Genomic DNA, 72,089 nt, shown 5'->3' with positions numbered 1-72,089 from the left:
AATGACCTAGCATGTGTTTGACAATGTGGTTAAAAGCCAACAGGCTTTTGGGGGAACCCAAAACCAATCTGGTGTACACATCATAATAAATGATTTTTTGATGTTAATAATTGTAATTGTAAGTTTTTCGCTGGTTACCCTAAACCCTGGGGCCAATTTCATAGAGCTGCTTAAGCAAAAAATTTACTTAAGCACGGAAACAGCTCGCTTATTTTACACATGTTACTGGCCAAAATGTTATGCCATATACATTGATTGTGACTGGTCTTTAGCTGTTGTTCACTTAGCATAACAATTGAGTGGAGTCTTGGCTAGTAATCTGATTTTACTAAGCAAGGCTTTTTTTTGCTTTTAAGCAAAATTTTGTGCTTAAGTAGCTCTATAAAACTGGGCCCTGTTCTGTTACTTACTTATGGAACACACACATTATGATACCAGTGACAACATAGAAAGTGAGGAGCACACCAATTGTTGCTAAAATAGGCCTCCAGTATTCCGTTGCTAGAAAAGATAACAAACACAAACTCGGTCAGTTACATATATCTAAAAACTTAAACAAATCACCACACTCAAAATAGAACAATATTTATATTGCAAATTTGAATATCTCTCAAAATCGCCCACGATTTCTCACAACCTACCATGATAAGCTTTTCTGCGCCTTGAACACCCAGCAGTGTGGTTATGTGCACATTACAAGTCTTATTATTATTGTTATTATTATTATTAAGTGGGATTTCACTAGACTCTAAAAGGCAAACAGTAAATGCTGTAAAGGCACTAGACACCTTTGGTAATTGTCAACGACAGATTAGTCATTGAAGTTGCAAGAGAATAGTGAAAGGAAAAACACCCTTGTTGCACCAGTTTGTGTGCTTTCAAATGCCTAAGGCTTCAGGCCTGAATATTTGAGTGAGAAATTACCTTTTCCTAAAAACCTACTTGAGAGGAAGCCGTTGCTCACAATGTTTTATACTATCAACAACTCTCCCTTCCTCGTTACCAAGTAAGTTGTTTCGCTAACAGTTATTTTGAGTAATTACGAATTGTGTCCAGTGCGTTTAAAGGCAGTGGACACTATTGGTAATTGTCAAAGACCAGTCTTCTCTCTTGGTGCATCTCAACATATGCTTAAAATAACCAACATGTGAAAACTTGAGCTCAATTGGTCATTGAAGTTGCGAGATAATAATGAAAGGAAAAACACCACTGTAACACGAAGTTGTGTGCTTTCAGATGCTTCATTTCGAGACCTCAAATTCTAAACTTGAGGTCTCGAAATCAAATTCGTGGAAAATTACTTCTTTCTTGAAAACTACGTCACTTCAGAGGGAGCCGTTTTTCACAATGTTTTATACTATCAACCTCTCCCTATTACTAGTTACCAAGTAAGGTTTTATGCTAATAATTATTTTGAGTAATTACTAGTTGTGTCCAGTGCCTTTAAACTACACTAAGCCAATCAGGGCCCTACTACAAACAGATCTTACTTACATGGAAGTGTTTCAGTGACTGTGATGGTAATGGTTTTACTCCGATTTGTGTTCTTCTCCGTCAGACTTCTTGAGGTCACTGTTCAACATCAACGGGGAGTGAGATTAAATTTATCTGTCTATTTAAATTATACAATCACTAAATTTTTTAACTTATTAACAATATGAGAAAGGTTTGTGGTAACACCATGTAATGACTATCTCTAAATGAGTTGGGATCAGTATGCTCTGATCGTCTTCTGGAGAATTCTCCAGAAGACGATCAGACCATAGGATACTGATCAAAACGTTGAGTTAAAACCAACGGTTCTTTTCAGAACCACCCCAACTCATTGAGAGATAGTCATAACATGGTGTTACCGCAAACCCTTCTATATATAGTGTACTCCGTGCGATCTCCAGAAGACGATCAGAGCATACTGATCGAAACGTCAAGTTGAAACCAACGGTTCTTTTCAGAACCACCCCAACTCATTTAGAGATAGTCATTACATGGTGTTACCGCAAAACCTTTCTATACAAGTATATAGTGGTCTCTGTGCAATCTCCAAAAGACGATCAGAGCATACTGATCGAAACGTCAAGTTGAAACCAACAGTTCTTTTCAGAACCACCCCATCTCATTTAGAGATAGTCATTACATGGTGTTACCGCAAAACCTTTCCATATTATATATTCCCACAATGCACAGTTTCAAATCCTACTTGTTAACAATACATGTATGCTAAATATTAGTTCCGATCTGCAACTCAAGAATTCCCAGAGTGGCCGAATTCATTTGCTACGTACAAAGAGGGATATAATTTCTGAAAAATTAACCCTGCATGTAAGTTTATAAGTCATGATTGGGACTCACCCTCACTTCAAAATCATCATACTCACATTCAAAGCACTACATGGTTCAGCTCCACCCTACATACACGATCTCTTGACACCCCGTACAACTAGACCAGGTCTAAGATCTATCAGAAATACGCTCCATGTTCCTCGAACTCGACTGGTCAGTTATGGGGACAGGGCTTACTCCAACATAGCACCAAGACTCTGGAACTCACTTCCGGATTACCTCAGACAAATACACAACATCACTCTCTTCCAGCAGAAACTCAAAACACACTTATTCTTGCTTGCTTTCCAACATCTTGACAAAACTTGACCGGCGCCTTTGAATGTTTCTCCTTTTCAGTAAAGTGCGCCTTATAAATGCTGTAGTTTATTATTATTATTACTTTGCTACCAGAGATTGAGTCCAGTTTGGCTACAAACCATTTAAAGGCACTGGACACATTTGGTAATTGTCAAAGACCAGTCTTCTCATTTGGTGTGAATCAACATTATGCATAAAATAACATACGTGTGAAAATTTGAGCTCATTTGTTTGTCGAAGTTGCAAGATAATTATGGAAGGAAAAAAAACCTTGTTGCCAAAGTTGTGTGCTTTCACGATGCTTGAATTCGAGACCTCAGCTGAGGTATCGAATTCAATTCAAATATTTTAGTGAGAAATTATTTCTTTCTCAAAAACTACGCTACTTCAGAGGGAGCCGTTTCTCACAATGTCTTATACTATCAACAGCTCTTCATTGCTCGTTACCAAGTAAGTTTTTATGCTAGCAATTATTTTGAGTAATTACCAAAGGTGTCCAGTGTCTTTACAGTAGAGAGATTATATCAAACTTACTATTTATTATTGGGACATAAGGTACAGCGTGTCCAGAACAGTCGTTATCTGTAGGCTGAACGACGACAACCACAAAAAAATTGCCATCAGGGTAGTAACTCCTCTGTACAAAAATATAAAGAACAAGCAAATATTAATAAATAACAACTTTTTCTTTAAATTTGTTTTTGCTCAGGCCCAAACACGGTTAAAAGCCACACATGGTATGGGGTTAGAGAAGAACAATTATTTTAAGGCAGTGGACACTATTGGTAATTACTCAAAATAATGATTAGCATAAAACCTTACTTGTGTGACAAGTGATGGGGAGAGGTTGATGGTATAAAACATTGTGAGAAACGGCTCCCTCTGAAGCAATGTAGTTTTCGAGAAAGAAGTAATTTTCCACGAATTTGATTTCAAGACCTCAGAATTAGATTTTTGAGGTCTCGAAATCAAGCATCTGAAAGCACACAACTTTGTGTGACAACAGTGTTTTTTTTCTTCTTCCATTATCATCTTGCAACCTCGACGACCAACTGAGCTCAAATTTTCACAGGTTTGTTATTTTATGCATACGTTGAGATACACCAAGTGAGAAGACTGGTCTTTGACAATTACCAATAGTGTCTAGTGTCTTTTAATTTATCCGCAGGTTGAAACATTATGCACATTATTACCTGTACTGTGATAGCTGCCTGCTTTGTGATGGTTTGATATTGGCCCACAAATTCCACATTGCCATGCTGGTCATAAACTGGGCACTGTTTAAAACACATAAAGACATACAATTAACCAATAATATTTTGAACAATGCTACAAATTTAATAAATCACAGTACTTCATTATTAGTTTGATGCAGTTTCTTCAGGGTTAATTTTTTATTATTATTTGCAATCACACGGCAAACGATGCACTATCACTCGGCAAACTAAGACATATCATGTGACACGCTCTAAACCAATGAAAAGGGCAGGCAGAGTATTTGTAAGGGGTGTTACAATACTTTATAGCTTATATGATCGTAATTAACTGCACTACAGCTGAGTCAGTCCTTGAATTGGACTCATTCAAATCAAGTAGGCCTACTAAATCAGAAAGATTACTCTGCCTGCAAAAATAACAATGACCCAAGCAATAAAAAATGTATAGGCCTACAAGCAAGCTATTGTACCAGCAACTTCCTGTTAGTGTACAGCCCTGCCTGCAAAGGCTGGTTTATAGTTGGTCACGCGATGGAAACCTTGACGCTCGATCCTAAAAAACACAGTTAATAGTCATCGCTGAGGCATATGAACTGTGTTTTTTTATGATCATCCGTGCGACCGACTATAAACCGGCTTTTAGGTATGAACTTGGTACAGTTGTTCTGTGTGTTGCTTTTCACTCTGTAGATACAGACGTTTTTTTACAATAAGCGTGACCTTGTGCATTCTTCAAGTATTCTGGCAGGCACAATACTGCACAGATCATATGGGAAAGTTGACATTTTGTGTCATAATTTCCACATAAATCCAAGAATTATAAAAGTAAAAGCGGGACACGTTTTGAGATGTGCCCCTTTTCATCATAAAAGTTGATAAGAATTAGACAGTGCAATCTCCATAAAATATAAGATTTTATGTTTTCTTCCATAGGGTTGTGTACAAATCGTGCCTGCAGGCAGTCCAGGCTCTGTGGCTCTTTTGGAAACATGTGATGTCACAGGTCACATCGTCCATACAAAGAAGCAGGAACTACTATCTATTTACCACTATTTGTTATGGCCAATCAACTTCCCCTATAAGACTTATTGATGAGTCTGGGTTATTTATGATTAAAGGCATTGCATGGTGAGGTATCAATGTATATATTTGGTTTGCGGTAACACCATGTGTGTATCTACTTTCCAGGTAAAGTTTGTCATTTAGAGAACTGTCTCTCTATATTCCACAACTGTGGAGTAGATTTATCTGATTGTTCAAGAGACTTTTCAGTTCTAAAGAGAACTATCCTACTTGTTTACTACTACCTGGGCGGAAGGTATAGAAAATTGGCTGGGGACAGTTATTCACTTCACTACCGCGGAGTGAGTTCTTAAATTGGTCTCAATGTTTCGGCTAGCTTGCTCTAGTCATCGCCAGGATACTGTGTGGGGCATTTTTTCTGGGGGAAGGTATAGAAAATTGGCTGGAACTACAACTTTAGCTTATATAGGTCCGACAAAGTTTTGTCAAAGTTTTTAGAATTGATTACCTGTGCAGGTTGAACTGATACCACTGTGCAAATATCTGAGGACGATGTAGCTTTGACGATCATAGACTCAACACCTTTAGAGAAACTATACGTATAGTACTGTACAAAACAAAAACATTGGGTTATAATTACAATCATCATCATCATTTAGCGGTCGCAATCGAGATTCCATGCACAACGTCATGCTAGAGGTGTTTATCCCTCATCAAGTTTGGAAGGTTCATGATTTCAGCCATTGTATCTCTACCGATCACGGCGATGTAGTTGAGTGGTTGAGGTCCTCTATTAGGGCACAACAGTCTCCAATATAATTACAACATAATTACAATTAGCAACTGACTGAATCATAGAATAATAGACCGATCCATTAAGCCCCGCCCCATTACCCATATCGCAACCAAAAGTAAGACAAATTAAGGTCCGACATGCCTGCGCGTATGCTTGGCGTGCGCGGCAGAGTTGTGCAGAATGGCATTGGAGAGGCGCTCGTGTTCTTGCTCACACGTGCCCCGAGGGCGGAGCCTAATGGATCGGTCTATTGATGTAAAAATGCAGGAGTGTTGGGCTTATTCCACACCCTGTGTGTTATACCACCCAACCACAATATGCACGTATGTTCCCGAATTAAACACATTCCCCAACCAATTGCTTGTGCAACCAAATTAAACGCATTTTCAAAGTACAACTATTTAGGTTTCAAAAACAGTACCTAAATATAATACTGATCACAGTGCATTTACCTTACCAATACTCTCCACTTATTTAATTCTTTGAAATAAAATTGAAGCCTGCATACGTTCGATTACAACAAATTCCCCCCCCCCCCCAAAAAAAAAAATATTCCATCTAAAAACAAAACATATAAAGTCATACAAGTGTCCATTAAGTATTCCCAACATTATATACATGGGAGGAATAAAGCCTCACCTGGGCCCAATTTCATGGCTGTGCTTACCGCCGAATTCTGCGCTTACGATCACAAGTCCCCGCTTCTACATGCAAGCGCAGAATATCTGCACTTGCCTAGTAATGGTGGAGTATGCACGCGCAGAAGCCAAAATTCACCGATAACCCTTGAAATACGCTTGCCGTAAGCACAGAATTCCCTGCTTCCGTAAGCGCAGATTCTGTGCTTACGGTAAGCAGAGCCATGAAATTGGGCCCAGTTGCATTTAAGAAGCATGTTTTGTTGTTGTTGTTGTTGTTGTTGTTGTTGTTGTTGTTGTTGTTGTTGTTGTTGTTGTTGTTGTTGTAAGTTTAGCTGCCTTATTAAAGAAACTTGACCACGTTTATGTGTTTCTTGAATACTAGAAAACAAGGATACACTTCACCATCACTAATAACGAATGATTAATTAATAAACTTGTAATTTTACCTCTGGTTTGGATGGGCTAACCGTGAAAGTCTTGGGTTCATTTGTCCTGAGAAAGTAAAAAGAAGAATAAAAAAAACATGCTCATCAACTATTTTAAATCTACATCGTAATAAAACCTTGGATACCTGCATATACTGCAAGTTGACATCATCCTAAATGAAATGGCTGGCATATTGGCTGCATATTGTAGTAGTAGTATCAAAGTCTTAAATAGCGCACGTATCTACCAAACAAGGTACTCAAGGCGCCGAGTATAAAATACAAACTTTCAGAAGGATAGGTTATTGCACCGAGGAACATTGTAAACCAGTCACAGTGCTATGTAAAAGTAATAGGTCTCATAAAAAAACACTCCACATACCTTCTAGGGAAACCACTGAGCCCTTTGTGATGCCAATAAGGAGTAGTAGATAAAGTGCTACATAAGAACTGCATATTATTATTACTTTTATTTGGTTTGCGGTAACACCATGTGTGTATCTACTTGCCAGGTAGAGTTTTGTTCTTTAGAGAACTGTCTTTCTTTATTCTACTACTGCGGAGTAGATTGTTTGGGGGTGCGGGAGACTTCTCAGTTCTGAAAAGAACTGTCCTGCTTTTTAACTATTACCAGGGCGGGCGGATGGTATAGAAAATAGGCTGGGACTACTACTTTAGCTTATCGGATCGTGATTAACTGCACTACCGCGGAGTCAGTTCTTGAATTGGTCTCAACGTTTCGACTAGCTTGCTCTAGTCATCGTCAGGAGACTACATCGTCAGGAGTCTCCTGACGATGACTAGAGCAAGGTAGTCGAAACGTTGATACCAATTCAAGAATAGCAGGACAGTTCTTTTCAGAACTGAGAAGTCTCCCAAACCCCCGAACATCTACTCCGCAGTAGTAGAATAAAGCAAGACAGTTCTCTAAGAACAAACTCTACCTGGCAAGTAGATACACACATGGTGTTACCGCAAACCAAATATATATTGATACCTCACCATGCAATGCCTCAAATCTTATATTATTATTTTTATTATGATTATTATTTTGAGTAAGCCTGAATGAGTAAGCCTGAATGACCAGTGCGACTTGGTGGTGGCTGGCGCTGTTAACGGACCTCGCCTCCGGCTCCGGCTCGATCCGTTAACAGCGCCAGCCACCAACCCCGTTGTTACCACGCAGTGAGGACCGGGTCCGAACACTGTTATTCACTAACTCTTATATTCTTATTCATTTTGTTTTTTGGGGTTTTTACCCATACACCGATGTGTGTTAGCACTGTATACTCAGTACTTTCCCGAGTCCTGTATAAAAATATCAGGCATGTTACTCGGGTGGGATTCGAACCCAGGACCCTTGGAATTCTAGGGCAGTGTCTTACCAACTAGACTACCAAGGTTGCCCAGTAGATATTATTCTTATTCTTGTTCTTATATATTCTTGTTATGTACCTGAGATTGAATTTGTCAATGCTTTCTACTAAGAGAAAGAAGTCCACACTCTTAGTTGACGATGTTGCTACTTCAACGGTAACATTCTGCGTTGGGCTGCTGGTGAAACCGTTCTCTGGACACAACGTGTGACTAACCTCCTGGTAGGTGTACCTTTTGACAAAACATAAAACACCAAACATTAGCTACACGTCCAATAAAATAAAATATTAACCAGCCAGTCAGACCACTTGGCGGTGAGAATTCTGACTGGTCGTTTGGCTTGTTAACCTGTTAAATTGTTATACCGCGGTAACAAATTGTGAAGTTTGATTGGTCGAGAACCAATCACGTGGTGTGCAACAAAAACAGATGTACCATGGCAAAGGATGCGCACTACGCGTAATGCACAGCGCGTCGGGTAACATGGAAAGTGACGTTAACCGGTGTGCATCACCTTGATCGTTCCCACCGTTGGTCGATTTCCAGTGATGTGTACGAAACACACGCAGGTTCGAGGGAACAGGTGAAGAATTGTTTCTTATTTGAACTGGTCGACTGCTTCTTAAACCATGATTAAACTATGCATTACTCCGTCGTAATAATGTTTGAAGATGACAACAGAACTTTGAGAATCTGAGGAATAACAATGTAACCAAGGTACCTCGGTTGGCAAATGGCACCCTCGGCTTCGCCTCGGGTGCCATTTGCCCCCTCGGGTGTACAAAACGCCAGGATCCCATCACAGCGTGCAACAATTGTATACTGGCATATGGCCAGCGGATCACTGTGAAGGGAAAATCTGCCATGGATTCCGACAGAAACATTACTATACTGTGTTTAAATTTTTTATTTAAATGTAAGATTCATGTGTTGTTTTCAATGTAAATGGGGGTTTGGGTGAGTTTGTTTATAAATGTGTGTGTTTCAAACGCTGACCATGTTTTTTCTAGCCACTGGTGACGTCAAAGGGATCAATGCATATAGTATCATAGATCAGGAGTGTTTTTACTTTCGGTTGAAAACGCCATGCAGAGTGAATTTTTACTTGAAATCTTACTTGAATTGTTACTAAAAGTGTAAAACAGTTATTTACTATAGTATCTCTGATTGCCCTTAAAGGAACACGTTGCCTTGGATCGGACGAGTTGGTCAAAACAAAAGCATTTGTAACCGTTTTTTATAAAATGCATATGGTTGGAAAGATGTTTTAAAAGTAGAATACAATGATCCACACAAGTTTGCCTCGAAATTGCGTGGTTTTCCTTCTACTGTGCGAACTAACATGGTCGGCCATTTATGGGAGTCAAATTTTTGACCCCCATAAATGGCCGACGTGTTAGTCGACGACGTAAAAGGATAACCACGCAATTTCGAGGCATGTTTGTGTGGATCATTGTATTCTACTTTTACAACATCTTTCTACCCATATGCATTTTATAAAAAACGGTTACAAACGCTTTTCAAAGACCAACTCGACCGATCCAAGGCAATGTGTTCCTTTAAATGCAGGCCTGTGTTCTTCGTTTTTGAAAGGGCAAGTGCCCCGAGGCATTTTCTCCTTGGTAAAGGGCACCCTATTATATGAGGAAATTGTAAATTTGTACTGGAGCATTTCAAGGGCACCAAGGCAATCGCCTTCATTGCCTCCGTGAAGTATGTGGGGTTGATTTCACAAAGAGTTAAGACTAGTCTTATCTCCTCCTAACTTAAAGGACTAGCTGCGCGTTTTGTATATCCTAGGACTAGTCCCTAAGTTAGGACTAGTCCTAACTCTTTGTGAAATCTACCCCAGGCCTGCTAATGTTACGTTTTTCTTCTACTGTAATGTCTGTACTTACGTGGACTGTATGACATATGGCACAGACCAGGAAAGCACACTCTTTTGCTGTCTGACGACAAAAAGCACAGGATAATTCAAAGTTGCTTGCTTGCTACTGGCAGTCACACGAATACCCTTTGACTGTTGGATTGAAACATGTACAAATTAAGTGACAAATTAAAGGTACTGTGCATGTACAAACGAACAAGTTGGTTTCTGGAATGAAAAATTATTTAATTAAAAGTTTATAATTAAAAAAACTGTTGTACCATGTAGTAAGGGTTCGTTCTGCTATCGTCTCCACCACTATAGCGGAAGGAACCTCTAGAAAAAATTGTAAACATTAAAACAATTATTATTGAAGGACGTCCTGTTTTCAAGGTGTCCCTTAAATCGAGGCAAATCTTTTACCTCTTTGTGTGCGCAATGTAAACAGTCCCTAGATCAAATGTTTGTGGTTTGACCTGCCAAGCAAAGAGTCTCCCGACTCCCTTGACCAAAACGTAGAAACACGGAAGGCTCCACTGACTGGTTAGTTGCACTTGTACAACGCAAAAAGTATTTTAGGCATTTCTACAAGTTAAAAAAATATGTAATAATGTTGGGGCCATATACAACAAAAAAATTCCCACCAAAAAAGTTTCATCAAACACTATTTCGATTCACAAATCACGATGATCAAATCATGTGACTGAACATTCTACTGAGCATTCTGGGGAAAAAAATACAGAGGTTTAAAGAAGCCATGTGCCTTATATATCACTTTCTAATATATTTGGAATTTTTTTGTTTTAACCCTCATATCAATATTATTATTACTATTAAAAATTAAACATCGCCTTGGTGATTCAATTATCACTGTTTATATTTTATATCCTCCGATACCCCAAATCTGCGAGTTACAAATATTCCTGCAGGCACCTTTCCTGCCGCGTAACTTTTTGTTTACAATACGCAATGACATAATATTTTGATTTCATGAAAGTATACATCATCTTCATTCTCCTGCAAAGATGGGACAAATCGTAGCCTTGCTGGTTGATATTTTAAATAATCTATAATTTTAGTGAAAAATGTTACCTTTAGACTAAACACAAAATATGTCTAGCTATATAAAATGGTTCATAAAATTTAATTTAACCTTACTAATTCCTTTATTTAATTCTGTATTTATTTTCCTTACTTCTTGCTTTTTTATAATTATTTTTTTTCACGTTAATGTTCTGTAAGTGTAACTTGTTTCAATGTTTGTTGTACCTTGTATTGGTCGAATAAATAATAATAATGTTCACTGATTATCTTACCGCTCCAACATCGTTAAATGAGAAGTCATATCGAAGAATCTTTCCATCGTGTACTTGATCCTCAACTGGAGATGGCACAATATTCTCTGTGCTTCGTTGCGATGGTAGGCCTCCTCCTTCAAGGGGTCCTTGTGCAAGGGATGATGTCACCGTGATGACAGAAGCAAAGTGCAGACTCAACAATGTGAGCAAAGACAACAACATCGTCATTTTGAAAACGTACTGGCGGTACAATTTTACAAAAACTCCGACCACATAATCCGTTCCGTGTCCTGACCAATTTCCTACTGAAAATAGTATCCCATCATGTGCGGCTTACGTTTACTCATTATTGATTGTTTTCAAAGAGCTTTTCCTTCTTCCTCCTACCGGTTGTTGTACCAAAAATAGTCCCAACTTCAGAATTGTCCCAACTGTAGTTGGGCTGGTCCAACCTTGAGTGGTACAGTTGGGCTCCAGAGACCTGTAACTAACTAGTCTTGTCTCGTATTGACTTGTCAAAATGTTTCAGCGTGGAGGACGCTATCACTCATGAACCGCCCTTGCACGTGGAGCGGTCGTCGTGCGTGAGAGCGGTCTGCCAGTGGTAGCGTCCTCTACGTTGGAAAAATTGTGACAATCACCACGAGAAAGTTTTCCATCAAGACTAGTTGGTTACAGATTATCTGGATCCATCTGTGGTTGTGCCGTCCCAACTGTAACACTCAAGTTGGAACTGGTCCCAACTACAATTGGGACAGTTCTAAAGTTGGGACGGAACATGTCTTTGTAGCTTGATCAACCTCGTTCCCAGGGGTGATCGACCTGAATGAACATCTGACGTCGAAACCGACGTGTATTTTGACCTTTTACCTCCCTCATTTCACATAGAGATGAGATCATGGAGATATCTACAGAGATACGAACTCAGATTATATTGCAAGCATGACAGCAGTGACTGTTTAGGTATCTATGATGTCATTGCACTTTATCAAAATATATTATCATTGCCAAATCGAGCGCATAGTCTTTTTCTGCAGTCGTAATGACGTGTTGATTTTTGAGCCAATGGCAGAAGATTCTCCCCCACTACACGGCGAAACTGCTACACAAACTACTTCTGATAGCGCCCTCTTTTGGTGCTGAATAACCCTCCTCCCCACGTAGTCTCCGGGGACAGATCTGTATTATGTTAATTGTATGAAGTAAACAGCTTTTTATGGGTGCACACGACTAATATTAATAATTATATAACAATCAGCCTATAACAGATTTATTTTCAATAATTTGGTCAGTCTTTTGAAATTTGCTAACTACCCCAGAAAAAACATCCCGTAATTAATTCGTTTTACCAAACTTTGGCTTGTCACTACTACTACTAGTAACAGTTGTAGGATTTGAGGCATTTTTGCGGTAACACCATGTGTGTATCTACTTGCCGGGGAGAGTTGGTTCTTAGAGAACAAGTTGTCTGGCTTAATTCTACTTACTCGGAGTAGATTGTCGGGTGTTCGGGAGACTTCTCAGCTCTGAAAAGAACTGTCCTGCTTATTAACTACACCTAGGCGGATGGTATAGAAATAGGGTGGGACTAGACTACATCGTAATTAACTATACTACCGCGGAGTCAGTTCGATCTTGGGTTTGTCCCAACGTTTCCACTAGCTTGCTCTTTGTCATCGTCAGTCTACTTTTCGCCAAAGTCCGAGATCTTTCGCGATTTCAATCCGGCCGTGAAAATCCCCGCACTTGCATACGCTGATGACGCTGCGCTGATCTCTGACGATCCTGACGCAGCCCAACGCCAACTACATCGCTTTGAGGCAGCATCAGCCAAAGTAGGTCTGCGTCTGAATGCCAGCAAGACGAAGGTCATGTATATAGGAGACATTCCACACACCACCATCTGTACAACCGCCGGCGTCCCTCTCGCATCCTGTGACGACTTCTGCTACCTGGGATGCAACGTTGCAGATAGCTGAAGTGCCATTCAGCGACGACGGCAGCTGGCATGGGTCGCCGCTCGTAAACTCACACCTGTGTGGGATGGAGTAGCCAGCGATAAAGCCAAAATGCAGCTCTTCAAGTCCACGGTCGAGACAGTGCTTTTGTATAGCTGTGAAGCTCTAGCGATCACCGACACCATGGCCAAGAATCTCGACGCGTCTCACCGTGCTCTCATGCGTTACAGCCTCGGTGTGCACTTTCCAGTACGGCTGTCCAACACAGACTTGTACTCTCGCACATGCATAACACCTGCCACAACAACCCTAAGTCGTCTTTGTTTGATCGGCCATGCTCTTCGGAGACCTGAGGTGCCTCTCGCTACTTTCGTAAATCCACAAAACCAGCCATCTGAACCCTTTCGACAGGGTGGAAGCCTCCGCTGCACCTACATATCACAGCTTATAGACGACCTCAACGCCATCGGCCTACAATACGATCAAGCTATTCAAGCTGCCCTGGATCGGCCTAGATGGCAGAGACGAATTTCTAACATTGGACAAACCCAAGGTCATAACATCTCGTGTCGAGTTCGGCCCGAGTAGCGTCAACTATATATATATATATTTCAATCCGGGAGCGTACGGCCGATTTTTCGCTGTGCCGCACGGGCAATTTTTCGTCCGGCCCGGTGAATTTTTTTTTTCCGAGGAGTACCTTTTTTTTCTTCCAAGATTTATTTGTTCTCCTGCCCGACGCCTGCATGGCCGGGTGCGCCGTAACAATCCGCACCATGGCGAGGGCCAAAGCTCATCCTTTCCCAGCGTGCCCCGCCCGACCCTACGCCCAAAATCGTTAGTTTTTATGCAACCTTTGCGCACATGCGCCAGCACTGTCGGAGCACCCAGGGGGCCCTGATCGCAGGGATCACTGCTTGGTACGTCATTTCTCTTTTGTAAAAAGTTCTGGCCGAATCAGACAAAGCGACCCCCATCGCCAAGAGCCTGAAAACTGAAAAACCTCAGCCTCTGCGCTTTCACAACCTTTGGGCACATGTCCCACAAAAATACCAGAGCACCCACGGGCGGCCCGATCGTAGGGGGCCCAGTGGATATGTCCTCTGTGTGTTACACTTTCGGGGCGGATCGGGCAGGACACTTGAACGGGAGAGGCGAATCGTGGACCCCATCGCCAAGACCATAAAAACTGAAAAACATTCATCTGCGCTTTGTGGCCCTTTGTTTGGCAAATGCGCCACAAATACCAGAGCACCCATTATGGGGTCCCCGGTCGCAGGGATCAGTGCTGGGTGTTTCCTCCGTGTCATTGGCGTTTGTTGCGGATCCTCGGACTAGGCACTTGCCCGGGAGAGGAGATCCGCGGGAACCCATCGGCAAAAGGCATCCGGCTCCCTACTTTTATAACTTACCGTGTCTTCAGAGACGAGCTCGTGAGGCACGAAGCGCAGCTGTAGCCCCCTCATCTCTCACACGAATGCCTCCGACTTTGCACTTTGCCGTGCTCCAAAAATTAAAACGTTTTTCCACCAGATCGGGGCCATGAAGCAAGTGGCTCCCTAAAGAAGCTAAAGACAGATGATTAAAAAAACCGCTAAAGGCAACTGTGTTACTAGTTGACAAGCTGATGAATATTAAATAACTCCACTCAATAAGCCTAATGTTCCTCTTGGATCGGAGCGAGTGCATTTATTCTTCGCCATACTTCAATTTGTTTGTCATTTCTACAACGTCACTTAAAGACAGTGGACACTATTGGTAATATTGTCAAAGACTAGTCTTCACAGTTGGTGTATCTCAAGATTATGCATATAAAATAACAAACCTGTGAAAATTTGAGCTCATTGGTCGTCGCAGTTGCGAGATAATAATGGAAGAAAAAACACCCTTGTCACACGAAAGTGTGTTCTGATGCTCGATTTCGAGACCTCAAATTCAAAACTTGAGGTCTCGAAATCATATTCGTGGAAAATTACTTCTTTCTCGAAAACTCGACTGAATGAATGAATGAATGAATGAATGAATGACGTCACTTCAGAGGGCGGAGCTGTTTTTCACAATGTTTTATACCATCAACCTCTCCCCAGTACCACAAAGGTTTTATGATGATAATTATTTTGCACTGCCTTTAAAGGAACACGTTGCCTTGGATCGGACGAGTTGGTCTGTAAAAAGCGTTTGTAACCGTTTGTTATAAAATGCATATGGTTGGAAAGATGTTTTAAAAGTAGAATACAATGATCCACACAAATTTGCCTTGAAATTGCGTGGTTTTCCTTTTACTGTGCGAACTAACACGGTCGGCCATTGAGAGTCAAACATTTATGGGAGTCAAAAATTTGACTCCCATATATAATGGCCGACCGTGTTAGGCGACGAGGTAAAAGGAAAACCATGCAATTTCGAGGCATGTTTGTGTGGATCATTGTATTCTACTTTGACAACATCTTTCTAACCATATGCATTTTATAACAAACGGTTACAAACGCTTTTCAAAGACCAACTCGACCGATTCAAGGCCACGTGTTCCTTTAATAATCAAAATCAGTTCAGTGTAGGTATAGGCGCAGGCCTAGTTGCAGGTTGTCATCTTGATTATCACAGGCCTTTGTAGAGCACTGTTGGAGTAGGATTACCAATAAAATCGTTTTTTGTTGTGCGGGGGACCCCGGCCGGACTACACCCATAAAATAGAAAAGAAAACTGAAGTTCAGAGGTCACTGCATGCTTGTGTTTTTGTATTTACTGCGGTGTGCACCGCCGTTACATGAATTATAGCGCCCTCTATTGGTTGTTTCGAATACATGTGGGTGTTCGTGACTTACACGACTGGAGCGTCTTTGAAACAAGACTACACCACAACTGTTTGGCAATCCGTCCTTCGGCGGCTGACGACACACAGCCCGAGTGCTTCCGAAAACGAGGAGTATAAAAAGAGTGCACGGAAAGACAAGATGGCGTCAAGTGAGTCAGGAGATGATTCTCTGTATCCAATCGCAGTTTTAATCGACGAGTTAAGAAATGAAGATGTCCAGGTATGATGATGTTTAATTGTTGTGGCTAATGGTAGGCCGATCCAAAAATTTAGACGCTTTTATGGGATTGATGACAGACAAAAGATTCGTTTTAATTTTTGATTGTATTGTAAAACGTTACGTCGTTTTGCGAGCTGCGTTGCTAATGCTAGAATTTAGAAAACCATAACTTGTTTAGAAAACCAAACTTGGGTCAGTAAAAAATGTTGTCAATTAATGGTGGGCCCGTCAGAGTGAACACTTAACTGTTGAAACTAAAGAGAAGAGAAGTACAATATTATTTGTGGCATAAAATGTAAGTTAAACTTTTAAAGTGAACGGAGCTGTCTGAAATATACGAGACTTCAATTTACAATCAACAATTCATTCAATTTAGTTTTAAAACATTTAATTTTTTAAACGAGAATTAATTAATGAAGATGTTGTGTCTCTCACGCTCTCACAAACTTAAGCATCAACTTGAGTCACGACTATACATTTAAAAATAACTCCATGACAGTTGAAGACAACATGTAAAATACTTAGGCCTATTCGCATTCCCCTAATTGCAGCTGCACGCGCATGTCTGTTACTGCTGACAACGCAATTTGTTTATCTCCTGTGACCTTTTGACAATTTCAACAACACTTTTTATCTGATTCAGAAAGTCAATTGCTTTTCATTTAGTTAATTTTTAGTAGAAACATCGAAAACGCTCAGTCTCAGATTGATTGGGTCGCACTAAATACCGACAACTCACAACCCCTCATTTCAACTCACGACAACAATTTTTAAATGCACTTTAACAGAACATTTGAACATATAAGTCAACCATTAAAATTATGCAATTTCAAACTGTTGAAAAAATAATATTTTTAATTGTAAAAAAAGTGTTTTTTACCCTGAATTTAGTAATGAACGGATATATTCGCCATGTTGCTTTCGACGTACGTGGACGATTCCATTTCACCGCAGGGGTGATACAATATGCAAGATGATTATTTACCATTTGATGTGCCTCTTTCATGGAGTTGAACAAAATATTATATTTAAATCTCCCCTTGTAATTTCAAATTCCAGAGTGGCGGCTTAGTTACTTCCAAGGAAGAAAAAATACAGCAGCTGAAAAAAATAACAAAAAATGATAAAAAATAACAAAAAACAACTCAGCCCTCAGAAATTACCCTTGGGTTTAATAGAATCGTCCAAGTATGCCGAAAGACAACACGGGGAATATTTCCGTTCATTACTAAATTCAGGGTAAAAAAACCTTTTTCACAAATAAAAATACAATTTTTTCAACAGTTTAAAAGTGATTTAGGTGCATATGACTCTTGAGCATATGATTAACGGTTGACTTATGTTCAAATGTTCTGTTAAAGTGCATTTAAAAATTGTTGTCGTGAGTTGTCATGAGGGGTCGTGAGTTGTCGTTATTTAGTGCGACCGGATTGATTGGCCCTCTTCATTCAATCATTCAATTTATTTGCATAGCCCCAGCCTGGCCCCATCAATAGTGACAATACGCTGGACTCCCTCCGCTTCATGGCCCTACGCCCATGTAGCTTCAGGGTGTTAACAAATTATTTGAATAGAAACCAACAGATTTATGCCTAGATTTTTTCCTCAGTTGTCACTTACCTCGGTAAATAACTACAATGCGCAATGTTACGCAAATGTGCCCTCTCCTTTCTTGCTAGAGTCTGGAAACTGTTCAAGGGATTTATTAATAAGGGAATCAATGTGTGGTGAAGAGGTTTTCAACTAGAGGTTTTCAACTAGTGGTTTAAACCCGCGCCGAGGCCTGGACTTGATAATTTTACCGAGATGAGGTCGAGGAAAATTATCAAGAACCAGGCCTCGGCAGGTTTAAACCACTAGTTGAAAACCGATTCAACACACTTTGATTCCCATTCATAAATACCTTTTCGGTCAAAAAACATCAACACTTTTTGGTCAAAAGGTAAAATAAATGCAAAAATTATGATTTCTTTCAACACAACACCCCTCCAGCTAGGAAATGGTAAGGCCCTCGGGTAAACATCTCCTTATAAGGAGATGCTATGTGTGTCGCGCGTATCGCGTGATGTTGCACTGTTTCAGCAGTTGCTGTCGATCAATAGGAATGAAGAAACTGTCTTATAAGGACAGGTTCAAGCGTGCGTGTCACGCCCACGTTATAACACTTTTTACTAGTGTGTTATATCATCCGTTCAAACAACCCCTCGTGATGCCCTCTCGACAAATCAGAATGGATAAACTGTCTTAGGTATTTATGAGCAAGATAACAACACATAATTTCCATGCATTAACTAGCAATTTTTTTCTTTTGTGTTTCAAACTTGCAGTTGCGGCTCAATAGTATCAAGAAGTTATCCACCATTGCTTTGGCTCTTGGTGTAGAGAGAACCCGCAGTGAACTTATTCCTTTTCTTACAGGTATTTGCAAACAGTAGGGCCATTGATTTAAAGGATTTGGGTACTTTTTGTAATTTCACAAAACACAATGTCTATAGATTTACATTAAACGTGTACGTTTTTACATGCTGACATAATTTTCATCTGAATCCTATGTTTTAGCAGCGGGTACTGAAAACGATTTAAAGATGTTAAATTTGCATAAGGTTATAGCGATTCAGAACCGCAATGCGTTGTTGGAAGGCAGATGGGGCAGTTTGCTATGAGGTGTATTATGTCAAGCACGACTTGCGCACGCATTGCCTATATCTTTGTGTGGGTTCAACAGCGCCCTCTGTTGATATTTTTTAATTAGCCAAGACCTTATCGGGAACTGTTAGTAATAGATGATTTGACTTATTTGATTTTCTAGACACTATATATGATGAGGATGAAGTGTTACTGGCATTGGCTGAGCAGCTTGGTAGCTTCACTGCATTGGTAGGAGGGTCAGAGTTCGTTCACTCACTGCTGGTAAGTTCACAAATCCCTGCATGTCCTATATTTGGGTCCTACATTTGGGAAGTGTCGTGGCCGAGCGGTTAAGAGCACCAAATACAAACTCTGGTGTTTCTTGGTGGCTTCACTGCATTGGTAGGAGGGTCAGAGTTCTTTCATTTTCTACTGGTAAGGTGACAATAACTTAAAATTTTGGAAGAACTCCCTTTTTGAAGTTAGCTTGTCTGGCTTTGAAGTAAGCTAATTCACCAGTCGTGACACTTGTGTTCCTTGCTTCGTCTTTCGGATAGGACGTAAAGCCGTTGGGCCCATGTGTTGCGCAGCGTATGTAAACGAACTCAGTGCACCTATCAAAAAGAGAAGGGGTTTGCGCCGTTGTTCTTGGCTGGTTGGCAGCATATTGCCCCACATCACCTTGTAAATCGAGGGATAAGGACTAACGAGGGTGTCTTTGTTAGCAGAGCGGAGGTTTCTAGTAGGAATGCATGGAGTGAATAATTATTATTATTATATTTATCTTGTGTTTGTTTCCTTGTAGCCTCCATTGGAAAGTCTAGCGACTGTAGAGGAGACGGTTGTCCTTGACAAAGCTGTTGACTCATTACGTAAGCTTTCTGAAGAACACTCAGCGGCTGATATGGAGGCTAACTTATATTATTATATTCATCTTGTCTTTGTTTCCTTGTTGTAGCCTCCATTTGAGAGTCTAGCGACTGTAGAGGAGACGGTTGTCCGTGACAAAGCTGTTGACTCATTACGTAAGCTTTCTGAAGAACACTTAGTGGCTGATATGGAGGCTAACTTATATTATTATATTCATCTTGTCTTTGTTTCCTTGTTGTAGCCTCCATTGGAGAGTCTAGCGACTGTAGAGGAGACGGTTGTCCGTGACAAAGCTGTTGACTCATTACGTAAGCTTTCTGAAGAACACTCAGCGGCTGATATGGAGGCTCACTTCTACCCATTAGTCAAACGGCTCTCGTCTGGTGATTGGTTCACGTCTCGCACGTCGGCCTGTGGATTGTTTAGTGTTTGTTACACTAAGTGTCCAAACAACATCAAGGCAGAGTTACGCACGTAAGTCAATTTGACATCTTCCAGTGTGCGCTAATCCTCCAATCAGATGCTCAAACTGGAGTGTGATAATAGGCCATAACCTACTCCCAGTTTTTATACTGCACTCTGCGTATTGTGAGTTTCAATGCGTTTTGAGACCTCAGACATAGACTTTGAAGTCTCGAAATTAAGCATCTGAAAGCACACAACTTCGTTTGACAAGGGTGTTTTTTCTTCGACGACCAATTGAGCTCAAATTTTGTTGAGATAGACCAAGTGAGAAGACTGGTCTTTGACAACTACCAATAGTGTCCAGTGTCTTTAAGGTCCATATACAAAAATATAGAGTGATAAAATTACAATAAGTACACTGTTGCATTGAACTGCTTTTTAAAAGAATCTGTATTATTTGTTAACTGCAGCCATTTCAGAAACTTGTGCACAGATGAAACACCGATGGTAAGACGCGCTGCTGCCAGTAAACTGGGAGAATTCGCCAAGGCAGTAGAATTGGAATATCTCAAGTCTGATGTCATCCCTATGTTTGTCAACCTTGCTGCTGATGAACAGGTAATAAATGAATCGAACTCAAAGGATGCATTCGATTAGCTTCCCTGCGTCGACCTCGATCTGCCCCCTGTACGTTCGAATAGCTTTGAGGTCATTCCAGGGGCTTACCAGGGTCAGCCCCAAGTGCCCTGCTTCGGGAACCGTCACTTGGGGCTGGCCCGATTTGCATGACGTCACCACGAGAGGGTGAGTGATTGTTCGTTGAGCTCTTGTCAGGGGCTCATCTGAATGAGCACCGCGGGGTCGACACAGGGGGAAGCTAACCCAGGCACCCAAAGTATTCCGATAATGATTAAATTTGACAATAGAGCGATGAATGGAAACCTTTGGTTTAAGCTTTGACGTCATTCCAGGGGCTTACCAGGGTCAGCCCCAAGTGCCCTGCTTCGGGAACCGTCACTTGGGGCTGCCCCGATGTGCATGACGTCACCACAAGAGGGTGAGTGATTGCTCTATGAGCTCTTGTCAGGGGGCTCACCAGAATGAGCTCCGCGGGGCCGACACGGGGGGAAGCTAATCGAATGCACCCAAAGTATTTCAATAATGATTAAATTTGATAATAGAGCAATGAGTGGAAACCTTTGGTTTAAGCTTTGACGTCATTCCAGGGGCTCACCTGGGTCAGCCCCAAGTACCCCAAGTAATTTCTCACTAAAATATTTAAATTGGTTCGAGACCTCAGCTGAGATCTCTAACTAAAGCATCTGAAAGCACACAACTTGTGCGACAGGATGTTTTTTCTTCCATTATTCTCTCGCAACTTTGTCGACCAATTGAGTCCAAATTTTCACAGGTTTGTTATTTTATGCATATATGTTGAGATACACCAAGTGAGAACACTGTTCATTTTTTCAAAGGTGTCCAGTGTCTTTAAGATACTAACACATATATGTAGAAAGATTATTTGTTGTCGTTTGATCTAAAAAGTAATGGTATGGTGTCGTAGCCGAGCGGATAAGAGCACTGAACCGAAGCTCTTGTGATTCTGTTTAGCAGAGTGTGGGTTCGGGAGTCGTGACACTTGTGTCCCTGAGCAAGACATTTAACTTTATGCTTCTCTCCACCCAGGGGCACCTTTGAGGGCAGAGAATGTTCTTGTGATTGATTAGGTGTGAAAATCACTCTATAAAAACTTTATACTATTATTATTATTATTATTATTATGTAATGTTACTTATGTTTTGAATGAATGTTAGGACTCTGTGCGCCTGTTGGCAGTGGAAGCCTGCGTCAGCATTGCAACATCTCTATCACACGAGGACACAGAATCGCTAATCATGGTGACGCTGAGACAGTGCGCAGAAGACAAGTCATGGAGGGTTCGCTATATGGTAGCTGACAAGTTTACTGATGTAAGTAACTTAAAGCGTTTTCCATGTCATTACAAAACAAATAACCCCAAACTTTTCAGACGCAACTAGGACCCAGTTTCATGTCTCTGCTTACCGTAACCAAAGAATCGGCGTTTACGGAAGCAGGGAACTCTGTGCTGACATCAAGCATATTTCATGGGTATGCACGGAATTTTTGCTTGAATACGTAATTCGGCGCTTGCACAGAAGTGGAGAATGGTGATAGTAAGCGCAGAATTCAGTGGTTATCAGTGCCATGAAACTGGGCCTAGATTCTTAAAATATAGAAATTTGCGTATTTAATTGTGCTGGGCAAATAGTGAAATTTGGTTTTTGGTTAACCGCTGGCCAACTATCTGAAATTAACCGTATATTCAAATATTTGTTCTTGTTGCTAGAGGGCGCTATTAAAAAAACTTTAAAAAACAAAAAAATACACATTTTGGGGGCTGCTATAGGGCGCTATTCATTTGTGAATGAGATCTTTCTGTGTCACTCAGTTCATTCCTAAAAATAACCGGATCTAATTTAAAGATGCCGATTTGCCTTTACTTTTGATCGTGATTGACTCTACGTGAAGGAAAACTTTCATAATCTTTGAACAAATTGAATCAGAAATGTCATTGTTTTAACTCTTCACGGAGGTGAGCATAGTTAAATGCCTAATTTATGCTGTTTATGCTGTCTTAGTAGAAGTTTCATAAGGATTCAGACAAAACATTTCTATCAGTTGTCGCCCCGACGATCGGTTAAGATATCCGGTTAAGAAGAAAAAAGACATTCGCAGTTACGGATAGAAAAACTTATTCGCCATTAACCGGATATTTGAATTATTTGCCCAGGCCTAGTATGGGTGCGTTCGTTTAGCTTCCCTGGGTCGACCCCGGTGTGTGGCGGATTTTTTTCCCCAGGACAAACGTGGGTAATTATCTGCACACGTTCGTCCTGGAAAAAGAAAACACAAGACACCGGGGTTGCCATCCTCTTTTTTTGCATAACCCTTCACCTAAATTGCAGTCTCAGTAGAATAAGACAAATGCCACAAGACAGGCCTAGAGTTACACGCAGGCCTGGCCTTCATTGCGCCCAATGTCTAGACCTTGGTGCCCCTTCAAATCTTTTCTAATTGACTCAAAAGATTTTCCAGTGGAAGTGCCCCCTTTGCAAAATGAAAATGGCCTTGCCCTTTCAAAGATCAAGTTCCAGGCCTGAACAGAGGTTTGTGGTTACACCTTACGAATATCTCTCTTGAGTAGTGGTCATAGAGGTTAAGCTTGGGCGATATCGATTTATTTTATTCACGATATATCGCCGACAATATATCGCGATATTCAATATAATCGCGATTAATTAAATTTGACATCATCAGTCTTCAAACTCCAAGTGAAAGTTGTAGAAGAGACAGTCATAGCATAAGAGAGGTGTTCTAATGACCTATTCTTCTGGATTTACTCCAAACCTATGGGGTGCGAGATGTCTCAGCTAGCAAATACAAATCGATATTTCAATTAAAACCAAATCCATCCGATATCGAAATCGTTTCCAAGTAATATCGCAATATTCGATAATATCGTGATATCGCCCAAGCTTAATATAGGTATATATATTGACTAAAGTGCTTACACCCCATTATACGCGCACTAAGGTTTGAAGCCGTATGGGCGCATCCATGTTTATGTACAAACCAATACAAAAACTTGAAATACTTACTGTATGGCAATTGTACGGCTATTTGCATGGTAGTGCGTTTGTTCTTTTCTGTGTGTCATTGAACCAAAAAATGCAGCAAATGTGAACGCATAATCTGCTGATAAGCGTACAAACTGCGAGCATCATGAGGCACGTATACTTTTTTTAGTATGTCATTTAGCACAAACAATAATAAGGCAGCGCGGGGACGTGCGTGAATGGGCAGTCGCGTACGTGTGTAAAGCGCACACGCCAAATGTAAAAAAAATCGCGGCAATGTGTGTTCTTTTAAAATAAAAATCGTTCCATAAACACGCACCACATCAAACATGTCTGCGCCCAGGGTGGCTTCAAAACGCAGAGCAAGTTAGCGCTCTAGTCAATAGCTCTATGGTAGTGGTGGTTTTGAAAAGAACCAGTGGTTAACAACTCAACGTTTCGATCAGTATGCTCTGTCTTCAGGTAAAACTGGGTAAAAATCTTTTGCTTTTTTGTGTTACAAGGTTTTCATCTGTACTGCTTTTTCATTGACTATAGCAACGATTTACCATTCTTCAATAAATTGTTTATGCTAAGCAAATTTTTGTGCTTAGCAGCTCTATGAAATCGGGCCCTGGTGTGGTTATTAACACATAATTTGAAATTGTTTTGCCTTTGTGTAACCTATAGTTGCAGCAAGCTGTTGGACCTGAGATCACAAAGCAAGATTTAGTGGGAGCTTTTCAGAGCTTGTTGAAGGACTGTGAGGCGGAGGTGCGTGCAGCTAGTGCACACAAAGTCAAGTCGTTCTGTGAGAACCTGGCCCCAGACGCCAGGGAACAGATCATCATGACTAATATTCTTCCGTGTGTGAAGGTATGGTTCATTTCCTGATTACATCAATGACTTACAGGAACACGTTGCCTTGGATCGGTCGAGTTGGTCTTTGAAAAGCGTTTGTAACCGTTTGTTGTAAAATGCATATGGTTAGAAAGATGATTTAAAAGTAGAATACAATGCTCAACACAAACATGCCTCGAAATTGCGTGGTTTACCTTTTACCTCGTCGACTAACACGGTCGGCCATTTATGGGAGTCAACTCCCATAAATGGCCGACCCTGTTACTCCCATAAATGGCCGACCGTGTTAGTCGACGAGGTAAAAGGAAAACCACTTGTGTGGATCATTATATTCTACTTTTAAAATATTAGTCAGTTTATGTATATAGTGGATTACATAAAGTGGTTTATACACTGCAATCAAATGTTTTCTACCATCATTATCTTCAAACTGTTTAAGTTGAATGTAAATCTGTGGACACTGTGTCATGTGTTACAAAAAGTACCCAAATACTTTAAACTTATGTGAGCAGTAAGATTTCTTCTTTTTGGAGATTTGTAAAGTTTCTTATGTATTATGCAAAGTCAAGAAATGCACTATGCTGCCCACCAATGAACCGATCTGGCCTGTCAATCAAACTGTACGCGTTCACCCATTTGACCAATCACAGCAATGATTGTGGTCGGACAAACTTGGTCATGCGTGCGTGTATATTTGGCACGCGCGGCAGAATCGTGCAGAATGTCATTGGGAGTGCTCGTACACGTGTCTTGCTCATGTGCACGATGGGTGGAGCTTAGTGGAAAGCCGGAACGGTCCATAATGGACCTTGTTTGCTACAATGATAGTAAGTGTGGTCCAGGATGTTTTGTTATACTTCAGTAACAAATTGTAAACTTTTACTGGTTGAAAACCAATCACGTGATACAACACAAAGATGCATGTTACATGGCTCTTGGGCGGGGTAAAGTGAAAAGTGATGTACACTGTTGTACATCACCTTGATCGTTCCCACCGTTGGACGATTTCTAGCGCTGTGTACGAAACACCCGCGGGTTCGAGGGAACGGTGAAGAATTTTTTCTTATTTGAACTGTTCGTCTGCTTATTAAACAATGAATACTCCGTGTAATAATGTTTGAAGATATGACAACAGAACTTCGAGAAGAGGGTTACAATGTTACCGAGGTATAACAAAACAAGCGTTACGTAGTTACGTATTCATGTGTTCACCCCAACTGTTTATGATACATTTCAGGAGTTGGTGTCTGATGCTAACCAGCACGTAAAGAGCGCATTGGCTTCTGTCATCATGGGATTATCGCCAATCTTGGGGAAAGACAAGTAAGTTAGCTTTTACCTAAATAACACTTTACACTGAACAAGGTTGTTGCAAATTTTGTTCCAAGGGATTTTAAATAGGGAATAAAAGGGTAGCGACGAGTTCTTAAACGGGGCGAGGGCCTTTAGCGCACGACCACAACCCTGCAAGTTTTAAACGGACATTTAAGAACAAGTCAACACTCTTTTATTCCCATTAATAAATGCCCTTCTGTTAAAAACGTAAAAAAATAAAATTATAGACACTTGGATAATCGACATTCAAGGATTGAACATATTTTCACAAAAACTTTGTGAACAATCTGTTTGGTGCGCGTGGGTTGTGTGTACTCTCGTTTAGAAATAGATTACGCGCTGTTACTAATAGCTATGAATTGCGTTCCGCGTATAAAAAATTGGCAGACATGAGCTTGCCCCCTCCAGCTGGTCATTATCAACCGTTTAAACACCCCCACGTGACGTGCTCTCCACCAATATGAATAGCGAAACTGCCTGGGGTATTTATGAAAGGCATGTAGTCAACAGTCAGTGTCAAGATTGAGTAACAACTTTTTTGTTTTCCTTTTCCTGGGTTTGTTACATTTCTTCTCTTTTTTTTTATGACTGTTTATTTTGTTAAGTGTTAAAGCAATTTTTATGAAATTTGTCACTGCTTTGATGAATAAAAAAACCAAACAAAACATTGAGTATTAAAAACACAGATATGAGAAACTTCCTTTTATGGTTATTTTTGGATTTGATTTGATTTGACATGGTTTGTTCACAATAACAAATGTATTTGCAGCCAGAGGCAGAATTACAACATTTGTACATGCACATATTTAAAAACTTCAAATACAAGATTGGAATTAAACAGAGAAAGCAAAGAGGTCTTAAGCAAATCAAAATTATAATTGAGAGAGGACAATAAAATAGAAGCCAACGATAATTTAAAAAAATTATGTTAAAAAAGTATCAAGGTACGTACTGTCATTCAATACTTGGGTTTTCATGTTTACATTGATTGGCCATAGCATTGACTCTTAGTACAAACCCATGGCCCATTCCCAGTCAATTAAATACAACATGTACTTGTATTCAGGCATGCAACTCTTCCGCGTTTCCGCGGAATTCCGCATTTAAAAAAAATTTTTTTTAGCCTAATATATGCCTGGCATTAACAGTGTACAACTACAATCATGTAAAATAAGCCTAGTACATGCTAAAAAAGCACCGAAGAGCATAATAAACCTCAACATTTTCTAGGGTACCATTGTGGGTATCATGTCCCGTGGCGTTTCGGCTGCCTCGCTCCGCACTTGCGTTGTGCCTTTGAAAATGTTCCTTTTTTTTTTTTTAACGGGCAGTTGCATGCCTGTGTATTGGCCATGATTGGACGTCCAGTCTCCGATTCACTATCTACAACGTCCTGTGTATTGACCCAATTCACCTGACGTCATCATTAGAAATATCTTGGATGCGCTACTTTGGTGGGCAATATCACTGTGTTATTACACGTAAACCTATTGCCCACCAAAATGGTGAGCGTGGCACAGTCACCGCATGTGACGTACGCGCAAGGGGTTAGTAAAGGGGGGCGCTACATAGCCAACAATTTGTCAGCAAAATTATTTGTTGTTTTTCCCCCGATTGAATTAAAGGCAGTGGACACTATTGGTAATTACTCAAAATAATGAGCAGCATAAAACCTTACTTGGTAACGAGTAATGGGGAGAGGTTGATAGTATAAAACACTGTGAGAAACGGCTCCCTCTGAAGTAATAAAGTTTTCGAGAAAGAAGTATTTTTCCACGAATTTGACTTCGAGCCCTCAGATTTAGAAGTTCAGGCCTCGAAATCTGAAAGCACACAAATTCGTGTGACAAGGTTTTTTTTGTTCACATTATTATTTTGCAACTTAGACGATCGATTGAGCTCAAATTTTCACCGGTTTGTTATTTTGTGCATATTGTTAAAATACACCAACTGTGAAGACTAGTCTTTGACAATTACCAATAGTGTCCACTGTCTTTAACTGTGTGTGTTTCTTGCATCACCAATTTTTCCGCCCTTTAGATATCATATCTTCCAAACTTTTTGAGCAAACGATATTTACCCCCCAAAAATGTCCCTGTTATAATACATCTTAGGTACAATTGTGTAGTTTGTATTTACAAATAAGATTGATTTGAAGAATGGGAAAACGTTGCTACAGTTTATGATAAAGCGGTACAAGGAAAACATTATAACACACAAAAGCAAAACTGTATAACAATTATTATTTTTTTATTTTTTTACTCAGATTCCTAAAACATAACTTTAACCTCAAGACATTGATCTGATAAGCATGTGATGAATTGAAAGAATTTTTTTATATTTTTTTAATGATCTTCCCGTCAAGGGAACTTTGCAAACTACCCATAAGGGGATTATAAACACCAAGCTGGCAACAGCCAGTCTCTCTCATACAAACATTGGTTTAACGTCTATGATTATGAATTGCACAAATTAAGAAACTGTGATTCGGTACCTGGACAACAATATTTATTCTAGCTTTTGTAAAATTGGCCGTTGGGAGCTGGGGATTGGAACCCAAAACCTTGTGATATTGGGTGCGTTTGATTAGCTTCCCTGTGTCAACCCCGAGGTGCTCGTTCAGTTGAGCCCCTGACAAGAGTTAATCGAACGATCACTCACCCTCTTGTGGTGACATAATGCACCTCAGGCCAGCCCCAAGTGACCTGTTCCACAAGACCCGGGTGAGCCCCTGGAATGACGTACTGGGGGCAGATCGGGGTTGACCCGGGGAAGCTAATCGAATGCACCCTGTAAGTCCTGCAGTCTAACCACGGTAACCCCTAATGTTTTGTTGTTTTGTTATTGTAGAACCATCGAGCACCTGTTGCCTCTGTTCTTGGCCCAGTTGAAGGACGAGTGCCCAGAAGTACGCCTCAACATCATCAGCAACCTGGACTGCGTGAACAACGTGATTGGTATCAAACAGCTATCCCAGTCATTACTACCCGCCATTGTGGAACTTGCTGAGGATACTAAATGGCGTGTACGACTGGCCATTATTGAGTACATGCCGCTACTGGCCGGCCAACTGGTTAGTAGTAGCCATGACTCAATTGTGCTGAGTTGTGCATGTCATGAGGCCACATGGAGTTGCCAGCTTCTCATGCTTTCATGCATGTTTACTGCTTCGATGATCATGCACATCTCTAAGCTCAATGAGTGGTTTCATTCCTTGCTATCATTCTGTTGCTATAAGACCTTTACCATGCTGCCTCCAGATTGGGTCATGTTCCTTGTATCTAATAACAGTAATACTAATAGTAAATAATAATAACATTCAGTGTTCTCCACACACGTAAATTGGGAGGGCGGGGCGCCCTCCTAAAATTTAGGCCGCCCTGCCAAAGAATTGGCCGCCCTGCTAAAATTATTGGCCGCCCTGCCCAAAAAAGGACAAACAGATTATTTTTAGACTGCATTTAATAAGATCAAACGAGTACCTGACAAGCCAAAACCGACTTCAAAACTACCGCATCAGAAATGCGATCGTAAACAAAACTTGATGTACACGCGGATGGCCACTTGGTTCGTGTACCGAGTGCATCAACCAACCATGCGCACCGTCCACGTCGCCCAGACCATGGAAATACCACTGCATACATAGTGCATAAACAGTCCGCACGCTGTTATTGGCCGTTGATAGACTCCAACACAATACGCACTTTCACAAACTGAGAAAGAATTACCCAACAGTGTTCCACACCCATGTACAGAATGGTACAATGTACAGCCTCGAAGCATATTCAAACATGTCGACTTTCACCCATTGAGGGCGAGCGCGATGCGGGGCAAATAGCTGAAACTGAACTGGCTTTATAGATGGATTTAAATAAGTGGGGTTTGAGAGCGGTTTTAAATCAGTCCAGTGTAGTGGAGTGAATGCTAATACTCATTTTGCAAATAGGAACCAGACTATTTTGTTCTTCCAGCCTCCGTTTGGAAACATTGATTTCAATGGGAGAAATTCAAGATGGCTGCACGCACCATGATAAAGGTCGATCATTAGCTTCTTTGCCTTACTGGCTCCTTGTGTCATGGAGTAAACTTGCCTTGCAAACGTTTCCAATCATTTTCCTTAATTTGAGTTGTTTTCCTTGGGTGGCATGGCTGGCTTGTGCGTAGAGCGCTCGCCTCTCACCGAGGTGACCCTGGCTCGATACCCGGCCAGGGCCATTATGTGAGTTGAGTTGTGCGTTGGTTCTTTGCTGTGCCACGAGGGTTTTCCCAGACCATCCGGTTTGTCATACCTGTCCAGAACACTTTGTCATGTTCTTCTGGAACCGTTTGACATACCTGTATGTAATAATAATAATCATAATAATAATAATGGTTTTTATATAGCACTTTATACATCATGTCTCAAAGTGCCTCTAACATTATTAGCACTGATCGCTGGGCCTTAAATCATTCCTTAAACCATCTCAGCTCCCTTGGGAGTATACAGCTGGTGCTGGCAAATATGTAGCGCAATCAAGGATAATCAATCACAAGAACCATCTCTGCCTTCACAGGTGCCCATTTACCCCTGGGTGGAGAGAAGCAATTATAGTTAAGTGTCTTGCTCAGGGCCACAAGTGTCACGACCGGGATTTGAACCCACACTCTGCTGAACAGAAACACCAGAGCTTGAGTTCGTGGCTCTTTTTACCGCCACCCCGGCCCCTCTTGGCCTAAGGTTTCATGCTAATAATTATTTTGAGTAATTACCAATGGTGTCCACTGCCTTGAATGTCTGACTCTTCACCAAGGCACTATTTGACACAGTACTCCTATGTTGTTATTTTAGTTGTCCAATGATTGACTACTAATCACTCCTGGTTTTTAATTACTTGATAGCTTCTTAAAGATGCTATGTCAGATTTTTGGCCCCAAAGATTAAAAAGTTGTTTTTGTTTTTGAGTGAATGGTAATTCAAAGAGTATCAGCCGCTCTAACGAAAAAAAAGTTTAACTTTTACTTTTAATGGTCATGAATCATGACAGCAATTTAAAACGTTTCCTTTAAAACACACAAGAATTGGTCGCGTGATATAGTGTCGGGATCCCTACAAAAACTCATTTTAAGCACTTTATTTCACTGCTACTAATAATTGGCGGGCTTTTTCGAGGAACGGCACAAATGAAAGCTTGTAACTTTCTCGACCCCCCCCCCATCGAAATACCTATTGAATTTTAAATAAAAATTTGTGGTTCATCGGCCAAAAATCTGACATAGCATCTTTAACATGATCTGTCATTTTATTATGTGAAGCTTTTGTTCTTAGCAGCATTCTTACTGATTTTTGGTATTTTTATTGCTTTTCCCCCCTCATGTCATTGTCTGGCCAGTTGGTGCATTGATCTTCCTATTGCAAACATAACTTGCATTGGCATCATACTTTGCTCATTTATGCTTTCAAAAATTAATTTTGACCAGTTGTTCATGTTTGTTTGATTGTTGATACCACGTACTAGTTAACTTTTGGAGAAGAAAAAACAGACACATTTTTGTTTACAATCTGCAAAAAAAAAATGGGAAACCAGTTTATTTGAAAGTAAAATGGATATTTCAATCGCTCATTGAAATTTAAACCTTTTGGAGAAGACAAACACAGACACAATTTCTAACAATCTGCAAGTAAAAAGGAAACAAGTTTTTATATTTTAAAAGAAAATTGATTTTTTAATCACTCATTGTTAAATTGAAACCAAAAAACCAACAACACTTGCGAGTAAAAAGGAAAGAAGTTTTTATATTTCAAAAGACAAATAGATAGGGGGCCTATTTCAAACACTTCAAACCAACCACATTTTTTCTTTGAAAAACAATGTCTGACTATAGACGATGTGACTTCTGACGTCGCATACCACCGATCAAAACCTGTGTTTTGGCAGCCAGCTAGAAAGTACACGCAATCTTACCATGACTACACGCCTTTTTGCTCAGCGAAACATGACGTGTACAGTATTGTGTCAACAGAGGGCAGTTTGAATGTAAACATAGGTCACATCGTCGATAAAGTTATCCAACAAGCATGGAAACTGGTAGAAGTAACAAGGGCTTGTATCCTTTGCTGAGATCCTCAGTGTTGGCAGCTCTGTGTGCTAATGTTCATACGACACGCTGTATATTATAACTGATTAATCTCTAGTCCTGTAACATAGTGCAAGCACAGGCCATTTGCGTGTTAGTTTTGAGTATTAGAGAGGTTTCGCATGCGAACGGATACGGTAAGTGCGACGGACACGTCATCATTATGATGTCATACTCTACTCGCTATACGTGCAGACGACACTGATATCCTGCTTGATACACGTAAGTAGGTTACGGATAGCTAAATGTATGCGTATGCGTATCCGTTCGCGTGCGAAACCTCCCTAATGTCTGGTACAATGACTTGCTTAGTCACAAGTTACCGCTTATACAGTTGAATTCCTCAGACTATAGAGACAGTTGCTATGTCACATAATTCAGGGCGAGCTTTTGTGAACATGGAGCAACCTTTAGATGAGCAGACCCTTGTACCATTGTGCCATACATGTCCATTCAGAATTGTGTATGGGTGTCCACCATCTCTTGCGTAACTACGCAAAAGCTTGCCCCGAATCATCTGACATAGCAACTGTCTCTATAGTCTGTTGAATTCAAACTTAAGTGGTGACTTGTGATCAAGCACGCCATTGTACCAGACTACATTCAAATCTAACTCGCAAATGGCTTATTCTCTGCCGGTGATTACAGAGTGCAAGTCAGAGATTAACATCGGTCATAATACACATGTGTGTTGTCTGGATCCTCATATAGGTTCTGAAAATGTCTAATGACCTCAGGCAAGTAGGGAGATTGCCTTTTCTAACCAATATGAACAATTTTCTTATTTGTACAATTTCTAAACATCCTAATGCCACTACAGGGGGTGGAATTCTTTGACGAGAAACTCAACAGTCTTTGTATGACTTGGCTTGTAGATCATGGTGAGTATTATACGTAAAGAGTTGGTTGGAGCCAGAAGGCCACATCGAGCCAGGCTTGTCTGCACTGTACACACTGAGTGATGCAACCGCAAATACTTGTAGTTTTGTAAGCCTCAATTATAAAGGCACTGAACACTTTTGGTAAAAGACTTCATGCACATAAAAATAATAATAATTACACAGCATTTGTAAAGGCGCACTAAATCTGAAAAAGATGGAAAAGAGGAAATTCTCAAGTATTGGGGAAAGCAAGTGTGAACAGGTGTGTCTTAAGTTGCTGCTGAAATATGGAGATGTTATGTATTTCAGGGAGTGAATTCCAGAATGGAAAAAAACCCTGTCCCCGTAGCTGACGTCATTTCAGTAGGGCGCCCTCACCTAGAGGTCGAGTAAGGAGTTTGTTCTTTGGCCAATCCTGTGTGCCGCGCGTACAAATCTGTGTGTTTCGATTGTTTCATCACCGTTTTACCTCTTCAGATGGCGGCTAGATGACGTCAATGCATAAGATCTATTACTCAAATATTTCTTGGCATAAAAACTTACTTGGTAATAAGCAATGGTGAGCTGTCGATAGTATAAAACTTTGTGAGAATCAGATCCCTCTCAAGTAACGTAGTTTTTGAGAAAGAAGTAATTTCTCTGTAAATTGTATGAATTGATTTCGAGACCTCACATGTGAGGTCACGAAATCAAGCATCTGAGAGCACATAACTTTGTGTGACAAGGGTGTTTTTTCTTCCATTATTATCTCGCAACACCAATTGAGTTAAAGTTTTCACAGGTTTGTTACTTTGTGCATATGTTGAGATACACCAACTGAGAAGACTGGTCTTTGACAATTACCAAAGGTGTCCAGTGTCTTTAAAGTTACTGTCTGTTCTTTGAGTTTGTGCTACTAGGTGAAACATTGTGTTTACAGCAATTGTCTGCACAATAAATCCAGGTATTAGTTTAGGAAATAATGTTTTAGTTTTTAAAGTTTGACCCAATTTGACCTAGTCTTAAGGGCCAAACTGAAAGTTGAAGTGACAAAAAAATTCCAGGCTTTGTTTTGAGATTTGACAGGCAACCTTTCACTGTAAATCACAAAACTTTGGCCATCAGCTGCAGCCGATATTCTGCCATGGTATGATGGGATCTTGGACCAGTCCAGACTGGGCCCCTGTCTTTATCTGCAAGGATAAAGACAGGTACCTGCTACTCGGATCCAGTGATTCCATTGGATACAATGATATCATTGGATAGACGTGCACAGTGAAATGAGCTTTCTACAGATGCCCAAAACAAACAGTACACTCCTATCATGTCTGCCATAGAATTTGACAATTACCAAAGGTGTCCAGTGTCTTTAAGGAGATTTTCTTAATGTTTTCTTAGCTTATCATTGTATATTGAATGCTACACTGTCTATAGGACATTGTTTTAACTGCCATAGCTTGGCCATGGCCTAATTTCATAGAGCTGCTTAAGCATTAAAAGTAGCTAAGCGCAACAAAACTTTGCTTAGCAGAATAGGGTTACCGGCCAAACTACCATGTCATGTGTATAGTTTATGACTGGTGTCCTGCTCATTTCTGTTTAGCAGAAAATTGTTAAGCAATATTGTCTGCTTAAGCAGCTGTATGAAATTGGGGCCATACCTTTTGTATTTGCTTCTGCTGGTGTAATAGTAAAACTTGTAAGTTTTTTATTTTATAATTTTTAAACTCACCTCACACAAATGAAGTAATCGACATTCTATATTTATTTATTTGCTTTAGTTTTTGCTATAAGGGAAGCAGCTACCAACAATCTGAAGAAACTCGTTGAGAAGTTTGGAATTGAGTGGGCTCAGGTAAGGATTCTTTTGTTAGTTAATAATAATAACATTTGGTTTTTATATAGCGCATTATACATCATGTCTCAAAGCGTTTCCAGCATTATTGCCCTGATCAGTGGGCCATTTCATTCCTTAAACCATCTCAGCTCCCTGGGGAGTATACAGCCTGTGCCGCCAAATATGTAGCGCACTATAGCTAAACCATCCACAGGAACCATCTCTGCCCTCACAGGTACCCATTTACCCCTAGGCAATTATAGTAAAGTGTCTTGTTCAGGGACACAAGTGTCACGATTGGGATTCGAAGTCCACACTCTGCTGAACAGAAACGCCAGAGCTTGAGTTTTGGTGCTCTTATCCGCTCGGCCATGACACCCCAGTTATGGAAAAGAATGGGTCTTTTCCTACCGTGAATTACACCAAATCCTTCCTAACTTATGATTAATCGTAGGACGAGTTTGGTTCCGTATCCATAGACGTTTGGATGCATTGAACCCATTCTAAGTTGGGATGAGTTAATAATAATAATAATAATAATAATAATAATAATAATAATATCAAAGTCTTATATAGCGCACGTATCTACCAAACAAGGTACTCAAGGCGCTGAGTATATATACAAACTTTCAGAAAGATAGGTAATTGCAGTGATGAATTTTGAGACCCAATTATTTAGCACCTTATAAGGGTTTACAAGGTGCTACGGCGCATACAGCAGCCACAGCCAGGAACACCGGGGCGAACCCCTTCTCTTTTTGAAAAGTGCACTGGGTTCTTTTACATGCGTTACACAACACATGGGACCAACGGCTTTACGTCCCATCCCAAGGACAAAGCAATGGTGAAGTGTCTTGCTTAAGTCTTGCTTACACTAGCTTGTAAACGCCTGCGCTGTGAACCTCTTTTAGGACGCAGCAAACCCATCCTAAGTTGGGATGAATTACTCGTCTTAAAGCCATTGGACCCTTTCGGTTCAGAAAAAAACATAAAAGTTCACATAATTTACAGGGTTTACAGAAGGTAATGGTGAAAGACTTCTCTTGAAATATTAGTCCATGAAATGCTTTACATTTTGAGAAAACGGTAAAACAATATAAATTCTCATTAGCGAGAATTACGGATTTATGTTAAACACATGTCATGACACAGCGAAACGCGCGGAAACGAGGGTGGGTTTTTCTGTTTTTCCTGACTCCGATGACCGATTGAGCCTAAATTTTCACAGGTTTGTTATTTGATATAGAAGTTGTGGTACACAAAGTGTGGGCCTTGGACAACAATGTTTACCGAAAGGGTCCAATGGCTTTAACTGGAGATAAGATTTATCCAAGCGTTTTGTAAAACCGGCTCCTGGTGACTCACACAAGCTTGTGTCTTCTGCAACCGTGGACCTCCTATAGACCTTTGATATGATGCCTCCATCTTGGTCATGTTCCTCATATCAAATAACAATACTGTATGCTAATAATCATTTTGCAAATAGGAACCAGACTATTTTGTTCTTCCAGCCTTGGCTTGGTTACATTGATATCAATTGGAGAAGTTCAAGTAGGCTGCACCGTGATAAAGATCTGATTGTCCCTCTTCTATTTATACACAAACTTTTTTGCAACAGCTCCCATTGTACACATTTTCCAACTGCGGACCTTTCCCGAACTGTAGACTCTATTGTCCTGTTTTGTTATAGGTCCTCGGTTTGAATGTGTATAGTACTGATACTCGCACATTTTGCCTTTTGGTGCATTGTGTGTTTATCTTGCATAACTGCAGAGCTGTTGACTGTCTGTTGACTCGTAAATGAGTCCAATGTTTTTGGTACTTATAGAGTCTTAGGCTTGCACTGTTGGATTGTGGACTTGCTAGCAACAGTTCAGAGGTGCTGTAGTTCTTGAGATTTGAGTAAAACAATGTCACCAAAATAATTTTCGTCTCAATCTGTCAGTGAGACGAAAATTATTTTGCATATAAAAACACATGTTATGGTAAAATACCAAAACTGGTTAGAGCGTTCTAACATGCTATGTAAAACTGAGACTAACATATTTTTTGTGACATTGTTTTACTCGTTTCTCAAAAAGTACAGCACCTCAGCAAGTAATATTTTAGGAGAAGCTTTCTATTATCATTATCTTCAAACTGTGCAAGTTTAATGTAAACCTGTGGACATTATGTAAAAAATACCCAGACCCTTTAAAGACACTGGACACTATTGGTAATTGTCAAAGACCAGTCTTCTCACTTGGTGTATCTCAACATATGCATAAAATAACAAACCTGTGAAAATTTGAGCTCAGTTGGTCGTTGAAGTTTTGAGATAATAATGAAAGAAAAAACCAACCTTGTCACACGAAGTTGTGTGCTTTCAGATGCTTGATTTCGAAACCTCAAAATGTAATTCTGAGGTCTCAAAATCAAATTCGTGGAAAATTGCGTGTTTCATGAAAACTATATTACTTCAGAGGGAGCCGTTTCTCACAATGTTTTATACTATCAACAGCTCCCCATTACTTGTTACTTAGTAAGGTTTTATGCTAATAATTATTTTGAGTAATTACCAATAGTGTACACTGCCTTTAAATGTTGTTTTTTCCTTAAACTGGTATTTCAGAGTACCGTTCTCCCCAAAGTCTTGGCCATGTCCAGAGATCAGAACTACCTCCACCGAATGACTTGCTTGTTTTGCATCAATGTGATGGCTGAGGTGGTTGGTGCTGAGGTAACCAATAAACTCCTGATGCCCGTAGTGGTCAGCTTGGCTGCGGACGCTGTGGCCAACGTCAGGTTCAATGTTGCCAAGACATTACAGAAGCTAGCACCAAATCTAGAAGCAGGGTAAGTACCTTTTTATTTATTTTCTTCATTACCAACAATTATTGTTATTACTTTTTAGTCTATCACAGTATGCAAAATAAAGGTTTATCTTTTAACACTTTGTGTGGACAGAATAAATACATGGAAGTTCACATCTGGTGTAACTCACAACAGATGACCCATTGACCTCCGTGATCGTTACATAAACACAAAGTGACCATTGAACACGACGGTAAACCAGATGTGAGAGTAATTGGGTCGCGTCTGCCTTGACCCCTCAAAACCGAAGTTAATCGGGTTTAACTCAGTGCTGTCTGCACGCAAGGGGAACAATTTACGACAAACACGTAAAGTTAAACCGGTTCGGGTCTAACTTAGTACGCTGTCTGAACATACCCTCAGACAACAACATTGACTGGTGCACAAGCAAGACCTTGTTTGGTTCTCGCTTAAAGGCACTGGGCACTATTGGTAATTGTCAAAGACCAGTCTTCTCACTTGGTGTATCTCAACATATGCATCAAATAACAAACCTGTGAAAATTTGAGCTCAATCAGTCAAGTTGCGAGATAATAATGAAAGAAAAAACACCCTTGTCACACGAAGTTGTGCGCTTATGGATGCTTGATTTCGAGACCTCAAATTCTAATTCTCAGGTCTCAAAATCAAATTCGATGAAAATTACTTCTTTCTCGAAAACTACATTACTTCAGAGGGAGCCGTTTCTCACAATGTTTTATACTATCAACCTCTCCCCATTACTCGTTACCAAGTAAGGTTTTATGCTAATAATTATTTTGAGAAATTACCAATAGTGTCCACTGCCTTTAACATTCTAACAGCTCTTTTACGTCAACCCTAATGTAACAGTTTTGTTTGAAATTCTTTGTTATTTTAGTTGTCTACAGAGCCAAGTAAAACCTGTCCTGGACAAACTGTACGGAGATAGCGATGTGGATGTCAAGTTCTTTGCACAGGAAGCAATCACAGGTTTGTTTGTTTGTTTGTTTGGTTGTTTGTTTTGTTTGTTTGTTTGTTTGTTTGTTTTGTTCCCGTTTCAAGATGGTCAAGATTGGGGGTCGTTTGAGAGTGTCGGGGTTATCCTGTTTCTTTATATTACGGTTTATGTCCCTTATACTGTATATTTGATGTAATTTTTTAAAATCTTTTTATCTTCTCCATTTTCTGAGGTTGTGAGGAAATAAACAAAATTTATACAGATAATCTGCAAAACTCCCACAAGGGGATGTAAACTACTTGCAGGTTTTATTCACAATCAGTTTTCTCATTCACTGGATTTCTTTGTAAATATTTACTCAAATTTATTAGGTGGGTGTTTTTACTTATTTTGAGGGTGTACATGTATATTTCTGTCCTTTTTAATCTGTTTAGTATTGTAATTGTTTTTGACTAATAATCGTTTTATTCTTGTATATAAATGCAAATGGCAGCTAAAATTCTGTGTATTTATAATTCGGACAATAAAACATTCTAATTCTAATTCTAAACACCAAGATTGCAACACCCAATATCTCCCATACAAGCATCAGTGGTTTAACGTCTAGTATTATGAATATTAACTTGGTGATTTTCATAATTTCTAACCTTATTTTTTCTTTATTTTGTTTGAATCCAAACATTTTAGCGTGTTCCTAAAGTCTGTGAGCCTTGAAGAGCTAGACCACGCCTTGGTTACCCCCCATTGATGATGACATGAAACGTACTGCAACCCTGGTTTTTAAAGGGACCCGTTGCCTTGGATCGGGCGAGTGGGTCCATGAAAAGCATTTGAAACCAATTGTTATAAAATGCGTATGGTCGGAAAGATGTTTTAAAAGTAGCATACAATGATCCACACAAACATGCCTTGAAATGGCACGGTTTTCCTTTTACTTTGCAAACTAACACGGTCGGCCATTTTACGGAGTCAAAAATTTGACTCCACTAAATGGCGTGCCGTGTTAGTTCACGGAAAACCGTGCCAATGCGAGGCATGTTTGTGTGGATCATTATGTTTTACTTTTAAAACAACTTTCTAACCATCTGCATTTTATAACAAATGGTTTCAAATGTTGTAGACCATTCCATGGCAACGTGTCCCTTTAACCCGTTGGTTATCTTGTATTACTACAACGGTTATTAAATCACATGCATAATGAACTACTGATGTATCTTGTATTAAACTATAAATGTGAATAATTTAGCTTGTCTGTGGTTCAAATTTTAGACATGACATAAGTAATAGGGAGCTTTGGTGCTACCCGTGTGTGGTTTTGTGTTAAATGTCGGGTAATTTTGCTTTTCTATCTCACTGCAAAATGAGTAGGAAACAGTATAGTAATTATTAGATATTGGTCGACACTAGAGCTTTGTAAACTTTGTCAGAATATTGGATTAAACTTGTGACAATACAGTTGTAGGTAGAGTAGCTTCACTTGTAATGGCTAACTAAAGTTCACGGGCTATTTCTACCCGGCTAGTTGATAAATATGCAGCCCAAATTAGGTTTGAAGGAGACTTTAAATCTGAACTACATGTAATTGTATAAATTTATTGTTATCCATAATATGTTAAGTGTCCAGCCGTCGATTTCACCAAACTCTTCCTAACTTAGGACTAATCTTAGGATTTAGGACGAGTTAAATTCCGTATCAAAAGACATTAGTACGCATTGAACCCATCCCAAGTTAGGACAGGTTACTCGTCCTAACTCGAGATAGGATTAATCCTAGCGCTTCGTGAAATCAGCTGCAGCAGAAAGAGTTCGGGCTCACATGACCTTGGCCCTACTACATAAAGTTAAAATAGTTGTCTTTTGTAACTAATTCTGTACTATTTACAGTCCTTGTTTTAAATTTAAGACATTCATAGCAATTATCTAAAGAAGCGATGTACAGTCCCAACTTAATTTTCTCAACAACAAATGGCACTAAACCGTAGGCTACGTTGTAAATTAATGTTGTTCTTTAGAAACCAAGTAGTTCAAGCAATGATTGATGCATTCAAATAGAAAAAGAGTTCCCCAAAATAAAACCACATTTAAAATTTCAGATTGTATTCTATGTTTGTATTTGGATGGAACAACACTATTTACTTTTAAAACACATTGTTAATTTCATGAGAAACCAGTAATCAATAGTTTAAAAGGGAAGGAACACGTTTGGTAATTACTCAAAACAAATATTAACTTAAAAGCTGACTTGGTAACTAGCATTGGAGAGCTGTTGATAGTATAAAACATTGTGGGAAACGATTCCCTCTGAAGTAACGTAGTTTTTGAGAAAGAGGTAATTTCTCACTAAAATAACAAAAGCAGTCTAGCTAAAAGTCTTTTATTCCTATCTGAAAGCACACAGATTCGTCCAACAAGGGTGGTTTTTGCTTCAACATTTTCTCCAAACTCAGATGACCAATTGAGCTCAAATTTTCACAGGTTTGTTATTTTATGCATATGTTGAGATACACCAAGTGAGAACACTGGTCTTTGACAATTACCAATAGTGCACCTTTCCCTTTAAAGTGGACTCGTCCAAGATAACAGAATACAGAAGAATAGGAGACTTTCCAACGCTAGGTGGCAGCAGACATACCGGGTAAATTTCCATTGTTTACGTAGTTCTGAACATACGCATAATTCTAAGAACATTGGATTAACCCGGTAAGTCTGCTGCTCTCTATCGTCCCAGAAAGTCTCCCGTTGTCTTCCAAATGGGAAATCATGTCCCAATTTCATTTCGAATTATGAAACTATGTTATGAGCGAGTTTAAAGTTAATACGCCTCTCTGAATATTCATGCATGACGTTATAATCCTTACCCAAAAATGAGGCTTTAGGCGCACGTTCGTCACCACTTGCAGTGGCTGCGCCTATGGCCTTGTTTTGGGTTAGAATTGTGACGTACTCGTGCATAAATATTAAGAGAGGCAGATGACATATCAAACTCTCATCAAGGCACTTCTAGAGAGCAGCCTCTTTCTATAAGAATTTTGGAATGTACAGGTGTAGTCAGAATCATTGATAAAGTATGTAAATTCCGTATTGTTGTTTGCCATCACAAAAAAAGCTGATAAACCATGTAATTTCTGCCCTGGTGATGCAACAGAATTTCATTTTGTGAAGAATCCATTTTTCTTGTGTATATATAGTGTCAAGTTCACTTCAAAAATTAATCAAACAGTATACATGGTTTTTTTTAAAGTGATGTCAAATACATAGTTTGCAAGGGGCAATGTATACAGCAGAGATAATGTAGAAGTAAAATAAATGTTGTTAACATTACTGCTAAGCAAGTTTGCGTTAAAGGAACATGTTGCCTTGGATCGGACGAGTTGGTATATAAAAAGCGTTTGAAACCGTTTGTTATAAAATGCATATGGTCGGAAAGTTGTTTTAAAAGTAGAATACAATAATCCACACAAATTTGCCTCAAAACTGCACGTTTTTCGTTAAACCTTGTCGACTAACACGGTCAGCCATTTATGGGAGTCAAATTTTTGACTCCCATAAATGGCCGACCGGGTTAGTTCGCAAAGTAAAAGGAAAACCATGCAATTTCGTGGCAAATATATGTGGATCATTGTATTTTTCTTTTGAAACATCTTTCCAACCATATGCATTTCATAACAAACGGTTTTCAAACGCTTTTTATAGACCAACTCAACTGATCCAAGGCAACGTGTTCCTTTAGCGTTACTGCTAAGGAAGTTTGCGTTAATGTTTTCTAATATATGTACAATGTTTTTACTTTGGATGCTTTATCACACTTAAATTTAACACTTCTTTATATACTTCATGCACTTGTGTTGTTCACTTTTTGCTTGTGTTGATTTGGATTTACGCCTATATAGTTTTTGAATAAAGTTATTGTGATTAGCAAGTGATATTAAAGTGTTGTCCCACACTAATTACCACATCCTGCTCGTGTGTACTGTACATTAACCTTCTAGATTTTTATTTTGTTTAAGACCCTGGACACCTTTGGTTATTCTCAAAGACCAGTTTTCTCACTTGGTGTATCTCAACATATGCACAAAATAACCAACATGTGAAAGTTTGAACTCAATTGGTCGTCAAAGTTGCGTGATATAGAAGAAAAAACGCCCTTGTCACACGAAGTTGTGTGCTTTCAGATGCTTGATTTCAACATCTTATTCTGAGGCCTCAAAATCAAATTAAAATAATTTAGTGGAAAATTACTTCTTTCTCGAAAACTACGTCACTTCAGAGGGAGCCATTTCCCACAAAGATGTTTAATACAAGTTTTTATGCTAACAATTATTTTGAGTAATTACCCAAAAGTGTCCAGTGTCCTTAAAGTAGGGGGTTGATTTTGATTTGATCGTTTCCCCAGACACAAATATTGGTGAGGAAGAATTTGTAGGCCTTCAGGTACTGTATAGTCTACCTATCCCATGTGTTCAAGTCTTTATACTTTTTGGACAAATGTGACGCACCATTATGTCACATGTCCCAGGCTTGGGCGTCAATCAGGGGAGGGACAGGGGGACAGATCCCCCCCCCCCAAAAAAAAAAAAAAAAAAAATATTAAAAAAAACATTTAAAAAGAACTTTTGAAGGGTGGGTACACAATATCCAATATCAAATTAATGTCCCCCATGTTTTTGACCACCTTTATCATGAAGCTTAAGCATTCTGCTTTGTTAAACCAAACCCTTTGTTCCGCTATCGGCATCAATCCTGGGGGCAACGGATGCTTACACTACCAGCAACTGTTTTGTTATAGCAGAAACCAGTTATGTATAGTTCATGTGGATTACATGAAGTGTTACACTGCCAGCAACGGTTTTGTTATAGCAGATACCAATTCTGTAATGTTGAAAGACAACAACTCAAAAGTTTCGTTTTATAAGCCCTTTTTAAGTATTTGTTCCAAATTTTTAAAGCGAGTGTCATGTATGGTTCTAGTAGTCACTTTTTTTCTAGTTTGATCAAGTAAAACCAAATGCATGTTGTGTGTGCTCTGCCCTCCGGCTTCTTCTTCCCGTTGGTGCGTCTTGAGGAGAAGGCTAGTCGGTAATGTTCGGACAAGTTTTCGGATAACAAGATCATCAATATCATCACAAGTCTCCTTTTCTTTTGCCGGTAGGCCTATAGCTGGACGCTGCTCTTTACCATTCTTGAAGTGTGTTTCAGTAAGTTCAGAAACTTTCAGCCATATATTTTTTCTCTCACCAGGAATAGATGTTGGTGGTTTCTTGGCAGATGTTACCTGGTCATCGAGTGTGTCTTTTTCCAGTTGTTTTTCAATGAATGAAGACATTTTACGAGTTTGACTTGATTTCTCTGATTTATGTCCATATGAAGAAGACGTTGAAGATTGATTTAGTTCTCTCACTAGGAATGGTTGCTTCTGTGTGGTTTTAATATTTGATAAATCTGCGGTTTCATGTTCACCATTTGGTATATTATTGACATCAAGGGTAAGTGGTTGTTTTCTCACATTTTTCAACGACGCTCTTCTTGCTGATGCAGCGAACAGACCAAGGGCCTTTATTTTCACAGCTGGAAATCGAGATCGGGGTTTTATAACTTGGGATTCATCTGTATCTCTTAAACTCCCATTCATTGTTTTCAAAGTTAAATTGTCACCTGAAGCCCCGTGGCTTCTTTCAGTCAATGGATCAGGAAGGTTTGTGCTGGCATTAATGTTACCTTGTGGTTTTATTTTGTTTTCCTGAAACCATTCAATATGGTACAATGATTCATCATGCCCACGTTCACTCCTCCTTAGTTGTGATGTCTGTTTCCGTAATGTTTGCATTTCCTCCGTGTCATCTGATGATGAAAACCCATCAAAGTACTTTGGTCTTTCTTGTGCTTTGACAAATCTCAAGTCATTGTCTTCATCGAATACCTGCCTCATGAAGAAACTTCTCTGGTTCCATGAGAGAGTTGTCACACACCGTCTCTTCTCTACTTCTAGTTTGTGGAGTTTCTGAGCAAGCCGTCTTTCTTCTGCAGGGTTCTCTGTCATTAAGACAACCCCTACTTGACCCTCTTTCATCCGGTAGTTTCTGCCGGTCTGCAGAGTCATGACCAACCTACGAGTCAAACATAAATTACTTGAACTTGAGTTGAGCAAGGCATGCAGTGGACACTATTGGTAGATACTCAAAATAATTATTATCTTATCATAAAACATTTCTTGATTACGAGTAGTGGGAGAGGTTGATAGTATAAATAATTGTGAGAAACGGCTCCCACTGGAGTAACGTATAGTAACGAGCAAGAAGTAATTTTCCACGAATTTGATTTCGAGACCTCAGATTTAGAATTTGAGGTCTCGAAATCAAGCATCTGAAAGCACACAACTTCGTGTGACAAGGTTTTTTTCTTCCTTTTTTTCATTAATATCTCGCAACTTCGACGACCGATTGAGCTCAAATTTTCAGGTGTGTTATTTTATGCATAATGTTGAGGTACACTAAGTGAGAAGACTGATCTTTGGCAATAATCAATAGTGTACAATGTCTAAATTTACTTGGTAATGACCAATGGAGAGCTGCGTAGTATAACACGTTGTGAGAAACGGCTCCCTCTGAAGTAACGTAGGCCTACTTTTTGAGAAAGAAGTAGACCTATATAGGTTCTCACTAGAAAATTTTGAATTTAATTCGAGACCCATCTCAGCTGACGGATCTTTAATTCAAGGGATCTGAAAGCACTGTGACAGGGGTGTTTTTTGTTTCATTATTCTCTCGTAACTTCGATCATGACAAATTGAGTCCAAATATTCACAGGTTTGTTATTTTATGCATAATGAGAAACACCGAGTGAGAAGAGTGGCGTCTTAGCCTCAATAACCCCATGTTCTATAAAACATGCATGCATGCAAGTGTCATTGCTTTGAGGAAACTTACTTATTTAGTCAGAAACAACTTTCGAACATTAATTTTGGTTTTTACCCATACACCGATGTGTGTTAGCACTGTATACTCAGTACTTTCCCGAGTCCTGTGAAAAAATATCACAGGCATGTTACTCGGGTGGGATTCGAACCCACGACCCTTGCAATTCTAGAGCAGTGTCTTACCAACTAGACTACCGAGGTTGCCCGGCAGCTAGAGGCAGTTCGAATCCTAGAGGCAGTTCGAATCCTAGAGGCAGTTCGAACTTTCGAACACATATCTTTTTTTCTTTTTTCTTGTGCACATCATTATTTTGTGAAAGTTCAGATTATTATAAAAAATTGTACAAAATACTGTGGCGGGCACGGGTCGTTATCGGATCCGCGCTGAAATACAACTTGACCCTGACTCTTGCCGACTCAAGTTGAAGTCACTAAGCGGACTTGAGGCTGAGTGGCGAGGTTCGTTTGGGAGGAAATATACCGCCCGACTATAAAAGATGGCAAACCTCTCTGTCAAGACACACACAGTTCCCAAAATAATACACAGTTCCACAAGAGATTTATGAAGAACAAACAGCAATAGATGTGGTTTAATTGTCAACCTCTCAAGTAAACAATGAACAATGAGTAAATGTGGTTTAATTGTCAACCTCTCCAGTAAACAATAAATATGAGAAAATGTGGTTTAATTGTCAACCTCTTCAGTATCCAATAAATATGAGAAAATGTGGTTTAATTGTCAACCTCTTCAGTATCCAATAAACATGAGAAAATGTGGTTTAATTGTCAACCTCTTCAGTATCCAATAAACATGAGAAACAAGCATCAGTCAATGTGGTTTGAGTGTCAACCTCTGCAGTATCCACCACATTCAATGACCAATACAGAGCTACAGAGCATTAAATAATAAAGTACCAGTTACTTGCAAAAGACACCTACGTTCTACTCAACTATTACCCGTGATTCTCGCGCCTAAGCAGCACCAGCAATCGCCTAGTCAACCTCCTAGCTAAAGGTTAAAACGTCACGCGTTAACAAGCACGCGCTGCAGCAGTGCCAACCACACCTCCGGTATAAAGCACAAAAACCGTCAACCACGCCGCCGGTAAACCACAAAACAGCAGTCAACCGCAACGCAGGTAAACCGCAAAACAGCAGTCACCCACACCGCAGGTAAAGCACAAAGCAATCACCCACACCGCAATATAGCCCAGCTATATCGACAACCCTAGGTAAAGCACCAGCAATTACCTAAACGAGTCCCGCAGCCGCCACGTTTGAGGAGAAGGGGACTAGCACAAAGCACAGTCTTCCCTGCTTCAACTCACGTGTACCCCCTGAGACATTCACACAGATACCCTGAACCACAATCCTGCTAGTCAACCACAAAACTAACGTTGGCTAACTCAGCGACGGACTGCTACCCCAAAAAAGATCGACAAGCACTCAGCTTCCGTCAATCCTTTCACCCAGAATTTCTCACGATCAACAGCACAAAGCCTTTCAGCTAATCAGTGAGACCTAGAATTCGCTGCATATAACTTGCAATAAATCACGCACGCTAGCGCAGATTGCACAACAAATAACACTTGGGTAATAATCAGAGTAAAAGAACGTACCTGTTTCTTCCTTGAATGCTCGCTGCCGACTGACGATGCACGCATGGTCCCAGAAGTACCAGCGTGCTCCGCAAGCCAACGCATGCGCAGATCGTGCATAAGCTCGCGCATGCTCATAACTACACCATTTACAACATACACCCGGCACTGTCCGTCACACAGGCCCGAGCGAAGCTTGGACTGCCCCAGTCCAAACAGCTTCACAATACAAAAATAAAAGGACAGTGCATCTACTTACATCACCTTAAAACACTAAACACTAAAGTCAACCACACGGTACCTACAATGAGGTTGACTTGGAAAGAGATTTTTCCCTCTCTCCACATCTAATTAAATATTCACAAACCCTGTTAACATTTCCACATAGGAAATCCTAGTCAACCTCACACTTCATGAGGTTGACTTGGAGAGGGACCCTTCCTTCTCTCCAGCCTCGATAAATATGCACAGACCTACTGTGGTTTACTTAAATAAGTAGAAAATATAAAACACTTCTTTGGCTTAGAAAAATACAAAAATACATGATCTCTGGCTGAGAATACTTTGGCATATAAAAATTTCAGTACAAAATCAAGGTTTCTTCTAGAATTACACATTATACACACACTGATTCAATATTACCCGTAATTTCTTATACAATGATTAAAGGCTCTTAATTTATACATTAGAAAGAGTACAATTTAGCAATATAAAAACAATCAACTTGTGGCAAGATAATTACCTGGCACCTTTTTTTTTTTTTTTCCTCTAATTGGCAAATCACAGTACTGTCATCTAAAAGAAAATCATCTATATATAAATCAAACATACATTTTTGAAAAATCACAACAATCAGCCTTAGCCAGCCAAAGTTAAAACCATGAAAGTTCTTGTTACCGGCTCATGTCCCTGTCCTCTCTAGGGAATGTTGACCACCTCCCGATAGGATCTCGAACTCTGCTCACGTCGGAGCTCCACTCCCTCGTGTAGGAATACTCTGATGGTTTGCTCGCGCACCACGGCGATGACTCTGCGGCCTGCTGGTTCAGTCTGCGTCCCCTGGCTGTTTTGTTGGACTGGGGGTGGTCGCACTAACTGCAGGGACGGCATCGATGAGCTGTCAGAACTGGTCACTACTGGCGCTGGGTCCAACAGAGAAAGCATCCCCCGTGGCTTTCCCCGTCCATAGCTGCCGGGAGGTCTGGGGCCGGCGAGGGTGTCTGGAGAGACTGGTCGCTGCAATGGAGAAATGGGGGTTGGCGACAACGAGATGACGACTTCTTCGGTCTTCTGACTCTCCGCTTCCACCGGAGGCGTAGACACGGTTTCTGGGAGCCAGCCTGCCGCCACCAGCCTTGCAGTGGAGGGCGTGTCCTCGTGTCTCTCTAGCTCCTCCCTGATCACCATAGCCTCATCTTCGAATTCTGGGTGGCGGGACGCATAGTGGCGTCGGAGGGCTTCCTTGCGACATGCCTTGTAGGAACATCTACGGCAATACCTGAACATTAGGGGGCCATGCATCTCCTTTATGTGTCTCCAAAGGCCTTGCCGGTGAGGGTACGCATTTTGACACTGCCTGCAGCGATACCTTCTCGCTCTCCCTGACTTCGCGACTTTTCCTCTGCCGGACATGACCGTAACTCGCTTGATATTTCTGTAACAGACAACAGAAAACACAAAAGAAACTTGGTTATTTACAACCGTTACACTGCCAACATCGTCTCAGCAAAAGTGGAGGGACTGACCCCACCCCGTCCCTTTCATTTGACATCTTCAGGGGGGTTCTTACCCGTCCCCGAATAACTTTTATATACATTATCATACACAACAACAGGGCAACCAGTTCTGGTGGAATCTTTATCCATTCCTACCCAAAACACCCAACTATTTACAACTGATAAGTTCTAACGGTACTTCAGGGGCAACCTACGTGTCCGCGTCGGGTTACGCCTAGGCAGCGTCTGCTCCCCAACTACTGGCGGATTACCTGTGCCCTCACCCGATCCTTCTGCACCGCAGGCAGGGACCAACTCAACAGTGTCTTGGACAACCTCCTCTGCGAAGCTCTCTATCTCTTGAACTTCTTCCTGCGGGGGTGTAGCCTCTTCAACGAGGGGGCTTCCTGTCGCCTCCCTACGAGGGGCAGTCACCTCTCCACCAGTCACCTCTCCACCAAGGGGGCTTTCCGTCACCACCTCAGTAGATGGACTGTCCCAAGGTTCAATAGCCTCTCCAACATACGGTTTCAGCCTATCCACATGAACAACCTTAAGTTTGCCTCCCTTTCTCAACTGGATGCGTACCACCACATCAGACAATCTCTTAACCACGAGCCAAGGTCCTTCCCACCGCAGTTGCAGTTTTGGAGACAATTGCTTTTTCTTGGCTGGATTGAACAACCAGACGAATTGTCCCTCCTTCAGACCATGCTCTGACGCCCGTCTGTCAAAATTCCTCTTCTGTCTCATGGCACTCCTGCCGAGACACACCTCTGCCCTCCTATGTGCCAATTGCATGTTGTTCCTCAACCTCTCCGCAAAGTCGGTGTCGATGTCCTCCTGAGTTTCATCATGACATCCTGTTACCAAATCTACTGGAAGACAGACCTCCCTTCCCAACATCATCATGTGGGGCGACTCTCCAGTCGATTCCTGAGGAGTACATCGATACGCAAAGGTGGCATAGGGAAGAAACACATCCCAGTCCTTCTGCCTCTTCTTCGGATCAATCATGACCGACACCATGTTAACCAACGTCTTATTAAACCTTTCGACCATGCCATCTGATTTTGGATTGTAGGCAGTCGTTCGGGTCTTCGTGATTCCAAGGAGTCGACACATCTCGCTAAACACCTCAGACTCAAAATTGCGGCCCTGATCAGAGTGGAGCTCTTGGGGAACTCCAAACCTACAAACGAACTCGTTCACCAGTTTCAGAGCAACCGTGCTCGCAGTGGAGTCAGGAAGCGGATATGCCTCCATCCACTTGGTGCAATAGTCCCCCACCACCATAATCCAAAGGTTGCCACTGTCCGTCCTGGGCAGTGGCCCGAGCAAGTCTATTGCTACCCGTTCCATCGGAATGCCAACCCGATACTGCTGTAAAGGGGCAACCCTTTTCTTGGCAGCAGACTTCCTCCTAGCACAGAGGTCACAAACCCTCAAACATGACCGAACATCCGCAGACAATCCTGGCCAAAAATACCTGTACTTCACCTTGGCAAGAGTCTTGTTAACACCTAGGTGTCCACTCAATTGCCCACCATGCAACTCATTGAGGATACCCTTTCTGAACTTCTGTGGCAAAACCAGGAGCCATCTCACCAACTTCCCATCATCTGACTCCCAACGCTTGTAGAGAATCCCCTCCTTGACTTCTAGTTGATCCCATTGGGACCAATACGTCTTGGAGGCCACAGAGGAGTGGGACCGTGCCTTCCACTCTGGACGACTACCACCATCCTCCTTGGACTTAAGGACCCAACTCATAGTCTCATCTACCAGCTGTGCCTCTCGCAAAGCATCCCTCGAAATCATAGGTCTGGCCTCAAGACCCCTTACCATCAACTCTTCACCCTGAGGTTTCACCTCGGGTTCCTCACCACTTTGCTGCTCAACATCAGTCATTTCTTGTCGGCCACATTGTTTGCACTGTCTCCTCGACAACCCATCAGCATTGCCATGCTTTTTACCGGGTCGATGCTCCACCGTCAAATCATACTGTGAGATAACTTCAATCCATCGAGCCAGCTGACCCTCCGGGTTCTTAAAATTAAGGACCCACCGCAATGCAGCATGGTCAGTTCTCACTTTCACCTTCTGACCATACAAATACTGCTTGAAATACTTCAAGTACATAACCACCGCCAACAACTCCTGTCGCGTTACGCAATAGTTGCGCTCAGGTTTACTGAGCTTGCGACTTGCGTAAGCCAGAACTCTTTCCTCACCATCTTGGACCTGCGAGAGTACCGCCCCAATGCCCTCTCCGCTGGCATCGGTGTCCAAGATAAAGTCACCTTCAGGATTTGGGTATGACAAGATTGGGGCAGACTGAAGCCTGTCCTTCAACTCATCAAATGCCCCTTGACAAGACTCCGTCCATGCAAACTCCCTTGATTTCTCAGTCAGGGCATGCAACGGACTGGCGATTTCTGCAAATCTGCAGATGAACTTCCGGTAATAAGAGGCGAGGCCTAGAAAGCTCCTCACATCTCTTACACACCTCGGAGTTGGCCACTCAGCCACCGCCTTTACCTTTTCCGGATCCGTCGCAACCCCCTCTGCGGACACAATGTGCCCCAGATAAGCCACTGACCTTTGAAACAAGTGACATTTGCTGGGCTTCAATTTGAGTCCTGCATGTCGCAATCTATCCAGAACAACCCTCAAACGATTTATAGTCTCCGTTTCTGTTCGACCGAAGACAATAACATCGTCCAAGTAAACCAACAAGATGTCCCACTGCAAACCAGCCATGACTTTTTCCATGAGACGTTCAAACGTTGCCGGGGCATTGCATAACCCAAAAGGCATGCATTTCCATTTGTATAACCCATTCCTGACAACAAAAGTGGACTTTTGGCTGGCGTCCTCATCCAGAGCGACTTGCCAATACCCTGACGCCAAGTCGAGTGTCGTAAACCACCTTGCCCCATTCAGAGCGTCAAAAGTTTCATCGATACGTGGCACCGGATACGCATCCTTGATGGTGACCGCGTTCAACTTCCTGTAATCAACACAGAAACGCTTGGTCCCGTCCTTCTTTCGAACCAAAACAACGTTTGCAGCCCAAGGACTGTCTGAGGGCTCAATAACGCCTCTCTCCTCTAAATCTGCCACCTGTCTCTGAATTTCTTGCTGATTGCAATAGGGGTGCCTCCTTGGCCGTTCTTTAACTGGCCTAGCACTTCCTGTCTTTATTTGGTGTTCAACAATATTGGTTGTACCAATGTCATTTTCTCCCTTGGAAAACACATCCTGATAGTCGTACAAACACTTCCGAACCTCACTGTGGTACTTGGCCTCAAGGTTGGCCGTACCCCTCTCATAGACGTCAAGCAAATGTACCGGGAGAGAATTCACTGCACTCGGTGGTGACGCTAATTCTCCATACTCAGAGTCAGCGTCAACCTCAGAGAGTGTTCCCACAGTGGTCCCCTCACGAGCCACCTTCTCCCCTCTCCCAGGGTTAAACACCCTCAATGGAATTACTTCCGCCTCGCCATCTACCAGGGACCTACCCAGTACCAAACCTTTCCGTGCCAACTCTCCACCACCTTCAAAAGGCTCGACCATGGCAGGACCTGCCGAGGCAGCATTCCTTCCAGCCACAATACCCATGACGACAGCTTCATGACCAGGAGGAATCACTGTGGTTCTCGAAACTACCACACGCCCTATGAAAGCCTCACCAGTCCGACCAATGCACTTTATTCGCTCACCATAAAGCCTCAACTCCTTCGCCTGGAAATCAAGTGTCCCACCAGTAGGCAATAGAAAATCCATCCCCAAGATGCCTGGGTATTTCATTTCCGTGAAAATTGCCTTTACCATGTGCGTTGTACGCCCAACTTGCACTTCCACAGATGCCCTCCCCAGTGTGGGAATAGGACTACCATCAACCTGTCTAACAACCACACCATTTGTCTCCAACAACGGCCTTTGCCCTTTCGGTATTTCATAATAGATCGAACTACTTATCAAAGTGTCAGTGGACCCCGTATCGATTAAAAACCGACACTTGGTAGCCCTTACTAACCCCTCCACAAACATAAACTTCTTCTCATCTACGTCGTCATGTTGGCGTTTGGACCCTCTTGGACATTCAGCCTGACTGGGGGTCCCGCAGGAGGCTGGTCGGCGTTTCCCGACATCTGGTTCCTCTTCTTCCGGGGTTTCTTGCACTCTCGTGCGAAATGCCCCTCCAACCCACAATTATAGCACTTCCAGCTACCAGTTGAACCTGATGGAGACTGGTGCTCTTTGTCTGTTGACACGTCTCTCTGTTGAACCGATTCAAAGACCTTTTTACCTGACAAGTTCTTACAAAACTCTGCCAAAGTCTGCAGACTCTGAGCCTGTGTACTTAGATGGGCCTCTACTGAACCAAGCCTCATCTCTACACTAGAGTCCAAAACTCTTGCTAATTTAGCAGGCTTTCTGTCCATCAACCGTTGCAGTTCAACACTCTCAAAATTTTCCGTCTCCAAAGCCGCTTGGATGGCTTCATCCAAGTTATTCGGACGGGCCCTATTTATGCCCTCCCGTATTGAATGACTATCCACTGCATCCACAAAGTGATTTCTAGCCAACCGGTCACGTGCATCTTCCTGAATTTCAGGGTATGCCCGTGCCGTCAACTCATAGATCGCCTGACCCAGTTCCTGCAGCGACTCTTTCGAACCTTGCCGCCTATGTCTCAATTCAACTAGATAATTCTCACTAAGCCTACTTGACCCAAAACGTCTCTCCAATAATTTGACAAGTGCACTATAAGTGTACTTTTGTCCGGTTTCGCCCAACATTCGGAGAGCGTTCCCCTGCAAGCCTGCGGTCAAATACTTTGCAGCTTGCTCATCAGTCCAACCATTCACTTCACGACATGATTCAAAATGTCGGAAATACTCCTTCCAGACAACTTTGCCACTATACCGATCAGGGACTATGTTCGGGCGACGATTTTGTAGTCGCTCCAAACGGTCCTTCTGCCCCAAGTCACTACTAGCCCGGACTTCACTTTTCAGTGGCTGAGGCCTTACTGAAGTCTGGTCCTTCACAACAGGACTGCCGCTTTGTGCTACGCCCACTGGGTGGGTAGCACAACTTAGCAAATCATGGTGTGATTTCTTTGGGGCCGTCTCCCAAAAATCCAAAACCAATTCATCCACAGGAGTGTGTGTTGGGGGCTCATTTGTAATGGGGGTCAACTCAGTTTGGGAAAATTGCGCCGCACTTCCATCCCACAGAGGTGTACTCCCCACAAAACCAACCCTCCTCGACTTGGGATCCATTTCTGGTTCCTTCGAGTCCGCACTCCAAAAATCAACCGGTGGATTAGAGTTATACCCTGATGTCTCTTTTGTCTCCAATAATTCTACCTCAGAATCTAGCACCCTCTGCCTCACACGCCTTCCTCCAGGGGGCATGATTCCTCGAGACTCTCCATTCCTAAGAATCTCCAACTTCTTTTCAGCAAATTCCTTCTCTAGCTGCAGAACCTGGTTTTCCATGCGGAGTCTCTGTAACTCAGACTCTGCACCCGTAGGATCCATTGAAACCTTTGACCCTACACTCATACTGTTGTCTCCCGAAATTCCACAGTACCTCGTGTGGATGACAACCAACGAACACCCCTTATCCGCTGCTGGATTTGACTCCACGCACGATAAAACCCGACAGATAAAATACACAACAAAACAACCAGAAACACCAAAAGTCCAACGGCAAAACAAAATTGCAAAAGGGACATGTACCTCACACGGTTGCTACACTTGACCAATTCTGTTCGGTGACCCTGTCACTTCAAGCAAAGTGGCCAAGTATGCACTCCTACGTGGTCCGAAACCTTACGAAAACTCAACGACAGTACCACAACAACCAATATAAGACACAAGACACCTGACCAAATTCGCTAAAGTTTTCTAGCACCTACAAAGTTGCCACACTCGGCCACGGAGCACTAGGTGACAAATTCACATCTAGCACCCCAGTCTGTGTTGTATCCCTCTGTGGTGTCAAACTTTGCGAAACCCTGGCACCGCCCGCCTGCTGACTAGCCAAACTGCGAATTTGCAGCAGTATTAAGTTCTGCTCTCTTGCAATTCGTCTTAACCGCCTCACCTCCAAACGACTCTTAGCAAACTGACAAGTTGCAACCAGACCAACAAAAATAACAATCACCAATAACACAACAACAACCCACAATCTCATGCCAAACTGGTAACTTGTGTACTAGCCCCTTCCCTATACCAAGGGAGGCTAAATCTTTAACAGAGAGTTCACTTAATCAATTATAATCATCCCACTCCTGACACCATTTGTGGCGGGCACGGGTCGTTATCGGATCCGCGCTGAAATACAACTTGACCCTGACTCTTGCCGACTCAAGTTGAAGTCACTAAGCGGACTTGAGGCTGAGTGGCGAGGTTCGTTTGGGAGGAAATATACCGCCCGACTATAAAAGATGGCAAACCTCTCTGTCAAGACACACACAGTTCCCAAAATAATACACAGTTCCACAAGAGATTTATGAAGAACAAACAGCAATAGATGTGGTTTAATTGTCAACCTCTCAAGTAAACAATGAACAATGAGTAAATGTGGTTTAATTGTCAACCTCTCCAGTAAACAATAAATATGAGAAAATGTGGTTTAATTGTCAACCTCTTCAGTATCCAATAAATATGAGAAAATGTGGTTTAATTGTCAACCTCTTCAGTATCCAATAAACATGAGAAAATGTGGTTTAATTGTCAACCTCTTCAGTATCCAATAAACATGAGAAACAAGCATCAGTCAATGTGGTTTGAGTGTCAACCTCTGCAGTATCCACCACATTCAATGACCAATACAGAGCTACAGAGCATTAAATAATAAAGTACCAGTTACTTGCAAAAGACACCTACGTTCTACTCAACTATTACCCGTGATTCTCGCGCCTAAGCAGCACCAGCAATCGCCTAGTCAACCTCCTAGCTAAAGGTTAAAACGTCACGCGTTAACAAGCACGCGCTGCAGCAGTGCCAACCACACCTCCGGTATAGAGCACAAAAACCGTCAACCACGCCGCCGGTAAACCACAAAACAGCAGTCAACCGCAACGCAGGTAAACCGCAAAACAGCAGTCACCCACACCGCAGGTAAAGCACAAAGCAATCACCCACACCGCAATATAGCCCAGCTATATCGACAACCCTAGGTAAAGCACCAGCAATTACCTAAACGAGTCCCGCAGCCGCCACGTTTGAGGAGAAGGGGACTAGCACAAAGCACAGTCTTCCCTGCTTCAACTCACGTGTACCCCCTGAGACATTCACACAGATACCCTGAACCACAATCCTGCTAGTCAACCACAAAACTAACGTTGGCTAACTCAGCGACGGACTGCTACCCCAAAAAAGATCGACAAGCACTCAGCTTCCGTCAATCCTTTCACCCAGAATTTCTCACGATCAACAGCACAAAGCCTTTCAGCTAATCAGTGAGACCTAGAATTCGCTGCATATAACTTGCAATAAATCACGCACGCTAGCGCAGATTGCACAACAAATAACACTTGGGTAATAATCAGAGTAAAAGAACGTACCTGTTTCTTCCTTGAATGCTCGCTGCCGACTGACGATGCACGCATGGTCCCAGAAGTACCAGCGTGCTCCGCAAGCCAACGCATGCGCAGATCGTGCATAAGCTCGCGCATGCTCATAACTACACCATTTACAACATACACCCGGCACTGTCCGTCACAATACTTACAAAATAATTCACAGTTGTTGTTGTTTGGAAGCAAAGGCACTTTCACTGATGAATAAAGCTCCTCGGTCAGTTGGTGGATATCATAAAAGTGGAATGACTCCTCCTCGAATCGAAAGGTCTCTCACTAAATTACAGAGGTTGATTTTGCCAAGTCATTATTTTCTATGGCATGGAAACACTGATTACATTATCATTATGGTGTTACTTTTAAAAGCTTGGTTAGTATTATTTGCTTTTGAATCGATTGCGAGCACAGGCAAACAGTTGCCTTTGTTAGTTGTCAAGCAGTGCTTGGGAACTTCTAATTTGTTTTGCACTCACTGGCACCGACACTTTGCTAACGTTGATGAAGCTTGTTTGTTAGTTCCACTATATAGGTGTATGGAGAAACGCCTAGACTATCTCTACTTTTCATATGGATTTTCTTCTTGATTTTTGTTTTGTTTTGTTTTGTTTTGTTTTGTTGTTTTTTTTTTTTGGGGGGGGGGGGGGCTTAGGGTATTACTTATTTTTTTTGCCCAGATTTTTAAGGATTGTTTTGTTTTACTTTCTTACAGTTTTTCTTGCTGATTCCGATCTGAATCCCACGATTTTTCGCATTAGGATATTAACAACGTTAGATCCGTATACGCGCCATAGCCTATACAACATATGTATATAAACAATCATTTGAATCTTTCAATAGATTTCCTCATTTATGACGTCAACATAAACAAAGATTATTATTCTTAACATATATTGTTTGAACTATACAGCCAATTACAACATTGTAGCTGATGACTAAGTTGATAAAATGGACGAGTTGGTAAATAAAAAGCGTTTTAAAACGTTTGTTATGAAATGCATAAGGTGGTTAGAAAGATGTTTTACAAGTAGACTATAATGATCCACACAAGTACCACTCAAAATTGCACGGTTTTCCTTTTAAGTCGCGAACTAAAACGGTCGGGCATTTATCGGAGTCATAAATTTGACTCCCATAAAGTCAATGAATCCCAAAAATGGCCGACCGTGTTAGCCGACGAGGTAAAAAAAAAACCACGCAATTTCGAGGTATATTTGTGTAGGTCATTGTGTTCTTCTTTTACATCTTTCTACCCGTACGCATTTTTTAAAGACCAACTCGACCGATTCAAGGCAACTGTATCGTTGACAAGCGAATGAATAATTAAACTAAACCAAAAATGATAGAGTTACTTCGAGTTACCGCACGTTTAACGCAATTCTCCCTGGCGACATGGCGACAAAAATTTACTACTTTTGCTTGCTGTGCGCAGGCGTCGCATGACGTAATGTTACCGTATTTGGTCATTCGTAAAACTGAACACGGCGGAAAATTGAAACCGCCACATCTGCTGAAAGCATTCGTAAAACGGATCAAGTTTTTAAATAGAAATTTGAATTAATTTGACGTGCTATCAATTGCGGTTTTCTTCAAAAAAATCCACAAATACTTAGTTGTTATTAGTGTTGGCTCTAAGATCACCATACCAGACACAAATGCAGTATGAGATAATGGACTGGATAACACTTTGTTAAAAAAGAAACTATTATATAATCATGTCATTGCTGCAAAAAAACGCCGGGTTAGCGGCCTTGGCGACAAGTTGCTGAGTATTTGCACGAAAGGCACAAATACTAAACTCCACAGCGGTTCGGCCAATCGGAGAAAACCCGAGCGAGAATGACCTTATGACGTCATTTTGCATATGCTTGCTTCTTTTTAGACATGAAAATATTAACAACCAGGTCCTAGTGGTTAGTCCACTCTTTATGTAACAACTCCCCAAACCTGCTGCTACAAATGTACTTGAATAAAGAAGTTTGAAGGAGTGCTTGCCTTATGAAAATATAAACAACCAGGTTCCAGTGGTTATTAGTCCACTCTTATCTAACAACTCCCCAAACCTTCTGCTACAAATGTTCTTTAATATAGAGGTCTGAAGCAGTACTGATCTTTTAGACATGAAAATATTAACAACCAGGTCCTAGTGGTTAGTCCACTCTTTATGTAACAACTCCCCAAACCTGCTGCTACAAATGTACTTGAATAAAGAGGTTTGAAGGAGTGCTTGCCTTATGAAAATATAAACAACCAGGTTCCAGTGGTTATTAGTCCACTCTTATGTAACAACTCTCCAAACCTGCTGCTACAAATGTATTTGAATAAAGAGGTTTTAAGCAGTGCTTGCATCTTTTCAACATGAAAATATAAACAAACAGGTCCCAGTGGTTCGTTCACTCTTATGTAACAACTCCCCAAACCTGCTGCTACAAATGTACTTGAATAAAGAGGTTTGAAGCAGTGCTTGCATCTTTTAAACATGAAAATATAAACAACCAGGTCCTGGTGGTTAGTCCACTCTTACGCAACAACACCCTAAACCTGCTGCTACAAATGTACTTTAGTGTAGAGATCTGAAGCAGTACTTGCATCTTTTAAACATGAAATCATTAACAACCAGGTGCTAGTGGTTCGTTCACTCTTATGTAACAACCCCCCAAACCTGCTGCTACAAATGTATTTGAATAAAGAGGTTTGAAGCAGTGCTTGCATCTTTTAAACATGAAAATATAAACAACCAGGTCCTGGTGGTTAGTCCACTCTTACGCAACAACACCCTAAACCTGCTGCTACAAATGTACTTTAATGTAGAGATCTGAAGCAGTACTTGCATCTTTTAAACATGAAATCATTAACAACCAGGTGCTAGTGGTTAGTCCACTCTTATGTATCAACTCCCCAAACCTGCTGCTACAAATGTACTTGAATAAAGAGGTTTTAAGCAGTGCTTGCATCTTTTAAACATGACTTTAGTTTTATCATTACTTTTAGTTAATACCAGGCAGGCCAACCAAGGGTATTTTTTAATTTGGAAAAGAAAAAGAGCTAACACCAAAACAAACCCAGTCAATTAATTATTATATTTCTATCGGATTTCTTTATTTTTCTTAGATAGCCAGCACCACATACTTCTTCGCAAGAGAGTACTCTTTCCAGCCAATCAAATGGATCACTACAAGAAATCTCGCTTGGCCAATCAAAGCAAGCCTCTTATAAAATGAATGAAACAACAGCTCAGATTGGTCAGACACCTAGACGAATCAGGAGGTATGATATTCAACCCTGAACTATTAGTAATAAAAAATGGTATAATAATAATAATAACAAGTTCTTATATAGCGCATTTCACAATAAACCGTATCAATGCGCTGTACATTAGTCCCCTGGTCATTGAGCCAATAAACATCCCTTTAATCTTTCTCAGCTCCCATTAGGGAGTATACAGCCCCGAGCTGCTGTGCACTCCAAAAGCTTTTCATTCACAATATCAACCTCTACCCTGGCAGGTACCCATTTATACCCCTGGGTGAAGAGAAGCAATTATAGTAAAGTATCTTGCTCAAGGACACAAGTGTCACGACCGGGATTTGAACCCACACTCCGGTGAATTCAGGCAGAACTTGAATTCGATGCTCTTAACCACTCGGCAGCGACACTCTATGATAAACAAGTTTTATTTATCATTTCGAAAATTGGTGTGACTTCGAAGTAAAAGTAGTGACATTTTGTGAAGTTATAACACTTTCAAGTAATGTGTTTTAATGGTTTTCAAAATCGAAAACAATCTGTTTATTATGTCTATAACACTCATGTATGCAACTATGGTGAAATTGGCGTTTCATGCATTTGTCACTTATTATTATGTCCTGAGTAGCTCAGACATTATTTTATTAAAAAAGCACTGGACACTTTTGGTAATTGCTCAAAATAATTGTTAGCATAAAAACTTTTTTGGCAACAAGCATTGGGGAGCTGTTGGGGAGCATTGTGATAAACAGCTCCCTCTGAAGTAATGTGGTTTTTTAGAAAGAAGTAATTCTCACTGAAATAATTGAATTTGATTTCATGACCTCAGAACTGATTTTGAGGTCTCAAATTCAGGCATCTGAAATCACACAACTTCGTGTGACAAGAGTTTTTTTCTCCCATTATTATCTCACAACTTCATAGTATGAACAGTTGAGTTCAAGATGTTGAGGTACACTAAGTGAGAAGACTGGTCTTTGACAGTTACCAAAATGTGTTCAGTGTCTTTTTTTTGACAAGGTTAGATTGAAAATTGCAACCAAACTTTCTACTCAGTCCTGCTAGGGTCATTCTTTATTTGAAGAAATTAATCAATGTATTTAATTCAATTTTTTTTCTGTTTTATTAAAGGCACTGGACACTAATGGCAATTACCTAAAATAATTGTTAGCAATGGAGAGCTGTTTATGGTATAAAACATTGTGAGAAACGGATCTCTCTGAAGTAACGTAGTTTTTTAGAAAGATGTAATTTCTCGCAAAAACATTTGCATTGAATTCAAGACCTCAGCTGAGTTATCAGCTGATGTCTCGAAACTTTTGCGACAAGGGTGTTTTTTTCTTTCATTATAATCTTGCAAGCTCGATGACCAGTTGATTTCAAATCTTGACAGGTTTGTTATTTAAAGCATATTTTGAGATACACCAATGAGAAAACTGGTCTTTGACAATAACCAAATGTGTCCAGTGCCTTTGAACATTTCAAATGTAGAGGCTAGTTTAATAATGTTTGATGCAACTTGTCCTCCGTCTTTATGCATTGAAATGTATGTAATAGATTGTATTTCTGGCTTGATCTGCTTAGTGTCTTGCCATTTACAAGATGCCAAATGCCAAGTCTCTGTTTTAACTCTGTAAATAAAGTAAGTTTTTAACCAGTTTAAAAAACGGGTTTAAATGTTACTTTTAATCTTTGGGCCACAACCCCTCTTGGGTTATAAACTTAGGCATGTTCTTATAAGATAAAAAAACTTTTATTCAAAGGCCACTTTCACTATTATACTATCACCCTGATATTGTTTCACACTCAAATAACCATTTTCTCCTGCGTATAGGATGCCGTGTATCTGAGCTTTAAGGTAGACACCAAATCACATTAAATCTATCTGTGTGGCTTATTTGGTATCTTAGAAGTGAGAATCATGAATTTAATTTTAACAAACAATTGATATGGTGGTAGGCTTTTAATGTATATTGTTGAACCGCCACATTTATTTGGTTGATTTTTCCTTACATGCCAAGTGCCTTGTATCTTGTATGCAGGAAAGGACTGAAAACAAATCACTGAAATCATTCTGATCGGTAAATTTTACTGTCCAAGTTCTTGGTCTACGTTCTGTTTAACTGGGGTCCCTTGCTTAATTTTAGCATGGTTGTAAACTGTAGCAATGTTTAACAAAATTTCGCAAGAACACTTGGGCAGTAGAAACAAATTGTTGTCCTTTCACATGACTACATCTTTGTAAAATTTAACAACCATGCTACAATTTAGCAATGGACCCTTGCTAAAAGTGCTCTCGTGTGAATTAAGCTTTAAGTGTGATCTGTAAACTCGAATAATACTTCTTGTTTTACGAGTCGATATGGTGCTACCTAGGTGTCTGTAATTTTGGACATTCTCGTTTTTTGTTTCGTTTTTGTTTTAGTTAAAGGCAGTGGACACTAATGGTAATTTCTAAAGACTTCTCTTCACAGTTTGTGTATCTCAACATTATATGCATTAATTAACAAAGCTGTGAAAATTTGAGCTCAATCGGTCGCCGAAGTTGCGAGATAATAATGAAAAAGAAAACACCCTTGTCACAGGAAGTTGTGTGCTATCAGATGCTTGATTTCGAGACCTCAAATTCTAAATCTGAGGTCTCGAAATCAAATTCATGGAAAATTACTTCTATTCCGAAAACTGCATTACTTCAGAGGGAGCCGTTTCTCACAATGTTTAATACTATCAACCTGTTCCCATTATTTGTCACCAAGTAAGCTTTTATGCTAATAATTATTTTGAGTAATTACCAAAAGTGTCCACTGCCTTTAAGCAACCAAAAAGTTATCTTAATATTTTTTTTTCACAAATAAAAATAAACAAATAAATAAATAAACAATAGGAGAGAAGAGAGAAAAAACTAAGCTAAATAAATTTGGAAATAATTTAACAACAAAGAAGATTGGATACAAAGCAAAATATTGTAGGAGAGGGTTTTGATTTCATTCTTTGTCAAAGACCACTTACTATAAAAGCATTCAGTCTTTCTGAATAATTTCCAGGGTCTCCATAATTTGTTTTGAAAGATTGAGAGATTGGGTCAATTCTAAATCGGTATAAACGTATTGCTCGCCTAAGAAAATCAATTACATTTTAAACAAATCTTGTTTAAAAGCTCACGACACTACTGGCAATTATTCAAAATAATTGTAAAAAAAATAACAACTTACTTTACCAAAAAGTTATCTTAATAGTTTTTTTTGCAAAACAACACTGAATACAAAAAAACAATAAAAAAAAATAAAAATAAATAAACAATAATAATAATAATAATAATAGCTAATTCTTATATAGCGCATTTCATAACTGAAAGAAATACCAATGCGCTTAACAAAAAACAAAAGGCAAACAATAAAGCAACCAATAACAAAAAATACGCTAACAAAATGCAAACGAAAGGATTAAACTGAACAGAAGGCAATAGAAAACAAATGGGATTTGAGCAGAGTTTTGAATTGTTCCATGCTCTGTGGAGAGCGGATGTAGCCAGGAAGAGAGTTCCAAAGTTGGGGGGCGGCACTAGAGAAAGTCCTTGAACCGAAGGATTTAGTTCGAACGGGTGGTATGGTGAGAAGATGTTGTGATGATGAACGGAGTGGACGGGCTGGTACATAAGGGATGATGAGGTCAGACAGGTAGCTAGGGCATGTTCTATGGATTGCTTTAAACGTAGTGATGAGGAGCTTGTATTGAATTCTAAAAGAGATGGGAAGCCAGTGTAATTCTTTCAGAACCGGAGTGATGTGTTTGCGCTTAGTAGATTGTGAGACCAGACGGGCAGCGGAATTCTGGATACGTTGAAGTTTAGCTATGTCTTTTTGGGGAATGTCAAACAAGAGAGAGCTGCAGTTATCCAGAAGGGAGCTTACAAATGAGTGGACCAGAGTCTCTGTAGTTTGCTTATCGAGAAGATGGCGCACTTTGCCGATTCTATAAAGTGCGAATGAGGCTTTGCGACATACTATGTTCAGATGCTGGCGTAGAGATAGATGGCTGTCTAGTGTCACCCCAAGATCCCTCACTGCACCACTACATGAGACCCGGGTCTCACCAATGTGTACAGGAGGTAATTCTTGAGATCTCTTCTTCTGTGAAGTAACATGGAGAATTTCCGTCAATATGAGAGAAGAGAGACAGAAAGAAAATAAGCTAAATAAATTTGGAACTAATTTAACAACAACGACCACTTGGATACAAAGTAAAATATTGTAGGAGAGGGTTTGATTTGATTCCTTATCAAAGACCACTTACTATAAAAGCATTTAGTCTGATTAATTTCCAGTCTCTCCATAATTTGTCTTGAATGATTGAGAGATTGGGTCAATTCTAAATCAGTATAAATGTATTGCTCGCCTAAGAAAATCAATTACTTTTTAAACAAATCTTGGTTAAAAGCTCACGGCACTACTGGCAATTATTCAAAATAATTGTAAACAAAAATAACAACTTACTTGGTAACGAGCAATGAAGTTGTCTTGAATTCAAGCATCTGAAAGCACACAACTTGTGCGACAAGGGTGTTGCTTCCTCCATTATTCTCTCGCAACATTGACGACAAAGAGTTCGAATTTTCACTGGTTTGTTACATGTATGTTATGCGTATGTTGATAAACACCTACCAAACGTGTCAAGCGCCTTTAAACAAATTGTAACCAAACATGATATTATATTCAGAAGATCAATATTAAGTTTTAATAAAAAGCTTGTTCTTACTTACTTTTTTCCAAAATTGAAAAACTTATGGCTAGTTGACACAATAAGTGCACCATATCCTCAATATTATGGTTAAAAATGGTTCAATCTGGATAAAAACATCATTAACCATGAACCTATGAAGAAATAAAATATGAAACCATCTCCAACTGACATCCTTTCGGAATTACGCTTTCCACTTATTCCAAATTTTGAAAGGACCTCGAACTTTGTCCATTAATCTGTTGTTAAGAGATTTAACCAGGAATGAAGACTGATTGGGAAAATTATTATCTAGCAATGCTTCATTATTCAAGGCACTGGACACCTTTGGTCAAAGACCAGGGCACTACTTCATGGCTCTGCTTACCGCAGAATTCTGCCCTGATGATCACGATTCCCCGCTATTGCAAGCGCCGAGTTTTTGCGTTAGCCTTGTATGCGTAGAATGTCTAGTAACGCGGAGTACACACGCACATAACCCAAAATTCGTCGATAACCTGTGAAATACGCTTGAGGTTATAGTTCATTGTTCCCTGCTTCCGTAAGCGCCGATTCTGTGCACGGTACAAGCAACGGGCTGAATTTTTGCCCAGTCTTCTCACTAGGTGTATTTCAAGAAATGCATAAAGTAATAAACCTGTGAAAATTTGGACTCAATATTTGTCGTCGAAGTTGCAAGAGATTGTGTTGACAGATGCTTGAATTAGAGATCTCATCTGAGGTCTCGAATATAAAAAACTACGCTACTTCATTCAGAGGGAGCCTTTTCTCACAATACTTTGTACTGTCAACAGCCCTTCATTGTTTGTTTTTTACAAAGCTAGTTTGTTTGCTTACAATTATTATTTGAGTAACTACCAAAGTGTCCATCAGTGCCTTTAAGCGATGGGTTTAAGTGTTTATTCCAAGAAGTAGGGCATAGGTATTGCGTTTGCTTTAAAATGGAAATCACACAGTGAGCGCAAAATCTGCCGTTAAAGGCAGTGGACACTATTGGTAATTGTCAAAGAATAGCCTTCACAGTTGGTGTATCTCAACATATGCATACAATAACAAAAAACTGTGAAAATTTGAGCTCAATCGGTCATTGGAGTTGCGAGATAATGAAAGAAAAATAACCCTAGTCAGATTAAGTTGTGTACGTTTAGATGGTTGATTTCGAGACCTCAAGTTCTAAATCTTAGGTCTCGAAATCAAATTCGTGGAAAATTACTTCCTTCTCGAAAACTATGGCACTTCAGAGGGAGCCGTTTCTCACAATGTTTTATACAATCAACCTCTCCCCATTACTCGTCACAAAGATAGGTTTTATGCCAACAATTATTTTGAGCATGGAGGTAGGATAAGAAATTTTGAGTAATTACCAATAGTGTCCACTGCCTTAAAGCAGCTACATACTGGGACCAATTTCGTAGGCATGCAGGAATACAAAAAAACGTAAGCACATAAAAGTATTGCTTAGCAGAAACAGATTGTTAGCAAAAGAAGTTTGCATATTGTGGCTATCGTGGTATTTATGAGATTGGGTCCAGATCGGATCTCAGGTTCCAGATCCACCAAAGTAAGGTGCGCGACATGAGGATTTTTACAGTTACACACAGATGTGTTTAACAACCTTGTAAACTAAGTACTTGTAAAATCACAGGCATATTACTCGGGTGAGATTGGAACCCACGACCCTTGAAATTCTAGAGCAGTGTCATACCAACTAAACCACATAGATTGCCCGGTGGCTACACTAGAGGCAGTTCGGATATTATGTTTTAGCAGCGGGTACTGCGAACGATTTATTAATGTTAAATTTGCATCGGGGATAAAGAATATTCATTTTGTTTTTTACCCACACACACCGACGTGTGTTAGCACTGTACATATGCCTACTCAGTACTCGGTACTCATATTTATTAAACCATCCTTCCACCATGGTTAATCTTAAAACGAAATGGTGCATTGCCAACTGCTCATGAAAGCTGTGGGACATCTTAAAGTTTGTCCCGTTGTTATACAGAGAATCTTGCATCATCCATTTATTCCAATAACAAGTCAAGGAAATAGTTGACATTCCTAGTTCAATGAAGCATAACCCTGTATAGAAGTGGCGCTAGAAAATTTAGGTCAGGCCGCTATACGCCATAGGATACATGTCAATACCTTACATTATAGTAAATCAGTACTATCGAGAAACGATGTATAAAAAAGTGGAGCCGACTGGGGTTTACACTGACTTGCCATTCGAAACAGCATTATTTCGACTGAAAGCTCCAGTCGATCACAAACGCAACATCAAACGAGGCTGATGTAAGATTTAAAGAGCTTTGAGCGGGGAGAGGCACAACAGCTAACAATAGCGAGAAAATAGCACCGTTTTCATTTTTGCGGACAGTTGGAAATTCGGTTGGGAAAACTGATACAAGCAAATCTGGTCGGATAACCATCATCCAACGTCTCGAGAGATGGGAGAAAAACCAGCATTTCCTCAGAGGACAGACAGAGAGTTTTAGTATCAGAGGAGGCATCCAAGAAAGAATTGGAGCTAAGAAGACCGTAGATGCCAAGATGGCTACAGGACACTTTCTGCAAACTGTCATCTTATACGAGGTAATGAAACTGATGTGTCGGTGTAATTGTTATGTCGCCCGATACAGAACCCTATTTGATGCCTATACGCAAAGCAAAGGCGAATGAAAATTGAGTTTTGTTCGGTGGGAGGACTTAGCGTTGGCTGCAAGAATGCAACAGCGCGGTAATAGTTGCCATACCTATAGACCTGGCGGCCATATACTTTCGTATTATTAAATATAGTGTACGGATTTACAGTACAAAGAGTCCTATACAGATCTACCATTCCTAGTTCATCGAAGCATTACCAGGTGTTTTTTTAAAGCAAAGGAGGCGCTAGAAGATTACAGTTCAGCCCGTTATACGCCAAATAGTCTAGTCTTTAAAGGCCCCCCAAAAATGACTTGACCTGTAGACGAAATTGCAACACCACATCGAAAAAGTAGAAAAAAGCAAGCAGGTAAAATATGCATTGTTTGTGAAATTTCAAGTTGCTATTTTGCCTCTAGGTACATTAATGTATGTATGTATCCCTGGTAGTAGTCAAAGTTATATCATTTTCACTTCAAATTTTGAAATCAATTTTGAAACAACCCAAAACAATGTATCACGTAGAAAAAAAGGAACCACGAAAAATAGTCATAACTGCATGAATTCAAAATTGTCTGTTTTCGCCTGTTTTTCACTATGTGTATGTGTGTACACGCCCTGATAGTTCCACAATAATTGATATCTTGTCATATGTCTCTTGAAACAAGGTAACCCTCCCGAATAATGTATCAACCATATTCGAGGTATCACAAATGCAAATACATTTTAATTGAATTTGTACATTTAGAGTTACGCGCGTATTATGCACTAACAAGTAATGCAATAATGACTGCGTCTTTAAATTATGTTTGACGTCTTGGACTTAGCACCCTAGGTTGAAAATGTTAAAGGAACACGTTGCCTTGGATCGGTCGAGTTGGTCTTTGAAAAGCGTCCTGTAACCGCTTGTTATGGTTAGAAAGATGTTGTAAAAGTAGAATACAATGATCTACACAAATATGCCTCAAAATTGAGTGGTTTTCGTTTTACCTCGTCGATAAACACGGTCGGCCATTTAAGGGGGTCAAAACTTTGACTCCCATAAATAGTCGACCGAGTTAGTTCACGACGTAAAATGAAAACCGTGCAATTTTGAGTGATACTTGTGTGGATCATTATATTCTACTTTTAAAACATCTTTCTAACCATATGCAAACGGTTTCAAACGCTGTTCATAGACCAACTCGTCCGATCTAAGGCAACGTGTTCCTTTAATGAGGTTCCAAACTTTACAAGTTTTTTATCCCTAGCCCTGTCATGGGGGTTCCAGTATAATTTAATTAAATTTGTTTAATTAAGATTACGTGCGTAACAAGCCCCTACAAATGCTTGCAATAATGAGTGCACCTTTTTAAGGCCTGACCACACAAGGTCAGTAGATGTTAGGGAGGTTGACAGCCTTACCTAGTGGTGCCCAGTCTAAGGTGTCCAGCATAATTTAAAGCGCAAGTGACATAATTATTTCAATAACTTTTAGTGCATTGTAATACGTGACGTAATACTTATTAAACTAAGTTCAGTCCCAAAAAATACTTAAACCCCCATAACCCTGCTAGAGATAATACTTTTGCAACCCCTCTCTAATATCTTCCGTTCCAGTGGTGACCGGTCCAAGGTGACAGACATAAATTAAAGCAGTCTCGCATTTCTTGTTAGGCATTAAACGCAAGTAACTTAAATTAAACAAATTTAGTTTCACTTTATTGTCACCTTAGATGCTTTATTTGGTAGGGTTAGTTTCAAGAGACAATTGCATGCAAATTCAGTGTGACAGTGATATCAATAGACCGATTCAGAAGGCACCGCTCACGACGCACGTGTGATCAAGAACACGTGGGGCTCTCCAATGCTTTTCTGCAGAACTCTGCCGCGCGCACCAAGATACGCGCACACATGTCGGACCTTCGTTGCTTTGTGATTGGTCAATACGCAATTGGGCGGAGCTTAGTGAATCGGTCTATTAAACAACTATCAGGGCGTGTGCACACATAAACTAGTGGAAATAACAGGCGAAAACGGCAATTTGAACTTGTGCAAGTTTCCAATATTTCTAAACTTGTATACATTTTCTATGCTTTGTATTTTTAAGTTTCAAGAAACGTTTGCATTAAAATTTGAGGTGAAAGTTTTCTTAATTGTACTACTATCTGGGCCTAAGAATGTTCAAATAGAATTGAAAATATTGGCCAAAAGTAGGCGTCCTTTTTTGGCTTGCATCGCTTAGATCCAAGCCACAGACACAAAACAAAAACACTAAACTGTAGCCAATGATTTACGCTTTCCGTTGGTGTATAGTATGTGCGAATCAAATAATGTATTGGATATTATATGGGCCTCCGTGTAGTGTCATTATTTGGAGAAAAACTTACTTTTTTAGCCTTTTTCTCCCTTAGGGTGAGGGGTAGCTTTTTCGCCGCCCTTGTTGCGCAGATTTATGCGTCAGACACGAAACAATTATAAACGTGTAGCCCTTGAATGGGGCTTTCCTCTGGTTTATAGTATGTGTGGATCAACAATATTCTTCGGGTTCAAAATAACCTTTGTACTTTGAATTTCTCTCCAGAACGGCTAATATTGACGTCCGGAAAACACTCTTCGTGCCAACCATTCGGAGTAGGCTTGCTCAAACACTTTTTGAGCACCACGGAGTTGATGTAGGGTCTCATCAAGTTGATTATCGGATGTGGTATTATTCAAGCCACACACAGGTACCCTGATTATTTCTCTAGCCTACCAAGTTCAGGAATAATGGTCAAGTTCACAGACTCTGAACGAACTTGTATGCCAACCATTTTCGGCACCCCGTTGCCTGGCGTTTTCAAACTTGACCAAAATGGCCGAAAATGGCTCCCTCCTTTGTCGGCTTGCATCGCTTAGATCCAAGCCACAGACACAAACCAAAAACATGAAACTGTAGCCCATGATTAGCGCTTTCCGTTGGTGTATAGTATGTGCGAATTCAATAATGTCTTGGATACGATATGGGCCTCCGTGTAGTGTCATTGTTTGAAGAAAAACGTACGTTTTGAGCCTTTTTCCCTTAGGGTAAGGAGTAGCTTTTTTGCTGCCCTTTATGCGCAGGCCTTGAATAGGGATTTGGCAAGGGGGTATTTTGGGTGCGTGGTTCTAGTCATGGTGCGAAAAAAAAAGAACTTTGCAAAAATCTGACGTAAAGTAAACGTCTTTGATTAATACTCGTTTTTATGCAAATCTTTAGTCTCGAGAATTTGGGAGCAATTCTGCCTAAAGTGAGCGCACTTTTGTGCTTTTGGAGGCTTATTAGTGAGTAATTATTTTTTTTACTTTCATTTCACGTCAGATTGTCTACTTTCCGGGGGGAAATGCTAAAAAATCATCGTTTTTAGTAATTACAAATAGTGCCTTTAACAGCTTATGGAACTAGCCCATGGATGTATGACTTCTTACATCATTTCATAGCTGACCAATTATAACTCAGAAAGTAAAAGCCCGTGAAGATTCCATTGATCGCTACTGCTATAAGATCGTATTGATTAAGAAGAGCGCTTTTGTGATCCAATTTCTTTGTTATTTTTGGTGTGGGGCTTGCATGCTCCTTGGCTAATTTGAATGTGAATAGCCCAGTTGTGAATAGTTCTTCTCAAGTAAGCACGTGATTGAGTGGTCATTTCTGCTACGAAACCTGCACACAGCACGGTTGAGTGACTCGTCAATATGCCGCGGTTGGAAGTGCTTGTTGGTGGATCTGTGTGCTGTGCTGTTTTGCTTTGCTTTGCTGTGCTATGTTTTGTGAGTACTGTTTCAGTTGTAGTTTCAGTTGTAGTTTCAGTTGTAGTTTCAGTTGTAGTTTCAGTTGTAGTTTCAGTTGTAGTTTCAGTTGTAGTTCCAGTTGTAGTTCCAGTTGTAGTTCCAGTTGTAGTCCCAGTTGTAGTCCCAGTTGTAGTCGCAGTTGTAGTCTCAGTTGTAGTCTCAGTTGTAGTTTCAGTTGTAGTCCCAGTTGTAGTCCCAGTTGTAGTCCCAGTTGTAGTCCCAGTTGTAGTCCCAGTTGTAGTCTCAGTTGTAGTCTCAGTTGTAGTCTCAGTTGTAGTCGCAGTTGTAGTCGCAGTTGTAGTCGCAGTTGTAGTCGCAGTTGTAGTCGCAGTTGTAGTCTCAGTTGTAGTCTCAGTTGTAGTCTCAGTTGTAGTCTCAGTTGTAGTCTCAGTTGTAGTCTCAGTTGTAGTCTCAGTTGTAGTCTCAGTTGTAGTCGCAGTTGTAGTCGCAGTTGTAGTCGCAGTTGTAGTCGCAGTTGTAGTCGCAGTTGTAGTCGCAGTTGTAGTCGCAGTTGTAGTCGCAGTTGTAGTCGCAGTTGTAGTCGCAGTTGTAGTCGCAGTTGTAGTCGCAGTTGTAGTCGCAGTTGTAGTCGCAGTTGTAGTCGCAGTTGTAGTCGCAGTTGTAGTCGCAGTTGTAGTCGCAGTTGTAGTCTCAGTTGTAGTCTCAGTTGTAGTCTCAGTTGTAGTCTCAGTTGTAGTCTCAGTTGTAGTCTCAGTTGTAGTCTCAGTTGTAGTCTCAGTTGTAGTCTCAGTTGTAGTCTCAGTTGTAGTCTCAGTTGTAGTCTCAGTTGTAGTCTCAGTTGTAGTCTCAGTTGTAGTCTCAGTTGTAGTCTCAGTTGTAGTCTCAGTTGTAGTCTCAGTTGTAGTCTCAGTTGTAGTCTCAGTTGTAGTCGCAGTTGTAGTCGCAGTTGTAGTCGCAGTTGTAGTCGCAGTTGTAGTCGCAGTTGTAGTCGCAGTTGTAGTCGCAGTTGTAGTCTCAGTTGTAGTCTCAGTTGTAGTCTCAGTTGTAGTCTCAGTTGTAGTCTCAGTTGTAGTCTCAGTTGTAGTCTCAGTTGTAGTCTCAGTTGTAGTCTCAGTTGTAGTCTCAGTTGTAGTCTCAGTTGTAGTCTCAGTTGTAGTCTCAGTTGTAGTCTCAGTTGTAGTCTCAGTTGTAGTCGCAGTTGTAGTCGCAGTTGTAGTCGCAGTTGTAGTCGCAGTTGTAGTCGCAGTTGTAGTCGCAGTTGTAGTCGCAGTTGTAGTCGCA

At 40.7% G+C, this 72,089-nt stretch overlaps 4 protein-coding genes across 10 annotated transcripts in view; 1 reads left to right on the top strand and 3 right to left on the bottom strand.

The window, feature by feature from the left end:
* LOC139951325 (SID1 transmembrane family member 1-like) overlaps positions 1-11,687 on the bottom strand; it is a 54,268-nt gene extending 42,581 nt beyond the window's left edge. For all 6 annotated transcript variants that reach the window (XM_071950169.1, XM_071950172.1, XM_071950174.1 and 3 more), the window contains exons 1-9: positions 11,303-11,687; positions 10,018-10,139; positions 8,198-8,350; positions 6,764-6,809; positions 5,389-5,487; positions 3,834-3,917; positions 3,175-3,277; positions 1,495-1,572; positions 411-501 (exon numbers count right to left, since the gene is read on the bottom strand). In XM_071950169.1, the coding sequence (XP_071806270.1) occupies positions 411-501; positions 1,495-1,572; positions 3,175-3,277; positions 3,834-3,917; positions 5,389-5,487; positions 6,764-6,809; positions 8,198-8,350; positions 10,018-10,139; positions 11,303-11,512 (986 nt within the window). In that variant the 5' untranslated portion in view covers positions 11,513-11,687. The remainder of the gene's footprint in view (positions 1-410; positions 502-1,494; positions 1,573-3,174; positions 3,278-3,833; positions 3,918-5,388; positions 5,488-6,763; positions 6,810-8,197; positions 8,351-10,017; positions 10,140-11,302) is intronic.
* Positions 11,688-16,145: 4,458 nt separating this feature from the next.
* LOC139951629 (uncharacterized) lies at positions 16,146-42,552 on the top strand. Its single transcript, XM_071950599.1, has 14 exons — positions 16,146-16,277; positions 18,605-18,695; positions 19,087-19,187; positions 20,017-20,249; positions 20,651-20,798; positions 21,995-22,150; positions 24,509-24,694; positions 25,917-26,002; positions 28,865-29,087; positions 32,949-33,009; positions 34,770-34,843; positions 37,437-37,660; positions 38,538-38,629; positions 39,285-42,552. The coding sequence occupies exons 1-14, from the start codon at positions 16,197-16,199 to the stop codon at positions 39,293-39,295; spliced, it is 1,767 nt and encodes a 588-aa protein (XP_071806700.1). The 5' UTR covers positions 16,146-16,196; the 3' UTR covers positions 39,296-42,552.
* Positions 42,553-45,904: 3,352 nt separating this feature from the next.
* On the bottom strand, positions 45,905-56,531 carry LOC139951724 (uncharacterized). Of its 2 annotated transcripts, XR_011787830.1 has the most exons (3): positions 56,415-56,531; positions 46,161-48,762; positions 45,905-46,112 (listed from the first exon to the last, which is right to left on the bottom strand). XR_011787830.1 is itself a non-coding variant. In XM_071950774.1 (2 exons), exon 2 carries the CDS (start codon positions 48,738-48,740, stop codon positions 48,027-48,029), a length of 714 nt encoding a protein of 237 aa, XP_071806875.1. In that variant the 5' UTR covers positions 48,741-48,762; positions 56,415-56,531; the 3' UTR covers positions 45,905-48,026. The 2 variants fall into 2 exon arrangements, 1 of the variants encoding a protein (XP_071806875.1); XM_071950774.1 differs by having other exon boundaries at positions 45,905-48,762.
* LOC139951824 (uncharacterized) lies at positions 52,897-55,115 on the bottom strand. Its single transcript, XM_071950890.1, has one exon. The coding sequence runs from the start codon at positions 54,403-54,405 to the stop codon at positions 52,897-52,899; it is 1,509 nt and encodes a 502-aa protein (XP_071806991.1). The 5' UTR covers positions 54,406-55,115.
* Positions 56,532-72,089: the final 15,558 nt, after the last annotated feature.

Source organism: Asterias amurensis, chromosome 19, assembly GCF_032118995.1.
Source record: "Asterias amurensis chromosome 19, ASM3211899v1".
Classification (NCBI taxonomy): Eukaryota; Metazoa; Echinodermata; class Asteroidea; order Forcipulatida; family Asteriidae; genus Asterias; species Asterias amurensis.
This window is presented reverse-complemented; position numbering and strand designations above follow the sequence as displayed.

Excerpts from the sequence above, each read along its gene's own strand:
- LOC139951724 (XM_071950774.1), bottom strand. The coding sequence starts at position 48,740 with ATGTCCGGCAGAGGAAAAGTCGCGAAGTCAGGGAGAGCGAGAAGGTAT.
- LOC139951824 (XM_071950890.1), bottom strand. The coding sequence starts at position 54,405 with ATGAGTGTAGGGTCAAAGGTTTCAATGGATCCTACGGGTGCAGAGTCT.
- LOC139951629 (XM_071950599.1), top strand. The coding sequence starts at position 16,197 with ATGGCGTCAAGTGAGTCAGGAGATGATTCTCTGTATCCAATCGCAGTT. Across the intron at positions 19,188-20,016 it reads AGTTCGTTCACTCACTGCTG|CCTCCATTGGAGAGTCTAGC; the intron begins GTAAGTTCACAA and ends TCCTTGTTGTAG. Across the intron at positions 26,003-28,864 it reads CCAATCTTGGGGAAAGACAA|AACCATCGAGCACCTGTTGC; the intron begins GTAAGTTAGCTT and ends TTGTTATTGTAG.